General features: G+C 35.9%; 1 long non-coding RNA gene across 1 annotated transcript; it reads left to right on the top strand.

Annotated features, from left to right (window-relative positions):
* The first annotated feature begins 19,575 nt into the window (after window positions 1-19,575).
* LOC127671892 (uncharacterized) lies at window positions 19,576-47,842 on the top strand. Its single transcript, XR_007974804.1, has 3 exons — window positions 19,576-19,884; window positions 33,053-33,141; window positions 47,763-47,842. It is a non-coding gene; the product is annotated as an uncharacterized LOC127671892 (long non-coding RNA).
* The last annotated feature ends 24,247 nt before the right edge of the window (window positions 47,843-72,089 follow it).

Genomic DNA, 72,089 nt, shown 5'->3' with positions numbered 1-72,089 from the left:
GGAGTGGTATAGCAGGATCTTCTGGAAGTGAGGTGCCCAGTTTTCGGAGGAACCCCCAGACTGATTTCCAGAGTGGTTGTACCAATTTGCAACCCCACCAGCAGTGGAGGAGTGTATCTCTTTCTCCTCATCCTTGCCAACACTTGCTGTCTCCTGAATTTTTAATCTTAGCCATTCTGACTGGTATAAGGTGAAATCTCAGGGTTGTTTTGATTTGCATTTCCCTATTGACTAATGAAGTTGAGCATTTTTTAAGATGCTTCTCCACTATCCGAAGTTCTTGAGGTGAGAATTCTTTGTTTAACTCTGTACCCCATTTTTTAATAGGGTTGTTTGGTTTTCTGGAGTCTAACTTCTTGAGTTCTTTATATATATTGGATATTAGCCCTCTATCTGATGTAGGATTGGTGAAGACCTTTTCCCAATTTGTTGGTTGCCGATTTGTCCTCTTGATGGTGTCCTTTATCTTACAGAAACTCTGTAATTTTATGAGGTCCCATTTGTCAATTCTTGCTCTTAGAGCATACGCTATTGGTGTTCTGTTCAGAAACTTTCTCCCTGTACCGATGTCCTCAAGGGACTTCCCCAGTTTCTTTTCTATTAGCTTCAGAGTGTCTGGCTTTATGTGGAGGTCCTTGATCCATTTGGATTTGAGCTTAGTACAAGGAGACAAGAATGAATCAATTCGCATTCTTCTGCATGCTGACCTCCAGTTGAACCAGCACCATTTGTTGAAAAGGCTATCTTTTTTCCATTGGATGTTTTCAGCCTCTTTGTCGAGGATCAAGTGGTCATAGGCGGTGGGTTCTTTTCTGGATCTTCAATCCTGTTCCATTGATCCTCCTGCCTGTCACTGTACCAATACCATGGGGGAAAATGGGGAAAAGGCTCTAGCAACTAACCCTTTACTTAATCTCCTGCTGTTTTAGGGTGAAGTGCTAAGTGCCTGAAACTGCAGTCTCTGGCTTCAAAGGAACACAGAAGGCAGGTCAGCTACATTAGCATAGTAACTTAGACTTAGATAAGTAACCCTTTTATTATAAAGCAACCCTAAATTTTACATAAAACAAAGTCTTACCCCAGAATTTTGTAAGACAAAGTCTTACCCCTGCAGATGCTCTTCCCCCTTCTGCTGCCTCAAGAAGAATCAAGAAGAAAGAAACACCTCTGCTGGGGCTGGCTCGGGCACTCATTGATCTAGATAATAAATGAAAGAGTATTATTAAGCAATGTACTATCAAGCAATATTTATATGCTGCATACAGTATTCATGGTAGATATTTCTTATTAGGACTGCTATCAACCTGTTTTCTGGATTAAAGATTACCATCTCTCACTCTCACTTTCTCTCTCTCTCTCTTTCACACACACACACACACACACGCGCGCGCGCGCACACACACACACACAGACACTCACACATACCCCTCTTGGTTCAGAGTCATGCCAGCTTTTGTAATTTAATATTAATGCTGTATTTTAGTTGAAGTTGTAAAGTTGATTTCATGGGAAGTCCAAGACAAATAAAGCTAGGTGATAGACTATTCTCCTCAAGGTAGAATAAACAAACAGGTTGAGCATACTGCAGATTATAGGTCTTAAATCTTAATAACCTCAAGGTATATTTTTAACTTGCCACTGAAGTCCAAAAGTGAGCAAAAGTTCCAGTCTCTTAGAATGTAGGAGGTATTTCAATATTAATGTATCATCACATGGAAGAAAATGTGTGGGGGATCAGGTACAATTCAAAGTCCCCACATTCCAGCTCTAACTCTGCAGTCTTGTATAATGACACAGTGAGTACTATAGTAAGGCTCACACTGTAGGTCTGAAAGGGTGGATCTGCAATGGCAGGTACTTGTCTTTCTCCCATATAGGGTATGCTCCCCTCCCCTCTCTCTCTCTTAAAGATTTTATTTATCTTAAGTATGAGTATACTGTAGCTGTCTTCAGACACACCAGGAGTGGGAATTGGATCCCATTATAGATGGTTGTAAGCCACCATGTGGTTGCTGGGAATTGAACTCAGGACCTCTAGGAGAGCAGTCAGAGCTCTTAACTGCTGAGCTGTCTCTCCAGCCCAGGTATGCTCTCTCTTATCAGTGATAAAGACACAAAATTGATATTCAGAGAGTTGGCCAATACAAGATCATGCCAGGCCCTCAAAGAGAAGCTGGACGTAGGAGAAGAAGTATACATACTCAGGGATTCTGCATGCTGTGGCATCTGCTGTAAAGGTTAGGGAAGTTCTAGTATCATAAGGATCATAATGAAGGAAACTCCATTATGAATTATTATATATCTTCTGGGTGCTCTGATAAAGTACCATGACCAAGGCCATTTTAGAAGACAATCTATAATGGCTCACAGTTCCAATGGGATACTGTGGCAGCCTGTGGCACTGACACATGGCTAAGAATAGGCTTGATGTACTGAGGGAATCATATCTTCAATGGCAAGCACAAAATAGAGAGGCACTGGAAGTCAAGCATGCCAATGAAGTTTGCAAGCGTGCATTCAGTGGGAACCCTCCTTCAGCAAGGCTGAGCAACATCACAAAACATTGCTATTAGCTGATGATTAAGGGTTTGGAGATAAAAGATTTGAAGGTGTGAAGAACTGATCACAAGGCTTCAATTTAGAGAAGTTATGATTGAGATTAAATGCTGTACATATCAGGTCTTACTTGTTTGTAATCTCATCCCACCTTCTTAACATCATCATTGAAAAGTACAAGCATTAGGCAGGCAGTGCCTTTAATTAATGTGCCTTTAATCCCAGCACATTAGACAGGCAGAGGCAGGTATATTTCTGATTTCGAGATCAGCCTGGTCTACAGAGTAAGTTCCAGGACAGTTAGGGTTATACAGAGAAAGCCTGTCTCGAAAAATCAAAAATTGAAAAATAAATTTTAAAAAATATATAGGCACAATAATATCAAAATTATTAATGAGATACTCTTTAAAGTACAAATTTGTCCAGCAGAACACTTGTCAAACTCAGAATCCTGTATTTGAGTTCAGTACTGTCTTTCTCATGAAGGCATCATTCAAAAGCTATAAATTTTGAATTAAGAGAACAATTACAAAAATTTGACATTATAAGCAAACATTTGTCTCATTTGAAATCTATATACAAGGACTATTTTGCTCAAATATATTTTAGAGAATTTTTATTCTTAAAAAGAGATTCATCTTCATTTCCAAAACTCTAAAACTCTGTTCTTAGGTTTCTAGTCCCAGTGCAGTAAATCCAAACTTCTGTTCTTACTGTGCCAGACAGTAGAGTTCAGGCAATGTTCTGTGTGGGACTCATGTAGGGATCCGTGAAGGGTTGGGGGCTAAGGTGAATTTTTCAGTTAAATATTTCTCTGTAATTGTTTTCTGTACATACAACAATTTCTTAAAATACATATAAGGATTTCCTTTGTCATATCCTCAGAGGTAATGAGGCACTATTTGTTCATTGAACAACAAACTTTAAGGCTTTATATTCTTAGAGCTAAAATTGTGGCAAAAAATGACACATTTTATTTGCTTCTACATGTGAATAGTGTTTTGTTTTTTTTGGGGGGGGGATTTGGTTTTATCGAGACAGGGTTTCTCCGTATAATCCTGGCTGCCCTGGAGTTCACTCTGTAGACCAGGCTGGCCTCGAACTCAGAAATCTGCCTGCCTCTGCCTCCCAAAGTGCTGGGATTATAGGCATGAGTCACCACTACCCGGCCTGAATAGTGTTTTGAATAAAGAACTATATCCTAAGTCCTGCATGATGGCACATGCCTGCAATTTCAGCACTTTACAGGCTGAGAGTATTTCTTTACCAAGAGTTAAAAGCCAGACTGGGTCACTTTACCATTAATGGATAGTCATGACTACAATGGCAGATACTGCTTCCCAAATTTTATGTACTTTATGTAAAACCTCAATTATAGCAATTCTGACTACTTAGAGTAGCTTATAAATATAAACACCAAAAGCACAAATGCTGTATGTATGTATATATGTATGTATGAGTGTATGTATGTATATATGTTAGTTCTTTTGCTTATTGTATTGACAAAATACCTGCCAAAATCTGAAGAAAGACGACTTTATGTTAGCTCATGGTTTGGGGTTATCCAGCTCATAGTATGTAATAATATCAGGAGCAAGAAGTGCTCTAGTAGCGTAATGTCAGGGCCACATAGCTGCTCTGGGGAGGAGAAAGCTTGCAGGTGCTGCTGGCTTATGACAGCCACTTGCTTTGTTAGTCATGTAGAGCTCCTTGGGAGATGTAAGACTGCTAAAAGTTTTACTTAATGTCTCTCATTATGTACATTGAACCCCGGATGTGTAGGACAGGTTTTGTTACAAAGATTCTACATTAGACAGCCTTGTCTAGTTCCAGGCCTAGGCAGCTACTTGGATGTTTTTGCCATATGTGTTGAGGGACACTATTAGTCTGTTGTTGCTGGTTAGAATTCCTTTCTCCTGATGTTGTACTTCAGTTTATCACGTGATGATGATGACTGCCGCCAACTCCAAGACGAAAGAATCAGATCCATCATTTTAGGTATCCCCATTTTCCTATAACCTGTGAGACTCAGGATATATAGTTCTATAATAGAGTGTTGGCCTGACAAGTTTCAACTCTAGGTTTGCAAAAATTTGGAGTGCTAGTTCATATCATTGGGAATTAGAATCAGGAGGATCAGAAGTTCAAGGACATACTCAGCTGTATAATAAATCCAAGCCCAAGCTTAGTTATTGGAGACTCCATCCCAAGAAAACATGTGCAAGACTGAAATAGAGCATCATTATACAGATCCAAGAATAAGAATGCACTGTTTTTGTGTATAGAATGTTAACCACAGAACAGAAGGGATGCCTGCCTCATTCTAGTACTGCTACATATGGAGTGAGTAGTGGCCACTCTCCAGGGAGCTTGCCTTTGTGAACTTAAAGTACACAGTTTTCTTTTGTTTAGTTTGTAAATGAAAGATTAGATAGATCAGATATGTGTCACACAACAAGTTAGGAGGCACTACACACTGGACCCCCCACCTCATGAATTCACTTTTCTCTTTCCCACCTGCCAGTAAGTTGAAGCCCATATTTGTGTATTTTGGAAAATATCTTCAGAGATATCAATAGGGAGACCGAGGCATTCTCTTGTGGTGTATATTCTAGACTGCATGTTGTGCTCCAGATTTCAAAAAGCTGATTGATGTGCGGGTGATGACATCACAGACATCTTTTATCCTGTGGTCTGGTTTGCATTTGCTTCCATTTGAGGTAAGTAAGAGGTTAAATATTCAATTTTCAGACTTTCCATTTTTTCAATCAACAAAGACCAAGTTTTATAATGTCTGTTCTGTGTAAATTCTTCCCTGATGCGATCTAATAGTTAGAGTGTGTATAATTTTATATTTTTTATTATTCTGTAATCATCAGATAAGACATACTAATTTATTAGGTGTGACTCTTCAGAACTTCTCAAATAACTACTTGTCAAGCCTATGTACATGTGGATGCCAAATTATGCCCCTGCCAAGATCCACAGGGTAAAGCTGTAGAGTTTTTGGATTTTTTTCCAGGGGAGCCTGGCAGTGTGAACCCACGAGAGCATGTGATATGAAACAAGTCCCTACATCTGTGTTGTCTCTGTGGGAACTGCTGTTTGGCATGATAAGCTTCTTTTAAATCTGTCACTGCTCTGATTGAAGGGTTTGTTGATAGTGTGACCAAACTGTGTATATATGTTACAGTTTTATAAAGAGGCTGTTTGTATCTGATAATAAAGCTGGCTGAGTGCAGTGGTTTAGAGCTGGATGGAAACTGAGTTGTTCAGAGAAATAACTACATACAGTGTGCACAAAACATCTCCCCCATTTTTTCTAATTTTTAACCCCATTCTCTTGTTTTCTAAATAGAAAGAAATCCTGTCGTCTGCTTAAACCCCAGCTAACCAAATGTGTTATCTTAGAAGCTTGTTCTGGAATGATACACCCTGTGATGGTTAAACCTGTTTGTCACTTTAATTAGTATGAAACACACTTGAACTATTCCCCTGAATCTGTGAGGGGATTTCCAGAAGCAACTGGAACATGGCTCAGGAAGGAGTGGCATGTCCCCCACAGGCAGCATCCTTGGATGGAGCAGGTACAGAAAGAATGGAGAAGCTCACACAGGAGTCTGTGTTCTGTTCACCTCTCTGGGGTCTGGGTCTGCGGCTCCATCACCCATGGACACCCCACTTGAGTATGTCACATGGTCTCAGACTTCTGATCCCATCCTCAGGTTTCAGGCTTCAATATTATCAATATTATTCAATATTATCATCAAGACTCCATTTTGGGAGGAATTTGGGAAGGGGAAAACCTGATCAAAATATGTTGTATGAAAATTAAAAAAATAAATAAATAAACAAGAATCCACTATTAATTTAGGAATTCTTGGATTGATCACATACACAGAGTGATAAAAGTCTCAGAAGTGGGAAAATTGGTTTCTCAGGAAGAGGAGTGAACTGAGTCTCAGCAAGAGACTCAGTGGTGGCTCCAGATTTCAGGAAACTGAGACAAAGGAGCACAGGGACAGGCTCAGCTCACCTGGATCCCCTGCTGTGACATGAGACAGGATGGCTGCTCTGAGGCAGAGATAGTAAAGCTAAAGCTGCCTGCTTCTTACAAACAGGCAATCAAAGGATAGGGTTCTAAAGTTTAATTGTTCTTAAAGCTAGAAGGGAATATAGACTTTGCTGGAGCCAGGAGAGGAATTCTTCAATTCTTCCTATAGTTTGGAAGGATTAGAAAGAGCTGCTCATGGGTGCTGGTATTCCTTGCTATGCAAAGATAGGCTGTTTGGAGGAAGGCAGAGGCAGACAGTAAAAGGCTGCTGGCCTCCAAAAAAGCACACAGAGGATAGAGATGAGGAAATTGGATTTAATTGTTTTTAGGGACAGAAGGGAGTATAATGGTAATTGTTTAAGTATACAGAGATATTAAGCTCCCACAGAAGAGTGATTGAGTGAAAAAAATGCTTTAGAGGTGATATAAAAAGGTCTTGCCTGGATATTTCTTTTTTATTTTCTTTTTAAATTCTTTTTTTAATTCGATATATTCTTAACTTACATATCAGATGATTTCCCCTTTCTTGGATCTCCCCTCCCCAAAAGTCCCATAAGTCCTCTTCCCTCCCCCTTTTCCCCAATCAACCCCTTCCCACTTTCCTATCCTGGTATTCCCCTACACTGCTGTCCTGAGCCTTTCCAGGACCAGGGGCCTCTCCCCCCTTCTTCTTGGGCATCATTTGATATGTGAATTATGTCTTGGGTAATCTGAGCTTCTGGGCTAATATCCACTTATCAGTGAATGCATACCATGTGTGTTCTTTTGTGATTGGGTCACTTCACTCAGGATGACATTCTCCAGTTCCACCCACTCGCCTAAGAATTTCATGAATTCATTGTTTTTAATAGCTGAGTAGTATTTCATAGTGTAAATATACCACATTTTCTGTATCCATTCCTCCATTGAGGGACATCTGGGTTCTTTTCAGCTTCTGGCTATTATAAATAGAGCTGCTATGAGCATAGTGGAGCATGTATCCTTATTATATGCTGGGGAATCCTCTGAGTATATGTCTTAATCAGGGTTTCTATCCCTGCACAAACATCATGACCAAGAAGCAAGTTGGGGAGGAAAGGGTTTATTGAGCTTACATTTCCACGTTGCAGTTCATCACTAAAGGAAGTCAGGACTGGAACTCAAGCAGGTCAAGAAGCAGGAGCTGATGCAGAGACCATGGAGTGATGTTTCTTACTGGCTGCTTCCCCTGGCTTGCTCAGCCTGCTCTCTTATTGAACCCAAGAGCACTAGCCCAAACGTGGTGCCACCCATAAGGGGCCCTCCCCACTTGATCACTAATTGAGAAAATGCCCCACAGCTGGATCTCATGGAGGCAATTTCCCAACTGAAGCTCCTTTCTCTGTGATAACTAAGCCTGTGTTAAGTTGGCACACAAGACTAGCCAGTACAGTATATGCCCAGGAGTGGTATAGTGGGGTCCTCTGGTAGTATCATTCCCAGTTTTCTGAGGAACCGCCAGACTGATTTCCAGAGTGGTTGTACCAGCTTACAATCCCACCAGCAGTGGAGGAGTGTTCCCCTTTCTTCACATCCACAAACTACTAGAAAAGAAACTGGGGAAGAGCCTTGAGCACATGGGCACAGGGGAAAATTTCCTGAACAGAACACCAATAGCTTATGCTCTAACATCAAGAATTGACAAATGGGACCTCATAAAATTACAAAGTTTCTGTCAAAAGGACAAAACAGGAACCCACCTGATCTTTACCAACCCTATATCTGACAGAGGGCTAATATCCAAGATATACAAAGAACTCAAGAAGTTAGACTCCAGAGAGCCAAACAACCCTATTAAAAATGGGCTACAGAGCTAAACAAAGAATTTTCACCTGAGGAATATCGAATGGCAGATAAACTCCTAAAAAAATGTTCAACATTTTTAGTCATAAGGGAAATGCAAATCAAAACAACCCTGAGATTTCACTTCACACCAGTCAGAATGGCTAAGATCAAAAATTCAAATTCTTTAAAAGTGGACTTCATGGGAATTCTGGGATTGATTCCTGGCATGACAGATTAGAAGCCTAAGAAATGACTTATTCAGTAAACAGAAGGGAATTTATAGATATTAGAATATTGAGGCACTCAATCTTAAAAAATTATAATGAAGGCAGGGAATAGAGTGCCTAGCCTATCTCAGACAGTAGAAACTTAGGTCTTGAGAATTATATCAGAAGAGAGACTGGAAATAGGCTTATACAGTAAGCAGATAGAATTATTAAATAAATAATTTAGACCTTGATCTCATGAAGGTTGGGGCAGGGGACAGTACAAGCACTGTCTCAAAATGTAATATTTGTTTAGAATGCTTTATTTGCTTTGAATTGTTTTAATTATCAAAATGAGTGTGATTTTAAGTTTGGTGGTTATATTAGATTTCCTCTGGGAGAGAGGTCAAGCTAAACATTTAATGATTTCCGGTTGCTGGACCAAAGACTTGCTATTTTGGGAGAAAGGCTGTACATTTGTGTTGACAGGAAAGGAGAACAGGCTCTGGACCCCTTCCAGAGTGATATGCATCCAATATGACAGGGGCAGACCCCTGAAGAAGTAGAGATATTGAAGAGAATCAAAAAGGACAGGTAAAGAGTCACAGTGCCATCCTTCACGTGGCAGGGATAAAACCTGATTATAATTGGTTATTAATAAAATTAACTCATATTACAAAAGACAGCTGTCTTTCACATGCTCAAACAAGGAACAGAATGTCATCCTTCACTAATCTGTCCACTCTGCACAGTCTATATGGATGTCTTAATGGTACTAAATTTTTGGTTGTGAGATTTATATATTACAGAATGTACAGCTTTGGTGAGATTCATCCTCAGACACGCTGAACTGACCTGCTTAGACCCCGTGTGTCATGGATTCCAGGTTGTCTTGCCTCATTCAACCTTTCAGATGGATCTAGTCAGAACTTCAGTCAAGCCCTGAGCTTTCTAAGTGTACAGAGACTGGATAACGGTTGCTAAAGCATTGCTTTCTGAAGTCTAACAACATTTTCTACTTCTCCCCAGCCCTTCAATTTTTCATTGGCCCTGTTCAGCTGGAAGAAGCTACAGAGAGTTTTCAGACCAATTCCCTGGATTTGAACATCTGGTAATGGTTATTTTACAAATTATAGAGTTGTCATTTTAAGGGATAATTCGTCAATGGTCATAATTTTGGAAATAGATGGGACGGTTTGTGTAGTGATAATCTTATTTGGTAGAATCTTCATATTGATGCAAGGTTGAAGTTATAAGTTATTACATTTGTATAGAATTTATTTTGATAGAGATTTGTAGAGAGACTTATTGGGGTGCCATGCCCCCTGGCGGGAACTTGATATCGACCAAGGTGAAATTCCTCTCCTAGCCTTTGAGCGGGAGCTGTTGTGTTAGTTATAATCCCCTCCACTTAGCGTGGACCGCTCAAACCAAGGTGAAGCCCACTGTTCTTCCAGGACCTGCAGTTTCCTGAGATACACTAGCCTCCTGCTGAGCAACCAAACAGGTTCTGTGGCAAGTTCCCAGCCTTTGGGGGAAGGGTTCTCCCCTGCCTATATATTTGGAGTCCTCCATTAAACCTTGAGACCTTGAACAGCAACTGTTGTTTTGTTCTCGTTCTCTTTTTGCAGCTTTCCCATACATCCCCAGCTTTCCTTCCAAGTAACCTGTTCCGTGTAACTGCGGGCAGTTACAGAGATTTAAGGTTTTCATTAGTATGGATTTCTTTTATTGATACAAAATTTGAGATTGATATTGTTACTCTTAGATAGACATTGTGCCATGCAATTACTCTAAGAATAGAAAGCTTAGATAGACCCAGTCCTTCTAAAAACTGCAATTATAGACTGTTCTTAGAGGATTAATCGCTACAAGTTAAGGGCCAGATAACAACTTCATGTTTTTGTTAGATTCTGATTTAATTATAAAAGCATGTTTTTCATATATTTCAATTAGAAATAGCTAAATAGTCAATGTTTAACAGTATATATATATCCTTCAAAAACACCAGAAACCTACAGAATGTGACATTTAATGTTATTTAATCATTTAACAATGAGAGATATCTGCTCCTGAGAGCATACCTTTCTTGGTTCAAAGAAGATATCAAGCATCTTCACCTCCAGGCAAGGTTGCTTATCATGGCAGGGTGACCACTGGGCAGAATTTGCCTATATCATCTGCAGGCAGGATGCTGTCCAGGAAAAGGATACATTATACAGAATAGTATAAACTGTTAGCTCTGCCAATATAGGGTAAACAGTCCTTAATAATTCTACTCTATAAAGGTCTGACAGATGATCCTGGGCCAGAAGGCTGAAGACTGATGCATCAATGTTTTTGAGGAATTGGGGTTGCTGTCCAGGTAAGTCAGCTGTCTCTACAGTTGTTTAACTTTGAGAAGCTACGTTTGGTGCTTCTTATATAAACAGGAAACCTTTGAGTCATTTTCAGATTTCTGACTGGGTTGAAAACTAGTTTTAGTCTTGTAATCAATCTCAAGTTTTTTAACATTGAGAGAGAGGTTATAGAGTGGAGGGCATGGTTTTCAGATGGCATAACAGGCTAAAATCTAAACATAATCAAGGGATAGGATCATAATTCTTGCCGGGTGTGGTGGCACATGCCTATAATCCTAGCACTTGGAAGGCAGAGGCAGGTGGATTTCTGAGTTCGAGGCCAGCCTGGTCTACAGAGTGAGTTCCAGGACAGCCAGGATTACACAGAAACCCTCTCTTGAAAAAAAAAGAGATGCATAGTTCTTTCAGTTAGAAATGATGGTAAAATTACTTTTTCTAATTGACAAATATGATGGATTGAATGTTATTTGTATACCATACTGTGTAACTTACATGATTGTTATGGTTTTGTTCAATTTATGTCTGGGAGAAGAGATTTTGTTTTTTCTTTGGATAGAAAAGGTGAAGTGTAGGGGTAGTTTTTGATGCTAAGTTCCTGTTTCCCAGTTGGTTCTTGATTTGTTAGTAATGGAAGCCATAGTGAGACCTCCAGGTCTCTGGAGATAGGCAGGTAAACAAAAGGATGGAGAAGGAGATTTACAATGCTTTGGAGGGTAAAGAATCCAGCAGGCATGTGAGCACTGGGAGGAGCCAGGGCCTCTGGCCACTACTACAGGAGGATGGTAAGGGATGTTGGCAGGGGCTAAATGAGACTAGCCACTGAAGTTTAGGGCAGATGGGAGGAACAGAGCTAAGGGTAATAATAAGGGTACATTTTCCAGGCAAGAGATAGTAGAGCCAGCAATAGTGTTCAAAGGCAAGTTGAAAAGGAACAACTATCTATGTGTCTTTTATCTGCAAATTTAAGGGAAGCCTGGTGGGAGTGGGTGGTGCGGCCACTTCCTGGAACAAATGGAGGAAGTGCAGAACTACACACAACACTGTATCTTTTCCTAGAGCAATTTCTTTCTTTCTTTCTTTCTTTCTTTCTTTCTTTCTTTCTTTCTCTCTCTCTCTCTCTCTCTCTCTCTCTCTCTCTCTCTCTCTCTCTCTCTCTCTCTCTCTCTCTCTCTCTTCTCTCTCTCTCTTCTTTTGGTTTTTGGATTTGTTTTTTCTTTTGTTTTGTTTTTTTTGTTTTGTTTTGTTTTTTTGAGACAGGGTTTCTCTGTATATCCCTGGCTGTCCTGGAACTTACTCCACCGCCCAGCACTAGGGCAATTTCAAATACATCCTTCCTTTGATGTCCAGTGACTTCAGAGTACATTGTTACCTGCTTGAGGTCAGGTGTTGGGATCCTGTAATACTCAACCTATCGCTAGCATAGAGCAGGCATTTGGTGGATGACATCTGGATGGAATAAAGTTCACAACACTGAAATTTGTTATAAGCCTACTCACAAATTTCTCTTTTCACCATCAGTGTGTTGCTTATGTTAACATTGATTTCCCACAAGATAATGTTAGCAAGAATTCTTCATAAATGAAAGAGTTGTACATTAAAAATATGCTAACATAGACCATATAACTTCGAGAAAATTGTGCTAAGAGAAGGATAGTGGTTGCTGTACTGTCCATCCAACAATTTAGTATCATATACTTGCTTTTCTGCTCCTGTAGGAATTAGTAATGGTTCCCAAAATAGCTTATATTAATTCTTTCTTCCCAGTTCTATTGTATGATAACTCTTGAAATGAACTTTCATTTTAAAGATTTATTTATTTAATATACATGAGTACACTGTGACATGCCAGAAGAGAGCATCAGATCCCATTACAGAAGGTTGTGAGCCACCATGTGGTTGCTAGGATTTGAACTCAGGGCCTTCAGAAGAGCAGTCAGTGCTCTCAACCACTGTGCCATCACTCCAGTCCCCTTGAACTTTTTTTCACAGTTGTTATTTTAGTACGTAAGTTTGCTTGCTAAACATCCAGGAGTTGCCTTGAGGCTATGTCCATAAAGTGAGACTTACTTTCCCTTGGAGGAAGGGAAATTTGGCTTCTCAGTCACCTTTATTGTCATGGATTGCCTTCATTTTTCTCTGTCCTTCCATTTCATTACAGCATGAGTCCATTTGACACCTGAACCCAACATCATTTAGAGTCCAGATTCTTCAACTGTGTGCTCAACCACATATGGCAACCAAACATGAGTGTGGTAGAAAAGTTGATGATACCAAAATATACCTGAAAGTACAAGAGGCAATAGCAGAAGATTCCTGCCTAAGGAAGTTTTTTTTTTATTCAATATATTCTTTATTTACATTTCAAGTGATTTACCCTTTCCTGGATTTCCCCTCCCTGAAAGTCCCATAAGCCCTTCCCCCCCCCTGTTCCCCAATCGACCCCTTCACACTTCCCTGTCCTGCTATTCCCTGACACTGCTGCACTGAGCTTTTCCAGGACCAGGGGCCACTCCTTCCTTCTTCTTGGACATCATTTGATATGGGCATTGCGTCTTGGGTACTCCAAGCTTCTGGGCTAATATCCATTTATCAGTGACTGCATACCATGAGTGTTCTTTTGAGACTGGGTTACCTCACTTAGGATGATGTTCTTCAGTTCCATCCATTTGTCTAAGAATTTCATGAATTCATTGTTTCTAATGGTTGAATAGTACGCCATTGTGTATATATACCACATTTTCTGTATCCATTCTTCCGTTGAGGGACATGTGGGTTCTTCCCAGCTTCTGGCTATTATAAATAGGGCTGCTATGAACATAGTAGAGCATGTATCCTTATTACATGCTGGGGAATCCTCTGGGTATATGCCCAGGAGTGGTGTAGCACAGTCCTCTGGAAGTATCATTCCCAGGTTTCTGAGGAACTACCAGACTGACTTCCAGAATGGTGGTACCAGCTTACAAACCCACTAGCAGTAGATGAGTTTTATGCTTTCTCCAGATCCTCACCAGCACCTTCTATCTCCTGAGTTTTTGATCTTAGCCATTCTGACTGGTGTGAGGTGAAATCTCAGGGTTGTTTTGATTTGCATTTCCCTGGTGAGTAAGGATGTTGAACATTTCTTTAGGTGCTTCTCAGCCATTCAATATTCTTTAGGTGAAAATTCTTTGTATAGCTCTGGACCCCATTTTAAGGGGTTTATTTGGCTCTCTGGAGTCTACCTTCTTGAGTTCTCTGTATATCTTGGAGGGCTGGATTTGTGGAAAGATACTGTATAAATTTGTTTTTGTCATGAAAAATCTTGGTTTCTCCATTTATGGTAATTGAGGGATTTGCTGGATATAGCAGTTTGGGTTGGCATTTGTGTTCCCTTAGGGTCTGCATGACATCTGCCCAGAATCTTCTGCCTTTCATAGTCTCTGGTGAGAAATCTGGTGTAATTCTGATAGGTCTACCTTTATATGTTACTTGACCTTTTTCCCTTACTGCTTTTAATATTCTTTCTTTGTTTAGTACATTTGGTGTTTTAATTATTATATGACAGGATGAATTTCCTTTCAGTTGAATCTATTTGGAGTTCTGCAGGCTTCTTGTATGTTCATGGGCATCTCTTTCTTTAGGTTAGGGAAGTTTTCTTCTATAATTTTGTTGAAGATATTTGCTGGCCCTTTCAGTTGGAGATCTTCACTCTCTTCTATGCCTATAATCCTTAGGTTTGGTCTTCTCATTTTGTCCTGGATTTCCTGGATATTTTGGGTCAGGATATTTTTGCATTTTTCATTTTCTTTGACTGTTGTATCATATATCTTCTATATGTTATTATACATATATTTGTATGTTATATACATAGATATATATTTCTATGTATCTTCTGCATCTGAGATTCTCTCTTCCATCTCTTGTATTCTGTTGTTGATGCTTGGATCCATGACTCCTGACTTCTTTCCTAGGTTTTCTATGTCCCAAGTTGTCTCCCTTTGTGATTTCATTATTGTTTCTACCTCTTCTTTAGAACCTGGATGGCTTTGTTTAATTCCTTCACCTGTTTTGTTGTGTTTTCCCTTAGTTCTTCAAGAGCTTCTCGCTGTTTACTTGTGTTCTCTTGTATTTCTTTAAGGCAATTATTTATGTCCTTCATGAAGCTCTTCATGATGCCCTCCATCAGCCTCATGACCTGTGATTTTAAATCCAAATCTTGCTTTCCTGGTGTCATGACCATGGGAAAACCAGGGCTTTGGTACTCAGGAAGGCATAGGTGTGGCGAGATAATGACAAACAGACACACAAGAGAGCGGTTTGAATCTGCTGCAACTTTAATTTTTCAGTCAGGCATATTTTTAGTATATTGAGGAACAGGTCGAGGTTGGCACACCTCCAGAAACACTCATACAGTTACTAAACAAGGTACACTTCCATCTTAATTAGAACAGTAAGTAGACATGGCATGGTGCCCACAGGAACTATTGCTCTGTGAACCATGGTCAAAAGCAGACTTAAGTCATGAACTTTAGACATGTGGTCTTCGAGTCTAATTTTTGGTCACTTAAAGTTGTGTTAATAATCAATAGGAGAACCTGGGCTTTCAGGCCAATTTGTATGCTATAAGCCTTCTTCTGCTACCAAAAGTCAAAATGCTTTAAGAATGAGCACATATTCATTACAAGAGCCCTCTGTACTGCCCTGGAAAGCAAACCCCAAGGTGGTCTGGCTCAAGCTAATCTATCTCTAAAATTTAAAGTATACTATAGGACCTCTGCCCTTCAATGCTATTACCCATCTGTTACCTTCTTTACTATAAGCACCTGTATAAGGCAATGGCTCATCAGTAGTCCTATATTTTCTCCTACTGTGTTCATCCTGCTACAAACTATCCATAACATTCCCTAATATCTCATATTTTTTGGTCACTACTTTTGCTAAAGCTAGTAATAAAGGGGCGCCCTGATGAGAAACAACCCAAGACCTTCTTTCACTAAGGTTCAACATGAGTTCATTGAGTTCAAGACTGGGAGCAGTAGGCGTAACTGCCACATCCTCTTTTCCTTCTACTGGAACATCAAATCCTCCTTTATCAATTAACCAGCTTGTAGGCTGGGATCGTGCTATATAAAGAATTAAGAATAGGAAGAAGAAAGACACAGTGCAGAACCCATAAGACAGGAAGCGCAGTATCTGTGGAGAACATCGAGGCCCTTTTCAAGGCCAGAGGTAGGCACTCTGCCAGAGACCTCCAGGGAGCCTAGCCCCAAGGGGCATTTATCTCTCATCTGCCTTAATGATGTACTGTCCTGTCACACAGAGGACACTGGAGTTGGTGTGGCATATTTGCACATTTTCCAGAAGACATCTTGAGCTACTCAGAGGAGTTGGTTTCCTATTTGGGAACAGTCTCAAGCCTCCTAGGCCTCAGCTTCTTTGGTTAACCTTGGGAACATCCCCTCTCAGGTAATGAGCACCTGTTTCTTCATTTTTTTGCCCTGCCTCTTCAGCTACAGCTGCCTCTTCAGAGCACCCACGGCCTCCCTTTGTTTCTGGTGTGCCATGTTGATGTCTCCCAGGACTGGATATGTCCGAATGCTTGGCTTGTGGCTGCATATGGATATGGAAATAGCACCTGACTGTGTTGCCCAATCTGGCTTCACATTCCTAGTTGCAGGAGAATCTCCTGCCTCAGGCTCCCAAGTGCTGTGATGATATGTGGGTGCCATCACCTTGGTTAGAAAATACGTTTGATCAAATACAGTAATGGACCTGGCTACTTCCAACAATGGGGACATCAAAATTCGGAGCTTCCAGTCATCTTAGCCTATGTCTAAAAGTGGGGGTCTCCACTGTCACTCTGTGGATGTGGCTTTGTTAAGAAAAAACAAGCCCAGCCGGGCGGTGGTGGCACATGCCTGTAATCCCAGCACTCTGGGAGGCAGAGGCAGGCAGATTTCTGAGTTCGAGGCCAGCCTGGTCTACAGAGTGAGTTCCAGGACAGCCAGGGCTACACAGAGAAACCCTGTCTTGAAAAAACCAAATCCAAAAAAAAAAAAAAAGAAAAAGAAAAAGAAAAAGAAAAAGAAAAAGAAAAAGAAAAAGAAAAAGAAAAAGAAAAAGAAAAAACAAGCTGGGCAGTGGTGGTGCACACCTGTAATCCCAGCACTTGGGAGGCAGAGGCAGGCAGATCTCTGAGTTCGAGGCCAGCCTGATCTACAGAGTGAGTTCCAGGACAGGCAGGACTCCACAGAGAAACCTTGTCTTGAAAAAAACAAAAAAAACCAAAAAACAAAAAACAAAACAAAACAAAAAAAAAAGACAAAACCCCACGAAACCAACCAGGCAGCATGTAATCTTCTCAGAGGTTACAAACAATACTGCCAGGCTTAGGTCATTCAGTGATAAGGTACTTGGCATGGTGAGGGCCCAAGTTTGCAGCCATTACACAGATTGGACAACAAAGTCCAGGAAGATCCCAGGTTCTCTCTCCAACTCCCAAGAAAGAAATTGGAAAACATGTGTAAATACACAGGGCAACCTGTCTCTTTGAGTTTCAGGCAAGAGGGTGTCACTACCATAAACAAGTATGTGGTAGAGAGATGGCAGAGACAGAGAGGTGGAGAGGTTTATATATTGTGGAGAGGGGCTACACTGGAGATGCGATGGCAGTGAGGCTCAGGCTGATGTGGATGGCCTGTGCTGCCACCTAAAGTCTTGTTGATGTAGGAGGGCCCAGCTACCCCTGGAGGCCACACTGATCTGGGAGGCAAGCCCTGCTCTAAGGGTGATGTCTTGGTCCTGATGCTGCTGACAGCCAGGTCTGCTTCTTCCATAGCTGGGGGCTGTGACAATGTCCATAGTCTGTGCTGTGGTCTCAGACCAAGTGGATTCTGTGGGGGTGCTGCTCCTTGAGTCCATGATGGTATCTTGATCAGGTCTGAGTAGGGCCTGTGGCCCCTTATAACACCAAAGGACATGTGGATGTCCATGGCTGCAGCCTGAAACCATGCTGACAGCAATGGCTCTGCTGACTCTGGGGGCCATATTGATGGGAGTGGTTTGCACGACCCCCTGAGGCCAAGGTGATACCCATGGACCAGGTTGTCTCCAAGGGTCTACTGTGGTTCTGTGGTCCTACAGCTGCTGGGGTGTTGTGCTGATGCAAGTCACTTAAGAATACAAGGTTTAAGCCCAGTCCTTTTAATTGCTGCTATTACAAACTGTTTAGGATAGACAGTCAAACTCATGGTCATATTAGATTCTCATTTAGTTAATTATAATAACATTTTTCAAGGTTATTCAAATAGTAAATAATTTAAAAAATTAATGATTAGCAATTCAGTCATGCTATATGTAGATAGCTTCAAAAGCATCAGCGAACCACAGAACATGGCATCAAAAGTTATTTCATTATTATTATTTTTGTTTGTTTGTTTTTTGGATTTGGTTTTTTTTTCAAGACAGGGTTTCTCTGCATAGCCCTGGCTGTCCTGGAGCTCACTCTGTAGACCAGGCTTGCCTTGAGCTCAGAAATCCGCCTGCCTCTGCCTCCCAGAGTGCTGGGATTACAGGCGGGTGCCACCCCCCCCCGGCTATTTCATTATTAAAGATCATGTGACTATAATTTTCATAATTGTTGTAATTGGATTCAATGCATATTTGAGAGAAAAGGAGGTTTGGTCTTTCTGTCTATTATAATGCTAAGTCCGGGTTTCCAAGCCCTGGAATCTGCATGTAGACCTGCGACCCTACCCCCAAGTTATTTCTGATTGATAAATAAAGACAGAAACAGCCAATAGTTAGGCAGAAGATACATAGATGGGTGTTAGGTTTCTCCGGCTTGGGGTCCAAGGAGGACCATGAGAAGAAGAAGGAGGTGCATGAGGGAGAAGGAGAAGCTGCCACAGGTTAGGTGAGAAAAATCACATGGCTCCGCGGGCTGGCAAATTAGAGCTACGAGCAGCCCAGAAGAAACAGAGAAAATAGTAAGTAATAATTTGGGGTTATTAATAGGAAAGTAGATTCTAATACTAAAGAGGATTCTAATCCTAGCTTTTGTGCCATTTAAGGCTCATTGCAAAAATAAAGGCTGTGTATATCTTTTATCGGGGAGCTAAAGGTTGGAAGGTGGGTTAGAAACCTGGGTCGGGATTAAAAACTTCTACAACAATCTGCCTTCAGAGTGCTGACATTAAAGGTGTGCTCCACCATGATAGCTCATTAAAGAGGAATGGCAGCCAACAACCACAGAAGGAATATGTATTTAGAAAAGCATCCTTGCAACTCAATAAAGTAGTTGACTGAGACCAAGTTTATCAATAGAGGCTGAAACATTAGATATCAAGTTGTTGGTGAGAACTTAAGGTTGATAAAAGCATTGTCAAGTTAATGGCCAATATAGAGGAAAATGTATTTTTATATTTTAGTAAGGAAAAAAATTTGGCTGTTACCACTCAACCAGTCAATTCTATTTTGTATTCTATTGGTAGTGAGGAACCTGTCCCTTTCACTATGATAGAATATTAAGTGTCAGCTCTCACCCAGCAGGCAGGTCAGAGGCAGGATGGGGCGGGGCGCGCTAGAGGGATGTGGGGGAGGCGAGGAGCGGGGCGGAGCCATCGTGAAGCCGGAGGCTGAGCTGAGCAAAGGAGCTAGGGGTGCGGCGCGGTGCCTGCCAACGCCCAGGTGCGGTGGGTATGGGGAATGGCGCTGACCCTGGAGACCTCGATCCCCTGCGCCGCTCTTGCAGCTCAGGCTGCAGAATTGTGTAACCCGTGACCTCCGGTTCCCCCTCCGCCGCGACTGCACGGCCACCCCGGCCCTGCTACCCGTGCTGGGTAGTTCGCTGACTTGTGCGCCCGCCCACGGATCTGCTTCTGAGTCCCGCCGCCAGCGCCAGCGAAGCCTCCTTCCTCCAGCGCAGGTCAGTCCTGGCCATTCATTTCCTGTTTGTTCTGTGCTTGGTCGCTCCTCAGGCTTTTGCAGGTCCTGGCAGGGCTCCCTCCCTCTCCTCCCCCAGTCTCCCCGCACCCCAGATGCAGTTCTCCAGCTTGCTGTTCCTCACATAACAGTAAGAATGATGTTTTTAAAAAGAACTTGGATTGAACTATTTGTGCTCAAATCCTCCAAAAGCCCTGGGTTACACACAAAATTGAATCTAAGCTGCTTCTCCCTGCCACCAGGGCAGCTTCCAACCTAACGTCAGCCTTACCCCATGACTCTCACTATTGGGCTTTAGGATGCTACCCTGGCAGATGTAGGGGTCACCATTTCTGGTTGGTGGCAGTTGTTCTTGACTTCTATTGCTATTCTTTACTTGAGAGAACTTCTCCTGGTTCCTAAAAGAGAAGCAAGTCTCCCTCTCTTTGTCATTTGACTCTTTTGTTTAGCATTAAACATTATTTTCTCTTTCTCATCCTTATTTATTATTAGATACACTTTACACTTGTTAATTATTCCCATTAGAATTGTTGGCTCTCTCTTACTAATTACAGGGTAAAGATCTCATTAGATTTATTCATAATTTTATCCCTAGTACTTAGAACTGTGTCTGGCACCTGATAGGCTCTTTGTAAAAATTGCTAACTAAATGAATGCTGTAGATGATTCGAACACTTTGACATCTTCAGTTCAGATCCTGCCTGCTCCTGTTGACTGACTGCATGGCCATGGACCGGTTAGTGACTTCTGGAGCTTCATTATATTCAGCTGTGTGTGATGACTATAGTATTACCTACTCTGTAGCCCTACAGTGAGTAACTGAGTTAACCCATGTTAAAGAACAGAGGCCCGAGTTTCCCATGCTTTGTGTAGAGATCAGAGGTCTGAGGTCAATGTCTTCCAGTTGTCTCTACCTTAATTTCTCACTGAACCTGGAGCTTGTATTTCAGCTTGACTGGCAAACTCCCAGGACCTGTCTCTTGTGAGACAAAGAGTTGGAGTTAGAAAGAAATGTGCAGCCCTGCACCAGATTTTATGTGCATAAGGATTTGAACTTAGGTCCTCATGCTTGCAGAGCAGGTACTTCAGGAAACCCTGGGTTTTCCCAAGTAGCCTATATATCAGGCTGGTTTCCAAGTCAAGTGATCTGGCTACTTACTTCTGTCTCCACAGTGCTGGAATAAACGGTGTGTTACCATTGCCTGTCTTCTGACAACATTTTTTATTGTTGTCATAAGACAAAATAGAATTCGTTTTTATATTTTGTTTTTTTGAGTGAAATTTTGTTGCCTATCAGAATTTATCTGACTTTTTAAGTAGTTTCTCTGTATGTCTAGAATTAAATAAAGTTCTGAGAATGAGAAAGCCACCAGAGTAGCTTTCCTAGGTTTTGCTTTGACGTTGGAAATAGGATTGTGGTGATGAAATAACTTACTGGGGCTTCTTGTTTCCAGACAGGAAATCTCGAAGATCTAAGGGAAGTCTGTTTTTTGAAGTGTTCAGGAACAAGAGGTGTTTTATTATCTTTAGTGTGATGTTTTCTACCATTTTTGTACGAGGAGTTTTTCCTGTGTTGTATTTTGGTTCTTAAGTTGGAAAATAAAGCAACCTAGTAATATTCTACATTCCTACCTTTGCTCTCTTTTTTTACTGTGTTGTTTTTCTCTTTATTGTTTATGAAAATGAAACCATATCTTTGTAATAATAAAAACTTTGAGATGATGCATCAAATTATTCTAATAAACTTATGATTGTGCCTATGTCAATTATATTTCCATAGTACTAGATATTTTTACTTAGCATTTGTCCTGGGCAAAATGGCTTTTTGTAATTCCTTTTATATCTCAGTCTCAACTTTTTTTTTTAAAGATTTATTTATTTTATGTATATGAATACACTGTAACTGTCTTCAGACATACCAGAAGAGAGCATCAGATCTCATTACAGATGGTTGTGAGCCACCATGTGGTTGCTAGGAATTGAACTCAGGACCTCTGGAAGAGCAGTCAGTGCTCTTAACCGCTGAGCCATCTCTCCAGCCCTCTCAACTTTAATTCAGGATTCTAAGCCTTGTGCCTGTCAGTTAAAAATAAACATGAAACACTACTTGTCGTTTTAACATTTGTTCCAAAATTTAATAATTGGTAAATTGCTATGTATGGACTATTTCCACGACTCTTTGCTAAGTGGTTTCCCTTTTGATATTGAGAAGCAGCATATAAATTTGGCACACTCAGCAAGAAACAGATGTGTAGAGATAATAATGGTACTTGGTTGGGTTACATGGTAGGAAAGGAACTGGGATTTTCACTTACTTCCCTTTCATTCATAACCCAGGTCCTAACTCTTTTGTGGGCTACATTTTAATGGAACAGAGTTTTTCATTTTTGCCATACATTTGTAAGTGTTTTTTCCTCCAAATCACTGGCAGTTTTTCATTATTTCTGCCTAAGACAATGTCTGTTTCCTGGAAGCTATACTCATGGGTATTTACAGGATGCTGGAATTTGGACTCCAGGCCTCATGATTGCGCAGTAAGTTCTTTTAACCTGGGGACCATCCGTCTAGTCCCCAGAACAGTAGTTTATAAAGAGTTTAATATAGATTTAAACATGGAGATTAGGGAGGAGAAACACATGCAAGCATGATAGGCATGAGATAAGGAGAGGTAGATGTGGGGAAGCGAGCTATGTAAACCAAAGACAGAAGTGAGTCTGGGCCAACAAGAGATGATGTGAAAAAACCTTTAATTAGTTAATTAATTAATGATTACATTAATTTATTCTGTGTTCGTGTGTGTTAGTGTGCATTTATGGAGGCCAGAGGATAGTGACTGGGCAGGTTATCGTCCTACCACATGGATTCTGGTGATCGAACGTGGATCTTCATGCTTACTAACAAGTGCTTTAACTCCCTTTAAAATTACATTTATTATTTGTGTATGTTGGGGTGGGCAGGAGTTGTATATGTGGATGTTGTAGAAATTATTTAATCCCAACTCAGGTTTTTGCCCTGCCTTTGACCACTTAGTTCTCAGATAAAATATACACACAACCTTTCTATGTACAATTAACCTTAATCAGCACAAGAGCTGGGTAGATTGTGCACCTCTCGCTGTTGTCTATTTCCCAATACTAACCCCATGACAGAATGTGCCATGTTTCATTTGGACTGCTCTTATTTACAGGTAGCCAACCCACATGGTCTTTATTTTATGACTCACCTAACCCATGGTGTCTTCCCCCTTGTGGTTCTTCTCTGATGCTGGAAGTCCTGGGATGCTAAACCCTGCCTGCATGTGTTTCTTCTGCCCAGCTATTGACTGTTGTCATCTCTATTCACCAATCAGAAATAATTTGGAGGGAAGGTCACATAGCCTCACTTGGATCTACCTGTGCACTTTCTTGTCTCTGGGACAATACATACAACAGACCAAACCTCATCAATAGAGGTCCCAGGTATTGAACTGGTTATATCAGACTTGGCTGCAAGAACCTTTACCTTATTGAGCTCTCTTACTGCAGTGGATGAAAATCCTTTTACACGTTAATTTGGTCCTGTGGCCCTGCACATGTGAGCTTGCATGTGGAGACCAGAGGACAGCCTTGGATGCCATTGTTCAGGTGCCATTCACTGTTTTTTGTAAAACAGGATTTTTGATTGGCTTTGAATTGGACAGGTAGGCTCAGATGGCTGGCTAGGGAGGACATGGAGTCTCTTTCTCCCTGGCACAAGTGTGTGCCACCAAACCAGGTTTTATTATTGTTGTTATTATTATTATTGTAATTGGCTTCTTATGTTTGGACTGAGTATCTGACTCAAGGCTTTCCATGAGAGCAGGAGGACAAAAAATGTCTGTGATTGATGTGTGTATTGTATATGATTGTACTTGAGCCTAGTATAAAAGGGAACCAGAATGTTGCTTTCTGACTTAGTCTTGCTTAATCACACTCAAGATTTAACAGAAATTTCTTGAAGGGTTAGTTATACAACAAGGGTTGGATAATTCTCTAAACTCCATCATTCTTACATCTGAGATTACTAAGAATATACTTTGTTTCATTTTTCCCTTTTAGGCACAGTCTGAATTATGTAGCCAAAATGGGGAATAAATTACTAGTACTAAAATTATTAAGTGTTCTTAAGTTTATTAGGGCACAGGCTAGGCTGCTGGAAAAGACTGTGAATGCAGTGCCAACAATATTGAGACTTTGCCTGTTGTAGTCCAAACGTAGGCAGCTAATCCACAGAGGGCAACATTTCTCTGGCTATTCAGGACCACAGGCCAATCTCTAGGGATCACAGTAGAAAGTATTTTACTTTACTGTGGAGAAATGGCATGATAATGCTCCTACCTTGCTAGCTGCAAGGCACCCTAGGATGGTTCTGTCACTCTCAGCATACTGAGATACCGAGGAGGTGCACTTCCTCAAGCAGAGGATCCTGGTGTTCTGCCAAGCAAGCTGCAGACCTGAGGAAGTGGCTTCATGCTCATTTTTTTTTCATGAGAAAGTAACGTTGTTTATAGCTTAATTAGACAACACATCTAACACATCTCAGAGTTGGACTGCTGACAAATTTCTCAAGCTGCAAGGAGGTTTGGGTCACTTTGAACCGAGATATGCTATTGCTAAGGAAAGAGCAGCTGGTGAGAACTAGAAACTGGGAAAATCTTATTCTGCTTTGTCTTTTAAAAAAAGTTGAAACTTTGACTAAACTGTGTATTGGCTGACTGGGCTCTGTATCCCCTGTGTCCAGGTTAATGTGAAACTCTCTTGGGACCTCAATGCACTAGACTGAATTAATTAAACTGCTTTGGCTTCTGACATGTAGTGAAGTCACTGCACCTGCCCAAGAGTTCTCTTGATTGGTAAATGAAAGACACACCAGACACACACACACACACACACACACACACACACACACTAGCTAATTTTGATATGTCTTAACTAAGCTCAATAGCTGGACATTTATAAGCCTGCTGATGGGTAGCACACATTTCCTTCCAGTATCCCTGGTTTAATGCATTTTAAATCTATGTTGTATCTTTGCTGCCTGTCATCTTCTGTGCCCTCTTCCCATAGGGTTGCATTCACTTTCCACCTACAGTGTAGGATGCTTTCCCTCTTTCAGTTCTTAAATCTGATCCTTCTCTTCCTCCCCCCTCTCTCCTTCCCTTGCACTTGAAATTTAAGTCTGCCCCTGTCTTTCTGCCCAGCCCTTGGCTGTATGGCAACTTTTTATTACTCATTCTAACCGGGGGAGGGCAGAAGGTGGGGGAAGGGACCCTCAGATCTGGCAGTGCAGCTTTTTGGGGAGCTGAAATAAGCATTAGAACCAATACCCAACATCAGATGTTAACATTTTACAAATGTGTTCCTTATTTTTTTGGGTGGGGGGGGATTTGGTTTTTCAAGACAGGGTTTCTCTGTGTAGTCCAGGCTGTCCTGGAACTCACTTTGTAGACCAGGCTGGCCTCAAACTCAGAAATCCGCCTGCCTCTGCCTCCCAGAGTGCTGGGATTACAGGTGTGTACCACCACTGCCCTGCTCCCTGATGACTTTGAACTTAGAGATTTCCCTGTCAAAATCTTCTGGGATTCATAGCCACTGTGTCTCAAGATCTCTAAGCCAAGATCCAGGCCAGAGTTCATTCCAGATATAGTCAAGTTGACCACCAGGGATAGCTACTACATGGGATATAGTTGGTCTTACAGTTGCTTCTTGCCAGTTACTTCAGTCCACTTCACAGATAAACTAAAGTGAGGTGGGGTTTAATTTCTGGAAAACTTGATTTGTTTACTTCTAGTTTGTTCTTATTTCTGAGATACTAACCCTTTATATAGAGATCAGAATATTTGGAAGATTTGTAGACTGCAGTCCTCATTCTTTTAGTATGGTGTTTGTTAAAAACATGGCTACTCTTCAGCCACTCCTCTGGAGTTGACAGATTGGTCTCAGAGTGGAAAGAATCCCATTTGGGGAGAAGTAGAAGATCTTTGTAAATTTTGTTCTCTGCTGATACTTGACTAATTTCCATTACTTGGGAGGTGTCTTTGATTGGGAGAATTTTGTATAGAAAACAGTTTTAGTTTCTTGTGGGCTTTGCTTGGTGTTGTTTTTCCTTCAATATAGACACCAAGCTCACAGCCTCTTGAAAGACAGGCAAGTACTGCACTCCTGGTCCATATCTATAGTCTAAGCATCTATCTGAGTATCAGACCTGTCTACCCTCCTCATTACACCATCAATAAGAATTTTCTCACTAGCTTTTCACAGCAGAAACCTTGGTGAGCATAGGTGCTCTTAAATGAGCAATCAAATGAATTACTATTTTTAATTTCTTATTTATTTATTTATTTATTTATTTATTCAGAACGGATACTGTTTCTGTAGTCTAGCCTGGTCCTGAGCTCATTATGCAAATGAAGCTATCCTTGAACTCCTGATTCTCCTCATTCTACCTCCCAGACACTGAAATTATAGGTGTAATACCCCATCCCCGGCTTTAAATTTGAAGATATATTTCATTATCTGTAGAGAAATGGCATGAGGAGATTGCTCCCAGCTTGCTGGTTTCCAGGCAACCTAGGGTCTTTGTCATTCTCAGCCTACCAAGACAGAGGAGACACTTCCTCACGCAGAGAACCGGATGTTCTCCCAAGCAAGCTGCAAACCTGAGGAAGCGACCTTCCTGTTCCCTTTCCCATGAGAAAGGAACTTTGCTTATAGTTTAATAGACATCATGATGGGCAGCAATGCAGCAAGCAGCAGGCATGGCAGCTGGAGTAGAATGCAGAGAGCTCACATCTGCAGGCACAAAGTGTGAAGCAGAGAAAGCAGACTGAATATGGCAACAGTCTTTAACCTCTCAAAGCTGACCTCTGGGGACTCACTTCCTCCAGCAAGGCTCCATCTGTTTATCCCTTCCAAAGAGTACCACCAGCTAAGTGTCCAAATATTTGAGTCTGTGGGAACATTCTTATTCAGTTACATTAATGACTGTGACATACACATTAGCAGAATTCTCAAGTCATTTGCTTTTAAAAGTAGGTGTATAGATTCAGTGTTTCTTGGAACCAGTAATTTTCTAATAGGAATTTCTCTGACTCTTAAGTGATAAAGTCTTCAGGACTGGCAAATAAGGTACTTAGGGAGAATTTAAGAGAAACATATGGCAGTTCTGGGCTTGTAATGAATACATCATTGAACACCCTCATACCTGCCTGGAACAAATTTGAAAGCAAAACTCTTCTGTTTGCAGAATTAGTAATTCATTCTCAGGGCCTTTTCCATACGCTCCTAAAACATTTAAATTTTCTTTTTTACTCCTATGACTTAGCTGACAACTTCTGTGTGTCTTTAGCCATATTTCATGTATATAATATGTCATTAATACAAATTTCAGAAAGAGAAACCAAATCAACGGTCATTTCAAAAACTAAAGAGTCATGTGTGTGGATAAAATATGTTTTAAGTGTTAAAGATTCTTATAAATCTTATAAAAGCTAATTTGGCTTTGATAGGGTATTTAATGCTTTATATAATAATCTTTGATATAAACATGCATAATTACCAAAAGCAGTGTAAATATTGTATTAATTTATGAAATGTAATGCAGTGATAGTCTAAGTTGTGGCTAGAAAAAATTGACTTTGTGCCTCTTTTGATCTAATAATGAGCTTACTAGTTAGTCCCTAAGCCTGAAGCTAGAGACGTGACAGCATTTGGTAATCCTGGTGTTGTATGGTACAGTTTAGTTCTGCCAGTGTTTTCTGTCCTCTGGCCCCCTCTTCCCTTATCTGCCCTCATGGCTCTGCTCTTGTCTGCCTCTACCCAGTCTGCAGGTCCTCACCCCTCTGCAGTCTCCCAGTAAACCTCCTTACACCTGACCTCTTGCATGTAGTTATTTCTTAAGAGCACATCTTGGCATGGGTGTGCAGTAATACCCCCTTGCTGTATTATATTTCAGCCTCATGTATTACATTTGTTATCATGATAATCAGTCCCTTGTGGTGTGTTCTTTTAATGAACTTCTTACGGGGTGCAGTTTGTATGGCAGATGTGTTATACTGTGTGTGTTTTCTTGAGTGGCTAGTATGACCTAGTTTAAGAGCCATTTTCTGTCAGTTGATGAAGGATGTTAGCATTCTGTCTAAACTCCACCCCATAGTTACCTGGCAATAGCCAGGTAGGCCTGACCCACTATAAAAGAGGCTGGTTGCCCCCTCTTTGCTCTCTTGCCTTCTTGGTCTCTTGCTCCTCCCTTGCTCTTTTCCTGCTTCCCTTTTTCCCTTCTCTCATTGCCTTCCCCCCCCCCCCCCACGTGCCATGGCTGGCCTCTACATCTCTACTCTACTTCTCTACTGTCTTTTTCTCTGCCTCTACCACTCTCTTAACTCCCCTCCCCATGCCCTTAATAAACTCTATACTATACCATCATGTGGCTGGTCCTCAGGGGGAAGGGATGCCTTGGCATGGGCCCGCTGAGGCACCCCATTCTCCCATACCTCACCACATCACCATAGAATATATCCCCTCCTCTCTGTATCTTTCTACAAATGCTCCAAAGGGGATATTTTAGTAGATTGTTTAGCTAATTAGTGGTAACAAGTAAGTGACTGTTAATTTGATTTATTGATGATTTATGCAAAGTGAATGTTAAGTGTTGTTATTCAGGAGGGCAAGGATTCATTCTCTATAGACCTCACTCACCCAGTTGAAAGGTTGAAATGTGTTTAAATATGAGGCTTAACCTGTAGGGGGGAAGTTCTCTGGACAGATTGTACTGATAAAGCATCCTGAAAATAATGCATTTGACAAAATTTACTTGGCATTAATCTTTTGTCTTCCATTAATTGGACATTTGAATTTTCAAATTTCCCATTTCCCTTGATAAATATCAATGAAGAGTACATTATGATATCAAATTGACTTAATTTTTTCTACCCACCACGAGGCAGTGCTGTTGGAGGAAGCAATCTGAGAATGATGACTGGGAAAATGGGTGTGTTTTAATGAATAAAGACAGTTACATGTCTAGATAATTATTTTCTTTTTAGTTTATGATATGGTTTCAGGTATGATGTGACTTTATACACCAACTCTGTGTTTTCAGTGTTCATAAACTGTAACCCTTAAAGTTCATTTTACTGTCAAGAATTTTGTCCTGAGGAAGTAGATATTTTGCATAGAACAATTTAACGTATTTTAGTTTATCTCAGCATTGCTGATAATACTGAGAATTAGGAACATTGCACAAGTATCTAGTACATGGTATCATCTGTATATAGTAAAACATTTTCTTTCTATGTCTCTAAATTTTGAAAAAACACAGTGAATGTGTACTATTTTAATAATCTGTTAAAAACAAGTTGTTTGCAGTTTGGACAGCACATACCATTGTTGTCACCTATAGTTTTACATCAAAGACAAAATAATCAAAACAGTGAAGCCTAATTATTTTAGGGTTAAAAACTGAGATTGCACTTGTAAATCTGTCGGGGGTTTTAAGTAAATTGTGTGGCAGGAGCTGTAACTGTTGTTTACTGTCTTGCCTTTTCTTGGTTGTGGTTGAGTCCAGAAGCTGGAGCAGCAGTTCTGCCACGCAGGAAGAGGGACACCGGCTGCAATAGTTAGTGCAGCACAGACTGTGCGTACATTTTACTTTTTTGGTGCCCAATTTTATCATGAATTTTTTAAGATTAAGTAAAAATTGTTTTAATCTTTGATTATTTATAGCCTGTATTATTTACTTTTCTGCTGCTGGAATAAAATACTATGACCAAGGGAATTTATGGAAGAGATTATTTTGGCTTGTGCCTCCAGAAGGATGAGACCATCATGGAAGGGAGCTGGGAGATCACTTGTTAAGCCCCAAACATGAACAGAGAGAGTGAACTGGAATTGAGGCTAGTCTACATGCAAGTCTCAGAGCCTGCCCCTGGTAAGGTACAGCTGTAAAGTCACCACCAGGGTTCTGATATTTGAGCCTATGGGAATCATTCTCATTCAAACCACTACATTCCACACCCAGGCTCCAAAGGCTAAGAGGCCATTATTATAATGCAAAGTGTATTTAATCCTATTTCAGAGGCTCCCATAATCTTCCACAGTCTCAATAAGACCCTGTGAATTCTAAATGTGTATTAATTTCAGCATGCAGTGGCACAGATATGCATTACTATTCCTAAAAGGAGGACTGGGGGCACATTCAGAAAATGCTGGACCCAGCAAGACTGGTAAGGCTGCATGTAAACACCTAATCCCCAGCTCAGCAGCTCCCAGCTGTGGGTCATGACCCATATATAGGGGGGGGTTGCCTTAGAAAAAGAGGACTTTTTATGCCCACCCCCACTTTTGGGACTGAGCTAAGTTTCTCATTGATAAAATAATTAAGAGTTTATAGTTTCAATGCTAAAATAGAAAGTAAAAAAATGGTTTTGAGGAACAAAACCAATTCCAACAGGGGGTACCTCTCTGTACTCACTGTAGATTCTTATTTATTCTTGTTTTATGGGTGTCACACTTGAGTAGTTAGGTTGCCTCCTTTCTTAGTTTTCCAAAGGAGTTTAATACATAGATCCTCCAGTTTACCTTGTTTCTTTAGTTAGGAGTTTGAACCAATGCTGTAAGTGCAACGAAATCCATTTCTTCTAGTCTGTGTTATCTATCTTATTACTGTCCATCATGATAGTATTCCATCTTTCTGTGGGAAGGGAAGTATTTTGAATAGTCTATCAGAGGAAATGGCTAGGAGGAAAAGCAGATCTCAGCAGCTCTCATTTCTGGGATTATGGCTGACTTCTTTCTTTTTAGCACACCTTTCAGGTTGTGTATAATTATACAGAGTGGAAATAAGAAAAATAGTATGTGTGATGAAGTTAATTTTTATACACCAAAGAAGATGTTGCTTGTTCTGTTTGTAGATCCTGGTGGCTTGGTTTCATTCAGTGACAAAGAGAGGTGTGGTGTTATTTGTGTTCTCATGTCGCTAAACCTCAGGAACATGCCAGGACATTTAGATTGAATTGTTATGTGAACATCACTGAATAGTCTTCACAGTCCTAGATGGTGTGGCCTATTCCTTAAGGTTATGTGATACATTATCTTGCTCCTAAGTCACAAGACTATACAGTTTATTTCTGTTCTGCATATTGTAGTCAAATATTTTTATATTTAAAAACATCTGAACACAGAAAAGATACAAAAAGAACACAGTAGAAATGCTGAAAATCAAGCATACATAGGGTGCACTTCTATGAGTGGAGTTTACAAACCTAAAGCCGTGGGTGAGTTGGTGAGTGAATGGTGTGTGACTTTGAGGACCTGGGCCATTATAACAAACTACTGTAGACTTTGTAAGCCCTCTGCACTTAGTTTGGTTTTTTAATTAGTTGTATTCTTTATTTACATTTCTAATGTCCCCATTCCTGGTTCTGCTTTCCCTCAAAACTCCCTAACCCTTCCCCCCTCCCCCTGCTCACCAACCCACACACTCCCTCTTCCCTGTCCTGGAAGTATAGATCCCCTATACTAGGGCATCTCACCTTCTCAGGACCAAGGGCTCTTCTCCCTTTGGTGTCCAACAAGCCATCCTCAGCTACATATGCATCTGGAGCCCTGGGCCCCTCCATGTGTACTCTTTGGTTGGTGGTTTAGTCCTGGGAGCTCTGGGAGTACTGGGTAGTTCTTTAGTAATTAATCAAATTACTGAATCTTTGCATTTTATAAAACTTACTTTTAAATGTTTGAATCTTATACTTAGATTAATATATGGATACATTGTACAAGATTATTTGACTGTTGTCAAGACATTTTTCATTTAAAACCTTTTTCTGATTAAAAACTAATATAAGAGCTGAAGTCTAAACAATGTCAGGATCATATCTTGTCATCCTGGAAAGTCGTCCGTGGGTGTGACAAGATGGAGATGCCCATTTGCTTAGCACCGTCTCTCAAGCCCTTCTGAGGACTGCCTCCTCCTCAGGCACAAATGTGTCTGTAGTAGTTTTTCTGGTTTCTCTCTTCTTCTTCTTTTTAATCATAGATTTATTTGTAAGCAGATAATTTACCATCAATATTTTTGCTCCAACAATAAGGCCTTTGTTTTCTTGTCCTTCAGTTTCTTTTTTTTTTCAACTATGTGTACATTAGATCATTTTATAAAAATTGCTTCATGTCAGTCTGTGGGACCACCGTGTTCTCATGGTCCATTGTCAAATGAAGCATTGTCTGAACAAGCTAGCTGTCACACACAGCCATTTGATGTTTAGATTGGTAGTGTATATAGCCACAGATCCTATATCCATAGGGTTTCTGATCACCAAAGACAGAATGTTTTAAACTGATGTATTTTAACTTACCATTACTGTGATTATTACGACATAGGTCTTTTATATATTATATGCATACATATGTATCTATAAATTTATTATATTTACTTGTATTTATATTGCTAATCAATGTACTTATGTAAAGGAAACAGACTTACATGGTAGGCAGCATTGAGGGGGAATTTTAGAATGCCTTTGTCACGTCTGTAGTTTAGTGGAGTATGTAAAATAAACAATGCCTACTGTGTGATGAACGCCAAAGAGATAATCAATTTTGGATATTACTCCTGGTTAGAACTCATGTAAGCTGTCCTGTATTATAGTTACTTGGAAAGATGTGTAGAAGCCTAATGTTTTGAGTGGGTAAATTTGTTTTGTAACCTGTGAAATGTGTTCCTGGGGATAGTGCATCTAATCTCTGAACTTTCCACTCATTGTCTATGCAGTGAGGATTCCAATAATGCTTTTCTTTTGGATGATATGAAGATATAGGAATACCTTTTGTAAATTTATATGCAGTTTGCTAATTTACTAAGGTATTCTTGCCAAATTAGAAGGAGGGTGATTTGGATCAAGTCCCCAAGCTCACTGTCTAGAGTCAGATTACATTTGTCCATTCTACTTGGAAGAGGTGTGGGGGGGGGGCATCAAAGATGTATGGTTTTAATCTTATTTTTGTTAGAGGCTATGACTACTCTAACCCCCATAGCTTCAATTAAAAAACTTGAAAATAGTTCATTTTCTATTCTAATTACTTGGCAGAAATTTAGAATAGCAAGAAACTAGTAACAACCAAACCTTTCCTTTGCACTTACAGATCAACAAAAGAGATTCTTGGGTCCTAGAGACCAAAGAAAGAATCAGCAGGAATGCCCATGGTGAATGATGGATTGCAGAGCCTGGCTGGTAATTACTTTCACTGAGCTAAAACATTAACTTGATACATGGGAGCAAGGCCAGATGAAAATCGGGAGGTAGACCTTTTCCTCCCCCTGGAATGCCCATACTTGCCTTGTGGAGGTAGTTGTTTCTTTGGTGGGAGAGTCCAGCTCAGCTTCCTTTCCTGAGGCTCAGCATGGATTTTCATCTACCACCCCGGTAGACAAGGAGTGGTACCTTTGTTTGGTCCATTGTAATGATAGGTGTTTAAGTCAGCCTGCTTTCTGAGATGGCAAGAACTCACAGTTTCTCAAGACTTTTCAGTAGGATACCCGATATTAACAGAGATTTTCTCCTCTTGGGGTTCAGCTTTTTTGTAATTTTTTTTTCATAATGTAGGCTCTGGAACCCACATGGTTGATAAGCATTTTAGCATTAACTTAGCTTTTGGATTTTTGTAACATGGCTACTGAACAGATTCCTTACACTGAGCTAGAGAATACTGTTCTCTTCAGAAGAGCCAGGGGATATTTTTAATGACATATATAGTTATTAATACTTCACTACTTTGCTATCTAGGAAAGATTGTGATGTGCTTATGACACCACGTATGTTTTCATTCATGCATGGTTTCAGATGGCCATAGAATGTAAAGTATGTGAGAACTCATTCAGTGCCACTGTGCTCTCTGTGACTACCGTCTCAGCATACAGTACACTTGAACTTGAATTTTCTGAGTTCAAGTTGATTATTACCTCATGGGAATAATAGTTATTGTTTTGAGAGACTTAGAGTAGATTAGATCTTAAAATCTATACTAAAGATAGAAATGGCACTAGATCATGAACTCTCCCGTATTGTTTCTTTTATTTTAATCATGCTCCATTTCTCCAACCACCATGTTTTGTGCTGGTCAGGAAGTTCTCTGTTGTGTGCCATATTGTTGAAAATCTAACTTTCTGATATCAGAGTCCATGGTTTCTTGCCATCTGCCAAACAGGCTGACCTGAACATCTATTGCCATGCTAGCCACAATGGGGTACTTAAAAATCTAGCCGGCAATTGTGGGCATGCGCTACAGACAGTGAAAAGGATGCTTATCAGTCTTGTTGTTTTTGATACCCATGGAGAGCCAGAAAGGCAGATAATGGATATTGAATTTACAGATGCTCTAATTCTAATGTTAGATTGTGTTTTGTGTATTTATGAGTTAGTTACATTTCTGACATATAAACATTTCTCACATGTGATTTTACAGATATATTCTCTTGCAACAGACATTCTGTGGAAGCATGATTTTGTTGTTAAAACATCTACTATACTTTGCTCTCTTAGACATCTGAATTGAAGGTGTACTATTTTGAGTATCTATAAATACTCAGTCTAGCTAGCATAAGCGTTTAAGTTGAAAGGCTTCAATTATAAAAAGATTCCTTTAAAGAGCTGATTTTTGTGGAATTTTTAAGTAACATGAGAATATTATTGATAAAAAGGAACTTTTATTAAACACTGTTAGTTTCTGTGGGATGTACTTGTTGACTCATTGACAGCATGGAATACTGGTTTGGTAGTTTATCTATTTTCTTTACTTACGTGCTTTGAGAGTGGGTGTATTGTTTTTTCAAACCTTCATTGTCACAAACTTGGAGCACAGGGCTGGAGATGGTTCAGTGGTTAAAGACACTGTTCCTCTGGAAGAGGAGTAATCTGGGGTTTGATTTCCAGCACCCAGGGTGGCTCACAACTGTCTGTAACAGGCACTCGTGGTGCACATATATCTATGCAAGCAAAGCACCCATACACATAAAATAAAATAAATGCAATTTTTGAGTGAGGGTGCTATCTTTTTTGAAAGATTCCTAATCTTGAAGTGACCTGCTGTATTTTTTTTTTAACCACAACATTTTCCTCAACCCCATTTCCTATATTACAGAAGGACCAAGTCATGGCATAAGGAAAATTGGAAAGTTTTTGTTTTTATACTAGCATTTTTTGTAGTTAGACTTGTAAATCATGTCTTTACTGGCTTCTATAAATCTCAGGCCCTTGGGAATGAAACCCATGACATGTCTTACTTCAAAAGGTGAGAAAACCAAGGAACCCAAATGTTCTCTGCAGCAGAGCTGTGTTCATGCCCCTCCTTAGCATCATCACCTGGGGAAGTGAGGAACAGCATTCCCATCCACCTCTTACTGGGAGTGGCTTGCATGGCTTGGAGGAAGCTTTGGGACTGTGCAGAGGTTTATAACTGTACTGCTGTCTGGCCTTCCTTGACCATTGTTTCCCCTTCCAGGATTCCTGTAACTGTCAGCCGATGGTTCATACTCCCAAATGTTTCTAATACTGCAGTGATGTCAGAAGTATTTTTTTTAAAGGCTAGGATTAGCAGTTACAGTTTTTCTTCAAACATCTTTGGAGTGGAGAAACTTCTGTCAAATGTGGAGCCCTCTTTTCCTCTTTTCTATCTTCCTGCAGTTTTCCCACTTCTTTTGCTAACTTATTCTACCTACATTGCTTTGGAATCTCCACCCTACAAAAGTTAGTCAACATTGATTATATCAATTATACTCTGTCTCCACTTTGGTACCACTCTTTCTGGGGATCTTTATTGAGCATTGCATCTTTCTTAAGTTAGTTAAAGGCCTCAGAGAGGTTGAAAATTGGTCTAGACAGTGGATGAATCCTGTGAAGGGTGATTCAAGTCTTGGGGTTTTCCTGAGATAGGTCCTGATTTAGACCTGGTAATATTTGAATGCCTGAGGTAAAGGCATTAAGTGTCAGAACAGATGCTCCAATGGAAAGAACAAGCTACAGGGCACAGGAAGAGAAGATGATTGTGTTCTGTAGGGGGTATGTGCTATATAGTTCAGCTTAAAATTAAGAAAGACTTCATACATTTACATTCATACTTGTTTCCATGCTTAGGGTAGATGCTGTCTGTATGACATAGGAGAGTGTCTGACGCTTTTTACTCTCTGGCTTTTAAGGTAATAGGATTTCATCATTGTCTTAGTCACTTTTATATTGGTGTGTTAAAATACCATGACCCAGGCAACTTGTAACAATTTTTTGAGGTTCATAGTTTTAGAGGGTTAGAGTCCATGACCAGTGTGGTAGTGCGTATGGCATCAGGAGGCAAGCATGGTGCTGGGGCAGTAGCTGAGAGCTTACTCTCATCCACAAGTGTGAGGCAGAGTGAGAACTAATTAGTAATGGTATGGACTTGTGACACCTCAAAACTCACTGCTAGTGACACATCCTCTACAGCAAGGCCACACTTCCATCCATCCTGAACAGTTCATTGACTGGATCACGAGCATTCAAATACATGAGCCTATGAGCCTATGTGGAGGAATCTCATTCAGACTACCACAGTCATCATAAATGTGAGAATACAAAAATATAACGGCCATATGTGTGTCCCTGTGCACCACATGTGTGTCCAGGTGCATGCATGTGTGTATACCTATGTGTTTTCTGTCATATGACTTGATCCTGATACTACTTTTTACTTATTCTTGTCTCATACAATGAATTCTGACTACAGCTTCCTCTTCCTCTACAGCTCCCAGTTTCTCCCCAACATCCTTTCTCCCCAACCCACCTTTCAGAAAAGAGCAAGCCTCCAAGGGATATCAACTGAACATTCCATAAAAAGATAAAATAAGACTATGTACAAATCCTTATTCATATCAAGGCTGGAAATGGCAACCCAGTCAAAGGAAAGATTCCTAGGAACAGGCAAAGGATTCAGAGACATCCTTACTACTGCTGTTAGGAGGCCCATTAAAACCCCAAGCTAAACATCCATAAGATGTATTCATAGGATCGATTGAAGATCCATGAAGGCTTCATAATTGCCACTTCAGTCTCTGTGAGCCCCTCCCCTGCTTAGTTGAATTTGTGGGCCATGTTCTCCTGGCGTCCTCTAACAATGCTCCTGCAATTAATTCTTCCTATTCTTTGGTGCGCTTTCTTGAACTCTGTGTAATCTTTGGCAATAGGTTTCTATGTCTACTCTCATTAGCTGCCTGAGGAAGCCTCTCTGGTGCTAGGTACAAATCTATGAGTGTAACAGTGTTCGTTAGCAACTATTTCATTGACAGGTTTTTTTTGTTCCAGTTGTGTTTGGTTCTACCTTAGGTCTCTGGGTCATTTAGCATCTGCCTATCCAGGCAGTACTGGCATGGGCCCCTCTCCTGGTGTAGGCCCTAAGTTAGAGTAGTCATTGGTTGGCCACTTTCACAAGCTCGAGTCATCATTTCCCCAGCACATCTTACAGGCAGGATAGTTTGTACATTGAAGGTTATGTGGTTCAGTTAGTGTCCTAGTGCTACTACGAGAAGCCTTGCCTGGTTACAGTACAGAAGATGACCAGTTCAGGCTATGTGTTCTTCACTAGTAGGAATTCTTGCTAGGATCACCCTTAAAAATTCCTAGAAGTTTCTACTATACTGGGTTTCTCCATCACCCTCTAAATGCTCTCCAACTCTAGTTGTCTCTCCCTCTCTCCCTCCATCTCCAACCCAACTCCACATCACATAGAATTCTAATATCTAAAATACATAAAGAACTCAAGAAACTATGCATCAACAAGCCAAATAACCCAATTAAAGATAAGATACAAATCTAAACAGAGAGTTCCAAATAGTGGAATCTCAAATGGCTGAGAAACACTTAAAGAAACATTTAATATCCTTATCCATCAGGGAAATGCAAATTGAATCTACTTTCTGATTTCATCTTATATCTGTCAGAATGGCTAAGACCAATAACACAAGTAACAACCCGTGCTGGTGAGGATGTGGAACAAGGGGAACACTCTTCCATTCTTGGTCAGAGTGCAAACTTGTACAGCTACTTTGGAAGTCAATATGGATGTTTCTCAGAAAATTTGGAATTGATTTACTTTAAGACACAGCTATACCACTCCTGGGCATATACCCAAAGACACTCCATCTTACCACAAAGACACTTGCTCAACTATGTTTATAGCTGCTTTATTCATAATAGTCAGACTCTGGAAACAACCTAGATTTTCCTCATCCAAAGAATGGATAAAGGAAATATACACTTAAACAATGGAGTATTACTCAGATGTTAAAAAATGACAACGTGAAATTTTCAGACAAATAGATTAGACTACAAACCAACCAACCAACCAACCAACCAACCAACCAACCAACCAACCAATCAACAATACCATGATCCTTAGCAAGGCAACACAGACCCAGAAAGGCAAGCATGATATATACTCACTTGTAAGTGGATGTTAGTTGTTAAGGATAATCATACTGCAAGTCACAAACCCAGAGAGGGTAAGTAACAAGGAGAGATGACTGTGGTGGGGGTGGGTACATGGATCTTCTGGAAAGGGAAAACAGAGTTTGTAGGTGGACCAGGGGCAGGTAGGAATAGGAACAGGATTGACACTATTTTTCAAGGAAAGGAAAAGTTGCCTAATCAAGAAAGGACAGTTCATTTATCAAATACATATACACACACACACATACATACATACATACATACATACATACATACATACATACATATATACATACATCATGCAAAATTCATTGACTGATCTAAATCCCTATATTCTTCCCCCAACCCTAATTCCCCATAGCAAAGACTTACTACAGAGAAGAGTGGGCCATACTGGAAAGTGTAAAATTAATGATAACATAGACTATTGTTCTGATTGCTTTTGTTGGCTGAAAAATTCAGCTTTTTAAAAGCTGTGTTGAGTCTTACAGTAGGAAAATAGTTCCCTGTCCTCTGATCTTTCTGTTATGTAATTGTAAAGTGTTTTCTTAGCCACCGCTGAATAATGATGCAACTGTTCTTTTACTTCCACAGAACAACCCCTTCACAGTTTTCAAATAGATACTTAAAAATAATCGAGGCAGATACTTGTACCTAATGTGAAAACACTGATGCCTATGCCTGCCCCCTCTTTCCTGGGGGCATGGTGTAGACTAGGAGCATGAAAGCCCTAGCTCTCAACAAAGAGAGAGATGCCTCGTGATTTTAGTCATGGAGATGAACAGCCTTGAGAGTAGGCACTGGACCAAGTTTTCTCCAGTGCTTCCTGAGAGGAACTATGCTAGGAGAGGGTAGTGATTACTTCCTATCTGAAATTTAGAAAATTAACTGCTTGCAATAAGGCTGTGGAGCTCAAAAAGGCAATGAGACAGCCCTACCTTCTGAGGGAGACTCTTACCACAGTAAGAGGCCGAAGCTGTGATGGATACCCAACACTGGGCATCACCTCTGACCTACTGTTTTATTATCTTACGTTCCCTTCCTGGAATTCGCATCCTCGATGCAGAAGCTACAGAGCTACCATCAGCTTATGCTGGGTCTGCCTGCCATTGTAAATTCTGACTCAAAACGGAACATATATATTCCTCCTTCTTCTCTTCTGTCTTTAGGTTGCTGGCCAGAGCTAAATATGTTTTCTCTAGTCCTTTAGGTCTCCTTTTCTTTAAAGCTTTTGTGTCTGCCCTGTAGCTGTTATCTGCCAGGTGGCTGACCTCCATGTTGGCTTAACTCAAACCCTTCCCTGTTCAATTCTGTGACAGCTGCTGAGGTTTACAGCTTACCTGCTTTCAAGTTTCTCTTTTCAATTTTAGTAAAATTGTCTTTGAACATCTAACAACAAGAAGTCACACCATGCATTCCATTTCTGTAGAATTTATTTATTTATTTATTTATTTATTTATTTATTTATTTATTGTTGCACTACTTGGTTGGCAAGCTCTCCTTTCTGGTGAGATGGCGAAGTAGACAGAGTTTTCCCCACATGGAAGCCCACTGATAGTGAAGTTGCCTTATTAACTGCCTTGATTTTACTTCTTGTGTCACCTTCATGGAAGATGTGTTAGAGTAAACCGTTATTATGTGTCCTGCTGCTTACAAACTGAGTCTCTTTTTCTCAGTCATCTTACTTGTGCTTTGGGTTGTTATGATGACAGAGGAAGAAGCATGTTTTGAGAAACATGAAAAGCCATTGTCACTCTGAGAGCAGTTAGTTAGTTTTCATTGTGTTCCTTTAGCCTGCCGTGTTTGTTTTAGTGTCTGAGTTTGATGACAGTTCTGTTATTATATTAAAGATGTTTCCTGCCATACATTTTCCATTTCAGTTACGAAAACTCACTTTATTTCCTAAGATGAATTATAATTAGGATTGTTTGGTACTGAGACTCTTTTCCTCACTTAATACCCCTAATGAGATAAAAATGTTCTAAATGTCCTTATGAGCGGATTATATTTAGAGAGGAATCCACTTATTTTAGTTAACTAATCCCTTTGCTCCTGTATCATACATCCTTATTAGGCCCTCACGTTCCTGCTCCTTATGGAATTCTTGTGAGATCAGACCTCTGCAAGCAGTATGATTAACTTTCAGGGTCAGAGGTATTGAAAATGTCAGTGGAATTTGTTGATGCTCCATACCTTGTTGTAACAGTACTCTTCTTAGACACATTTATGATAAATACAAGACTTTTTCTAGTCTTACAAATTAGTGATCTTCTTGTATTTATGTCAGTTTTCCATAGAAGAATGGACTTATTTTGAATTTTTTTCACTCTGTTCTCCTGCCACCCTTAGCATCTTGGAATGGTTTTTCTAACTCAGTGGGTCATTGTTTGTTGTACTTGATGTCCCAGGAGAGCAAACTGTGTGTGGTGTTGAACATCACTAAGTGATATCTGTGCAACATCTAGGGATCAGTACTGGGTACCCTTCCTGATGACTGTGTTTATTTTGTACAGAAAGCAGAGAGAAATAGCATTTTGAACAGCTTGATTTGTGAAGTTGTTTTTGAGTTCAAATCCTGGCTTTATTGCTTACTGTTGGCCTATCTGTAGAAGAATTATTGGACTTCCTTATTCTCTGGCATTCTGCTATACATACAGGTGATTATAATGCCACTTGCCTTGTGGGTGGCTATGAGGATTCTGTGAGCACATTAGAGAATAGTACCAGTTGCAGTCACTGTGTATATTTGTATGATAGTGTCTGGTTGAATTTCTACAAGTATTGTCTAATATTATTCTCTCTTGGTCCATTCAACCAATGAAAAAATATTACTGACTTTGTAAAAGGAATGTCATAAAAACATAATAGTACCCATAATTTTGTTACTGGTATCAGAGTTGGAATTGTAGGACAAATTTCTTCTCATTTATTAATCTAGATGGAATTGCGTCTTCAGGGACCTCCCCACTTCTTTGATTATTATAAGATGTAGGAAGGTACTCAAGTTATATTTCTTAAATCTCTGGTGATTCAGTTCATTCATTTTAAAATTACTTTAAGTGTAATTGTTTCTTCTTTTACATGACACTGGCTTTTACTTGCCATGGTTAATTAACACCAGTTCCCTATCAGTATAGTCTAATTATATCAGAAGTCATGTTAATGAGTTATGATTCACTGTATTATTGGTGTTAGTTCTTTCTGTTGGTTTATGAGCAGACAGACATGTAGTTATGTTGTCCCCTTCTCTTTGATAAACTCATGTGACAGGTCAAAAGAAGTGATAATAGAAAAGAAATCTGTCAAGAAAGCTCAAAGTGAAGCAAAGAAAAAGTATTCACACTGAAAATAAGATTTGAACTAATTATAAACAGGATTCCTGGAACAGGGTAACTGACCAAGGGCACATCAAGCCTCACACTGGTGTCAGAACTGTGTGGAGTTGGGAAAGCAAAGAATTCATCAAGGCACAGAAGAGCTACCTAGTGAGCACTATGCACTATTCAATATAGTGTTCTTGTTTGTAAATTAAACAACACACCTTGAAAGTACCCCTATGTGATGGAGAAAATAACGTCTATTCTCCTGCCCGTTATTGGTATCACCAATATTTTCCTCACCTCTGTAATTTAGTCTTTTTCCGGAATGTGATACAAATGTAAATCATACAGTGTGTATTTGTAAGTGTGGTGGTTTCATCTGAGATTCATGTCTGTTGTTGCATGTAAGAACCTTTGGGGTTTAAGCCAAACTGTAAGACTTGCCTGTAGATAGAGTAGGGAGGGCTCTTATTGTAACCTGGCTAGGCTCTGGTCGGGGAGTACACATTCAATATTCAGCGTGAGTCCTGGCTTCAAGAATCCTGTGGGAGCTGAAACATGTCTCAGCTGAGGCCCTTAGGAGCTACCACAGGTGGTGGTGGGGACTGACCTAGTGTGGTGAGGAGAGAGGATTATCCAGAGGTGAAGCCCAGCAGGCTATGGAGCATGTGAGGAAGTTACTTTCTCCCATTGTTCTCTGCTCTTTGCCTAAATTACTTTTCTGGCATTACTTTTCTGATTTTGCTTCATTAAATGGCTCCTTTTCTTTCCATTCCACCTCGTCACCACAGGAATGTGTTTCCAGTACTGGTACCGCACTTTGGATCACTCCTGTTGTTAAATCAGGCGTCATGTTTATAGGGACCAATCTTTGCTGCCTTCGGGCGATAGCAATGCCATTGTGCTCCTGAATTCACACTGTTGTACATGTGGGGAAGGGGCTTGTGCTGCCTGGTGAAGAGCTGTTGGCAGTTAATGGTTGCTAGAAGAGGAAGAATCATTCTTCTCATAATTATAGCCATTGCCAAATTGCCCATGCTTCAATAAAAAGCCACTAACTCATGCCCCTGCAAGCAACCTTAATTAAATTGAGTTGGTCACAGAAAGAGACAAAGAAAAAAAGAGAGGAAAGGAAAGAAAAGGAAGAAGGATATGAAAATGGGAGAAGTGAGAATGAGGGGGCTCAGTGTTGAGAGATGATAATGGGGTTAAAATGACTAAAACTCAATATAACGCATGTATAAAGTTGTTAAAGAATAATGAAAAGGGACCTATCTCAGTTTATCTGAAGTTTTCCATTGCTTCCCACAGGGAACAACAGCATAAATGTCACTGAGATGTTGGTGAATTGGGGGCCCCTTAGAGCTGCAAGTCAAGGGTTCCGTAGTCCCAAACCAGTTATAGGCTCTTTTGTAAAGATCTTGGTAAATCTTCTACCAATTGGGATTCTATGGATTTTTTTTAACCTTTATTTTTAGTACTGGGGAATCAAACCCAGAGTTCATCATATAGTCATGTATTTTCCAAGTGTCCATCAACTGATACACACTCCCTGTTCCTGGGACCATATTTTTAAAGGTACAGTACACAAACTAGATTGAACTCTTTGGCAAAGGCATAATGGTAAAGTAATGAAGCATTGGTAATTCTTGGGCCATGATCAACTAACTCATCCTTTGTGGAATCCTCATCAGCAGACTCCTGAAGCTGCATCAAGCTAAGTAGGAGATTCTAGCTTGATTAATAGTTGTCTGTCTGTGGCATAGGGGGTGAAGTACTCTAAGAAGTGGTATTCAGAATAGCTGTACTTCCCACAAAAACATTTACCAAAAGGTAGTTTGTTCATATAAATACTCATGCTGGAAAGATACTATCATTAATTACAAAATAGTAACTAGAGTTACAGCTGAAGTACATTATATCCTTAGGGATAGGTCCATTAGAGAAAAGACGGGTTCTTGTCTGTTATAGGCAGGAAACTGAGGCAAGGGCAATTTAGCCTGAGGTCTGATCGCTGGTGGTAGGGGAACAGAGACTCACACTCAGGCAGTCTGCTTGAGACTCTGTATTCTGCTGTGTATATGTGTGGCCTTCGGAGTTCTAGCATATTAGTGAGTGCCTGAAGGACGCTCAGGAAACTCATTGTGTGTTCTTCATTTTAAGAGCAAGGTCTTCAGGAGACTTTAAGATGACCATGGTGTCTTGGAGTAAACTCGATTCTCCTGCCAGAGGCCCTGGTCGCTGAAGGAGGTGTTAGGTTGGCTTGTTGCTGGTCTCATGTCAGGGGACAGAGAGATGGCGCTCATCTAGGAAGACTCACGAAATTGGCGTTCCTTTCCATTCTATGCCTTGGCCCTGGCCCTCTCTTGCCTGGGAATATGTTAATTTGTTCTCTTCCTGTGCTCTCTGCCATTTATTTTTCCCAGGGAGCCTGGAATCTCCATTATCTTTTCTAGACTGCCCTCTCTATTTGCTTGACCCATCCACCAGGTCTCTGTATGTAAAGTACTGTTCTAGCTGCTGCCAGATACCCATGCTCCTGGCTTGCTTTCTATTGTGTTAAACATCGCTTGTGAGCACTTGTGGGGGAAGGCCTTCCTTGGCTTACACATTCCAGATCACTGTCCATCACTGACGGATGTCAGAGCAGGAGCTCCAGCAGGAACAGAGATGGGAACCTCAGCAGAACGACACTTCCTGCTTGCTCCCAAGCCCATGTTCAGTTACCTTTCTCATACCTCCCAGGACCACCTGCCTACAGATGGCACTGCCCGCTGTGGTCTGGGCCTTCCAGGTAGCTCAACCCCCAAGAAGCTGTCACATAGACATGCCTACAAACCAAACCGATAGGAGTCATTCAGTTCATTCTTCCCCAGTGACTAGTGTGTGTCAAGCTGACAAAAGCTAACCCGCATGCCCTGGATGAAGGAGAATACCAGTGCATTATATTCACTAGTCGCTGACTTTTTCCTCCATATTTTCTATAATTAAGAATGTCTTTCTCAATTTCAACTCAAAATACCTGAAAAGAATCCTTGTTTAATTAAGAGAGAGTAAATTTCCCCAGGTAAGTTCCCATATGTTTTCTGTAAAAACCAGCACACACTTTCTTTGTATTTCACCCCCTGTCGATGAGAGTATTAGAACAGTAATCAGCCAGGATAAGCCACTCAGCTCCTGTTGCCTTGCATTTTGTTGGGCAATTTTAGCTCTTTTTTTTTTTTTTTTTTTGGTGCTATTCAGAAGAGTCTGCTTCTTGTCACAACTCTGGCATCCCAGGTTCTGTGATCCTTTTCTTTGCAGGTCCTGGAGCAGTTAAACTGTAGGTCTGCTCACCTAAGTAGGTACAATGGTACAAGATGCTCGGGAGGGGGTGTGTGGTTCCGTTCTGATTCCGGTTCTGGTTCCAGGAAGGCCTGGTAGTGTGTGCACATGGCCACTGCTTTTGTAAGGTTGGCATGTGTGTGTTTATATCCCCCCTGGCCTCTGTTCTTCCCTTCCCTTCTAGAGCCTTTCCCTCCTTTTGTTGGCCCTTTACTCCCTACTTGGGGCTTTGTGCGTGCTAAGTGTGCACACAACTGTCTATGTGTAGCAATAGCCCTGCATGCTTTCTCTTACAGCTTTTTATGGTTTATCCAAGGAGTGGCTAAAGGACCTGGTAAACATATGCTCCTCCTTCCCTCTGCCTCTTCCTTCTCTTCCCTCCTGCTCCCCTCTCTTCCTTCTTTCCTCCTCCTTCCCTCTTCCTTTGCATCCATTTAGTTCCATCTCTGGCTCAAGAATGTGTTCTTGAATAGCTCCTTCAAGAAGTAAACAGTGTGAACCTTAGTGCATCTTAGTTCATGACCCATTTATGTGTTTGTGGCCCAAATCCTTCCATGTGTGATATTACCTTCTTAGAATAATTGAGGCCTTCGTGAAATACAGAATAGCTGTGTGCCCTGTCAGATAGGATGTGAAGGCCCTGTGGAATCCTTTGCTAGTGGGATACTTTAAGGCACGTTTGCACTACACTGAAGGCTTAAGTATGGGCACAAGTTTAACCTTATCTATTAGGTAAATGGGTTAGACACAGTTTGTTTAAGGTCCTAGGCCTTTCTGTGAACTGAAAACGAGCTCTTTCCCCCCCCAAAAGTCCGCACTGTAGAAGTGCGGATTCTGTGCTAACGTTCAGCTCTCACCGTTCAGACATTAAATACATTGTTTTCATTTCACCATCCTTTGCAGCTGCTTCCCCTTTGAATGTCTTTTGAACCCTGAGTTGTAGTGTCTGTAGCTGGAGGGCTGGGGTTGGTTGGTGGTGCATTTATATCCCTGCTCAGAGCCCTTTCTTGGTGTGTTACCTTGCTGCTCAGGTCGCCTTCAGTTTCTCTACAGGACAGTCTTCTTGGGGTTGGAGACTTCAAAGATAATCTTCTGACAGTGTCGTTGCTCTTCCTTGGGCAAACTCCTCAGCTGTGTAGCCAGAGCCTCTTTTGAGTGTAGGGCAGCTTACCTGTCTGCATTCACTTTTCTCTGATAGTCTTTACCTGTTTGGTACCAGGCTTAGTGTTCCCTAGTTTCTTAATCTTGTCCTTTCCTTATCACAATTGTTCCTTTAGTAGAGTTGCTAGTATATTTATGTACTGCTCTGAACTAGGTTTTAAAGTCCTGGAAGAACTTTAGCCAGGTATGGTAGAGGTACTGTATAGACCTTTTATGGTGACATATACCTGCAGATTCCATGCTGAGAGGTAGAACAGGTTACCCTCATTCACAGGATAACCTAATTTAAGGTTACCTTCAGCTATACAGTGAGTTCAAGACCACCCTGGCTATTTGAGGCCCTGCATCAAAACAAACACTTGCAATAAAGATTTTATACATTTAAAAGGATTTTAATATTTCTGTCTGGAAAGATTACCAATATTCTTTTGGCTAATTGTGTTGTCAACTAATATTAGTTAAGACTGATCTAATTTAAATATGAATTTGATGTTTGAATTTAATATTTTAGGGCAGCATGGAAAGAAGGTGAATGGTATAGTGGCTTCAATAGAGGCTGAATTTATGAATGAATTTTAAATTCAGGTTTGTTGTATAGACACTGTGATCAAGTGAGTAATGTGAATGATATTGTTTAAAGCTTTTCCCAAACAGATCTTAAATCTTAATCAATATCTAACTGTCTGAAATGTAAAATTGTTTCAGTAGACCAACTGAGCTATTGGTAAATGTGTAGAAATCTTGTAGAATGCAAAAGTGCAGGCTTAGATATGATACAAGCGTAAGCCATTATGATTTACATAATTTATCTCCTCAGTATAAATATTGTACTTGTAAAGTTAAAACTGCTGTCCTGGAAATCAGATTTTGGTTGTCTTGAGTATTTGTGGGCCTGGTGGAGGTTTTAGGGTTATGTTTGTGTATAGATTAAATTTGAATGGTAAGTTACGATTTATTGTGAACAGTATGTAGAAAATATTATTTGCTTTTTCAGAGCTTATGAGTAAAAGCAACATCTGAATTTAATGTTTGAGAACCAACCAAATTCAAGAAATATGATACAATTCTATTTTAATTGTTTCCCTTAATTGTTCCTAACTTCTGATCATTTATGGTTTATGTGTTTATGATATTAACATATTTAGTACCCTGTCACTGGTTACATTTAAGTTTCTGTAGTCATACTTTCAGGATTTTTTTTCTCTTAAGACAGGAATAATATGAGACCTCTGTTTGCCCAGAGTCCTTTAGGATTGTATTCTGATTTTGTTCATTACATGAATATGCTCACATGGTTTGCTTCTGAATAAATCCTTTTAAGAATTAGTCAGTCTTTTCCCTGAAATGCACCTTTTACCTATTCATCCATTCATATATGAATCTTGTGTCTCCCTCTCCCTCCCTTTTTTCTTCCCTCTTCCCCTCCCCCTCTCAAATATTGGTCATAGGCTTGCTGTAGCTCTAGGGTAAAGGCTGTCCTTGGATCAGAAATCTGTAAAACAAAACAACAGCAAAAAATGATACTGCTTGGTAAGAACTATGGCTGTGAATAAAACAGAGACATTGTGTGTGCTCTAGGTAACTGTGAATGAAGCTGAGGAGAGAAATAAAGGAGATAGTCACCAGTCTACACACTATGGACCTGTCTACACAGACAGGGTGTAGTCCAAAGACTTCCAGGAGGAAACGGCACCTCTGCCTCCATATTCTTTAGTTAGCTAGATGTAAGTTCCAGAAAAGTGAAAATTGACACACCGTTAAAACTCAAGGCAACCAAAGCTCCATGTCCTCAAACAGAGCTCTCATTTTAGGTCAGGAAAGGCTTTGCTCTGCATCTTACCTGATGAGAAGATGAGAATGTGTTCTTTGAGATCCTTTCCTCCACAACAGAAATAAGTGTTTGTTTTAGAAAATTTGAATTGGATATTTTTAACCATCAGTCTCTAAGATGCCTTGTTGATAGAGCAAATTTAAAAATTAATCTCTATTGAATCTGGACAAATAAACCACAGTTTGAAGCTCCAAAAGAAATGCATACCATTAACTGTCATCTTTCAATATTAGTTTTCTCTGAATGTATGTGGTCATAAATCTTTCTTTATGTTTCTGTCTATTGGTAATTTCATACAAATGGAATTGTCTATGTTATTTTGCATTAATCTTCTTTCATTTGCATACCATTTTTAAGCATCATTCACAACATATCTGTACATAACTGTGGATAATTATGTAACTTCAATATGGGGGTTGCAGTAAATTTGGCCAAAGCAGAGGACCCTGAATATACAGCAACAAAATCCCTCATGATTCAAAAGCAAACACGTGATGAGTTTATTGTGTGTTTGTGGTCTTGCTTGCACTGTGGTGCCCTGTCACTTCATTGCAGTCTGCATTCGGAAGCACAAGATTTGCAACGTCTTCTACAGTCCCTCACACCCTGTGGGCTCACTGGTGGCCTGACATACCTCAGCTCAGGATTGAAACTATCGTATGCAATTATTAAATTCAGTGCTTTTACGAAACCTTGAAGTTTCTACTTTTACAGAAACAGGATGGTTTAATTATGGTAATAAATACTTTTAGTATTTTTCTACCATCGTTTTTTTAGCATTTAAGTACAAATGAGTATTAATGAGCATTTGGGATTTTATTGTGTTAGAATGTTTGATTTCAAAATTGCTGTTTGTTGGTGAGTCTTAGTGCACATTGGGAGGTGGAGGCAGAACCAGGTGTGCAGTGTGCTTGTGAAGAGCTGGGGGGGGGGGTAAGACCCTGTCTTACCCACCCTTCCTCAACAGGAAATAGGCATCATGAGTAGCTTTTCTGAATTTCATGAAAAATTACTATGGCTTGGGGTAGAACAGAATTTCCAACCATTTCTAAGATGGCCCAAAACATCCTTACATCATGTTTTATCATGTATTATGTGAAGTGGCATCCTCAGCATTGGTCATTATAAATCAAAGACCACCTCTCCCTGAAGAAGTTTAATCTCTGCATCCTGCAGTGGCCAAGATTTAATTCCCTATGTAAAAATAAGCATCAACAAAAAACCATGTCCATCTTTGTATGCAAATTTCCATCAATAAATGAACACACTTGTATATGTGCATATATATATATGCACCAAAGAATCTTTTAAATAATTTTATTATTGCTTTCAATATGCATCTTATGCATCTGTACACTTAGAATTATATAAAAATGTTTTGATAGAAAATGAATTGTGAGTAGAAAAAATTAGAAGCCTTGGCTGATGCCAATACTTTATTCTACCACCACATTCTATCAATATATCATGTCTCCCTTATCTATTTATCAGTTGATGAACTAGATATATTTTAACATTTAAGATAATTGGGGGAGTCGTGCAGAATAAAATGAGGAAGGATTGAAGTTCTCAGAACCTCAATTAAGAACCTTAGGAGCTTGAGAGTTTGTTAGGGTTGAGAGTGCTTGTGAGTAAATACTGAGAGAATGCAGTGAGTGGCAGAGGTCTCATGTTGAAAACAGGATCACATGACCAGTCGACCTGTCAGACTCACCAGAGTGCTTAGTCTCCTTTGCTTCTCCATATACTGAGTAAATACTGAATCAAAATTACTCGTTGGTTGTAGTTTGTTTGTAGTCTTAGAGTCAGTGTCTGTTCTATAGCCAACCTATTGCCTTAAATTCATGATTTCTGGGATTACTCTATCAGCAGACAGCAGCCGCAATATATTTTGTTTAGTCATTGGATTTTTATTATTATAATAATACTGTCCCTAAAAGCAGGCAAAAGAATACACACACACACAAACACACACATACACACACGTACACACATACACACATAAACACACACAAACTCATACACACACACAAACACACACACGTACATACACACACATATACACACATATCCCTATCCTCAGGGATCAGAAATCCTTAATATAATCTCATGGCTGTCTCACATTAAGACCTGCTTCCTTGTCCTCTCTTCTATTGTATGTGAAAGTTTCTGACATAATACAGGCCTAGTAAATTGTGACTTTTGCATTTTTATTTTAGGTTATTGATTTGACTACAGTAACTCAGATCAGTTTGATAATAACATTTTAAAACTGAAAATGATCTATATATTATGATAATATATCATTGCATCCTGTAGATGTATTTTTACATTTATCTGTCTCTGTGTGTGTGGGTGTGTGGTGGTGGTGATCTAAGGACAGTCTGTTGGAGCTACTGCTTTCCTTTTACTGTGTGGATTTCAGGCTGGTTAGCAAGCACTTCTACCTGCCAAGCTGTCTATCTTAGGGCTTAGCTCCCAATGTCTGCATCGTTGTCTCAGAATATTGTTTTCATGACGCTTGAAATTCTGTGTAATATCCTTGCCTGGCTTCAGTACACCCTGAGGTCACGGCTTGCAGAGACCATAATTCCTCCTTCTAAGTCTTTATGATGTTACTCTTTAAAGGTAGAACAAATGTCCAATTCTTTCACTTTATTTTGCTCTTCCTCAGGTCCATGTTTCCAGTTTTCTCACTCTCTTACCTCTGTTTACCTGGGCAAAGCTGTCCTTGTCACCTTTACCTGTCACACATGGCTGCTCCTGCTTAGCGGTTACCTTTAAGCAGTCCTTCCTTCAGAGTGGCTGTGGCTTCTTCCCAGACCCCTACGATTAATTTCATTACAGTGTTCCCATTATTTTTCTATCACATTATCTCAGATTTGAAATTAAGTGTTTAATTGTATTAATTATGTGTAGAGTGCTTTGTTTCATTCAAATAAAAAAAATAATTGAGTGGTTTACATTATGTAGTACAATTGAAAGACAGTTTTAAGGTTTATCATCTATTGCTCTAAGTTTGGATATTAAATAATATTAAAGATATTTTCAGCAATTGAGTAGTGTTTTTTTCTTTTTGTATCTTTTACATTTGCCTGTGGCAAATTAATAAATGTTTAAAGAGTATTAAATATCTTAAACAGTACACACTTAAGCATATCACATTGAATAGTTTAAGGGCATGGTTTTTATAGTTAAGCATGTGTCAGAATCACATGCTCATGGAGTTTCATATGGGTTCTGGACCTTGAACCCACAGTTGTGTTCATACTCGGTCATGCTGATTGAACTTGACCTCATTCCTAGCACATCATGCTTGATTCCAAAGTGCTGGGCCCTGTTCACATTCTCCGATTTGTAGATCTGTGCCACAGCCTGAGAATTTACATCCCAATGAGATGCTGTTGCTGGTTCCAGTACCATACATGGGGCTATGGCATAGCAAACAAGTACTCTACCACTGTGCCACACAGCCTCTTGAGACCATGTTTTGAGAGTAATTGCTATAAAGGAATGTAGAAATAATGTTTAGATTATCTGTAATTTTTTATCCTTATTTCTTTTCTCTTTATAAGAGTACATAAGACAAATGCCTGGCCCTGTTTTAGAAGATATGGCATTTAAAAAAAAGCAGAAGCAGGGGCTGTAATGATGTCTCAGTGGACAGAACAATGACTGCTCTTCCAGAGTAGCTGGGATCAATTCGCAGCACCTGCATGGCAGCTCCCAACCATCTGCAACTTCTAAATTTAGGGGATCCAATGCCCTCTACTGGCTTCTGAGGACACTTCACACACATGGTGCAGATATATATGCAGACAGAATACCCAAACATATAAAATAATAACAAAAATTAAAATAAAAATCATATTGATAAAATATAGGAAGGGCTAGTGGTGTGGAGAAGACTCAGGAACAAAGTCTTACTTAAAAATCTAGGGTTTTTTCACCCAAGACACATACCTTTTCATTCCTTACACTCTTAAGAGTTTGTTTTTGTTTTTTGGAAATCAAGTGATTGCCACGTGATTCTAGTTCTGCAGGCATGCTCTTAGTATATTTAAGCAGTTTATAGAATTAGAACTGTCACCACTTAAATGCCTTCTATATAGGCATTTAATAATAGTCAAAGTAGCTTTTTTTTTCATTTTGGTCATTTATTTTTATGTGTGTAGATGTTTTGCCTGCATGTTTGTTCATGTACCTTGTGTATGCCTGGTGCCTGTAGAGTCTAGACAGAGATGTAGGAACTGGAGATACAATCGGTTGGAGGCTGCCACGTTCATCCTGGGAATTGATCCCAGGTTCTCTGGAAGAGTAGCCAGTGCTCATAACTGCTGAGCAGATACCCCAGATTCCTCAGAGCATTTTTAATAGGATTTTGTAAAAGTTTTTTTTTTTTTTTTATCAACTTTGTGATACATGTCTTATATGAAAATCTTCAACTTTATCAGAAAATGTTACCAATTCATTTATCAATTATATCTTAAATGTATTTGTATGCCTATTATTTAATCTGAGTTTTTATTTTAAAAAACTTCAATATTGTAAATTATTCTATGTAATCCTCAATTTTCATAAACAGGATAGAATGAAATCTACATTATATTCTAAAATATCTAAACTCATTTGTCAATTATGTTCTAAATGCATTTGTATACCTAGAATTGTTTCTGAGTGTTTTTCTGAATAAATGTTCAATTTTATCCAAAACACCATGTAATCCTCAATTTTATCATACATATGTTTTATGAAAATCTTCAGTTTTTTCAGATAACTCCACTTCATTTTTCCTTTATATTCTAAATGCATTTGTATGCATAGCTTTCTATCAGAGTGTTTTTCAAATAAAAATGTATTTTATAAAATATAAAATAGTCTTTTGTATATCTGAGTGTTTTTATAAAAAAAATCTTTGATTTTATCAATAACATTATGTAATACTCAATTTCATCATGCATATGTTTTATGAAATTCTTCAGTTTTATCAGACAATGCCTCCACTTCCTTTTTCATTTATATTCTCAATGCATTTGTATGCCTATAATTTTATCTGAGTTTTTATTAAAAATATTCAATATTATCAATTATCCCATGTAATCCACAATGTTATGATACATATGTATATGACAATCCTCAGTTTTATCAGAAAAGGTTTCCACTTCATTTTTCAAATATATCCTACATGTTTTTATACCCCTATTATATTTTCTGAAATTTTTTCTGAGAAATCTTCAATATTATCTGTTATCCTGCATAATCCACAATTTCATCATATATGTTTTATGAAAATATTCAGTTTCTTTCAGAAAATATCTCCACTTCCATTTTCATTTATATTCTAATGAATTTGTATTACTAGCATTTTATTTTAATATTTTTCCAAAAATATTTTATATTATCAATAATTCTAAGTAATCCTCAATTTTTTGATATATAAATTATATGAAAAATTTCAGATTTAACAGAAAATATTTCCACTTCATTTGTCAATTATATCATTAATCTATTTATATGCCTATAATTTTATCTGAATTTTTTCCAATACATCTTCAATATTTTGAATTGTCCTGTGTAATCCACAATTTTACCACAAAAAAGTTAAATGTCAATCTTCAGTATTATCTAACAATCTTGCCACTTCTTTTTCAATTACATTCTACATGCTTTCGTATGCCTATAATTGTATCTGAGTTACTTCCAAAATTTTTATATGATCTATTATTTTATGTAATCATCAATTTTATGAAACATGTTTTATGAAAATCTTCAGTTTTATCATCAAGTATTTCCACTTCATTTTTAATTCTCTCCTAAACGTATTTATATGCCTATTATTTATCTGAGTTTTTTCCAAAAAATCTACAATATTATCAGTTATCCTATGTAATCCTCAATTTTCTTACACACAGATTAGATGAAAATCTTCAGTATATTAAGAAAATATCTACACTTATTTTTCAATTGTATTCTAAATGCATTTGTATCCCTAGAATTGTATCTTAGTGTTTTTCTGAATAAATCTTCAATTTTATTAAAAACACAAAGTAGTCCTCAATTTTATAATACATATATTGTGTGAAAATCTTCAGTTTTATCAGAAAAGGTTTCCACTTCATTTTAATTATCTCCTAAATGTATTTATATGCCTATCATTTTCTCTGAGTTTTTGTCCAAAAATCTTCAATATTATCAATTATCCTATGTAGTCTTCAATTTTTTTCACACTCAGGTTAGATGTAAAACTTCAGTATTATCACCAAATATCTACACTTACTTTTTCAATTATATTCTAAATGCATTTCTATGCATAGCTATATCCGAGTGTTTTTCCAAAAAGGAGTTATATTATCAGTTATCTTATGTAATCCTCAATTTTATGATACATTTGTCATATAAAAATCTTCAGTTTTATAAGAAAATGTTTCCAATTCATTTTTCATTATCTCCTTAATATATTTATATGCCTATTATTTTATTTGGTTTTTTCCAAAAGATCTTACTTATTAACAATTATCCTATGTAATCCTCAATTTTCTCACACACAGGTTTGATGAAAATCTTCAGTATATACAAAAAATATCTACACTTATTTTTCAATTGTATTCTAAATGCATTTTTATGCCTAGAATTGTATCTGAGTGTTTTGCTGAATAAATCTTCAATTATATCAAAAACACTAAGTAAATCTAAATTTTATCGTACATGTTATATGAAACTCTTCCATTACTTCAGAAAATATCTCTACTTCATTTTTCATTTATATTCTAAATGCATTTGTATGCTAGATTTTTATCAGAGTGTTTTTCAAAAAATTATATTACAAATTCTTATGTAATCCTCAACTTTGTAATACATATATTATAAAAAATTTACAGTTTTATCAGAAAATATTTCCACTTCATTTTTAAATTATATTCTAAAAGTATTTATATGGTTATTTTTATCTGAGTTTTTTCCAAAAAATCTTCAATATTTTCAATTACCTTATGTAATCCTCTATTTTCTCACACATAGGTTAGATGAAAATCTTCAGTATATTCAAAAATTACCTATAACTTTTTCAATTATATTCTAAATGCATTTGTATGCCTAGAATTTTGTGTTTTTTCTGAATAAAACATAAATTTTATCAAAAACACTATGTAATCCTCAATTTTATCATACATATATTGTATGAAAATCTTCAGTTTTTTTCATAAAATATCTCCACTTCATTTTTCATTTATATTCTAAATGCTTTTCTATGCCTATATTTGTATTAAAGAGATTTTCAAAAAAAATTATTTTATAAATTATCCTATGTAATCCTCAATTTTTTGATACATATCTTATATGAAAATCTTCATTTTGATCAGAAAATTTTACCACTTCATTTATTAATTATATCCTCAAATTATTTGTATGCCTATTTGTACAAGGCCATAATAGGGAGTCATTCCACATGGTACACCAGGAATTTTTATTTTTCGGTGGAGTGATAAGAGTGTACTTGACATTGGCCAGGGACAATCCCTGGCTTTGGACAGGAATCTGCCTTTAGTACATAATAGGGAAGTAGGATAAGTCAGGAACTTTTATCCTAGGGTGGAAAGGCTCAGTGAAGGTTAAACTCATTGTTTCTTCAGGTCCAGGAATTCCTGAATTAAGCAGGTGACCCACCCAACTGCTGGAGCAGTGAAGACAAGGAGAACCTCCAGGTGAAACTAGACAACTACCACCATAACTCAGCCCTGAGTCTGGGGGGAAGGGTTTGCCCAAATTGTTAAAAGGTCTGACCAACATTAAAGCTTTAGCCTCAATCAGTGAAACATTGTCCTGGCCCTTCTTTCTTTTCTACCCTTCCACATCTATTCCTCAGCTTCTGTTCCAGCAATCCAGTTCACAATAGCTACAGGCAGCTATGCAATACAACATCTATTTTTTTTTATCTGAGTTTAAAAAAAAACATCACAATTATCACATTTCTACGTAATCCTAAATTTTTACACACAGGATAGATGAAAATCTTCATTATATTCAAAAATATCTATACTTATTTTTCAATCATATTCTCAATTCATTTGTATGCCTAAAATTGTATCTGAGTGTTTTTCTGAATAAATCTTCAAATTTATCAAAACCACTATGTAATCCTCAGTTTTATCATGCATATGTTTTAAGATAATCTTCAGTCTTCTTCAGATAATACCTCCAATTCATTTTTCATTTATATTCTAAATGTATTTGTATGCCTAGATATGTATCAGAGCATTTTTCAAAAAAATTTTTATAAATTATTTTATTAATTATAAATTATCTTTTTATATCTGAGTGTTTTTATAAACAAATCTTTGATTTTATCAATAACATTATATAATCCTCAATTTCATCATTCATATGTTTTATGAAAAATCAGTTCTATCAGACAATGTCTCCACTTCCGTTTTCCTTTATATTCTAAATGCATTTGTATGCCTATCATATTATGTGAGTTTTTTATTAAAATTTTTCAATAATATCAATTATCCTATCTAATCCTCAATATTATGATACATATGTATATGAAAATCCTCAGTTTTATCAGAAAATGTTTCCTCTTCATTTTTCATTTATATCCTAAATTTATTTATATGCCTATTATATTTTCTGAATTTTTCCAAAAAATGTTTAATATTATCAGTTATCATGTATAACCCTCAATTTTATCATACAGCTGTTTTATGAAAATCTTCAATATTTTTTAAAAATTGAAGATTTATTTATAAAATATCAGAAATAAAAATAGCATAATTTATAATATATAAAATAATCCTATTTTATATCTGAGTGTTTTTATAAATAAATTTTGATTTTATCAATAGCACTACGTAATCCTCAATTTCATCTTACATATGTTTTGTGAAAATCCTCAGCTTTAGCAGAAAATATATTCACTTCCTTTTTCCTTTATATTTGAAATGTATTTTTATGCCTATAAATTTGTCTGAGTTTTTATTTAAAATATTCAATATTATCAATTATCCTTGATACATATGTATACGAAAATCCTCATTTTTATCAGAAAATATTTACACTTCATTTTTCAATTATATCCTAAATGTATTTATATGCCTATTATATTTTCTGAATTTTTTTTAAGAAATGTTCAATATTATCAGTTATCTTGTATAATCCTCAATTTTATCATACAGCTGTTTTATGTAAATTTATTCACTGCCTTTTTCCTTTATATTCTAAATACATTTTTATGCCTATAAATTTATGAGTTTTTTATTAAAAATATTCAATATTATCAATTATCCTATGTAATTCTCAATGTTATGATACTTATGTATACGAAAATCCTGTTTTATCAGAAAATATTTCCACCTCATTTTTCAATTAAATCCTAAATGTAATCATATGCCTATTATATTATCTGAAATTTTTTCTAAAAACTCTTCATTATTATCAATGATTTTATGTATTTTTCAATTTTTTAACCCTTACGTTAGATGAAAATATTCAGTATTATCACAAAATGTGTACACTTACTTTTTCAATTATATTCTAATTGCATTTCGATGCCTAGCATTATATCTGTATGTTTTTCCAAAAAAATTTATATTATCACTTTTCCTTTGTAATCCTTAATTTTATGATAAATTTGGCATATAAAAATCTTCAGTTTTATCACAAAATGTTACCATTTTATTTATCAATTATATCATCAAAGTATTTGTATGCTTATTATTTTATCTGAGTTTTTAGAAAAAAACTTCAATATTTTCAATTATTCTATGTAATCCTCAATTTCCACACACATGAAATATGAAAATATTCATTATATTAAAAAATATCTAAAATTTTTGTTCAATTGGGTTCTAAATGCATTTGTATGCCAGGAATTGTTTCTGAGTGTTTCTATTAATAAATCTACAATTTTATCAATAACACTATGAGAATCATCACTTTTGTCAGAAAATGATTCCACTTAATTTTTAAATTATATTCTAACTTGATTTATATGCCTATCATTTTATCAGATTTTTTCCAGAAAATCTTCAATATTATCAAATATCCTATGTAATCCTCAATTTTCTCACACACAGGTTAGATGAAAATCTTGAGTATATTCATAAAATACCTATACTTCTTTTTCAATTATATTCTAAATCCATTTGTATGCCCAGAATTGAATTTGAATGTTTTTCTAAATAAATCTTCGATTTTATCAAAAACACTATGTAATCCTCAAATTTATCATACATATATTGTTTGAAAATCTTCAGTTTCTTCAGAAAGAATATTTAGTTTCTTCAGTTTCTTCAGAAAGAATATTTATATTCTAAGTACATTTGTATGCCTAGAATTGTATCAGAGTGTTTTTCCAAAAAAAATTATTTTATAATTTATCCTGTTATTCTCAATTTTGTGATACATATGTTATATGAAAATCTTCAATTTTATCAGAAAATGTTACCACTTCATTTACCAATTATATCCTAAAGTATTATTTGCTTATTATTTTATGTGAGTTTTTTCAAATAAACTTCAATATTTTCAATTATTCTATGTAATCCTCAATTTTCACACACAGGAGTAATGAAAATCTTCATTATAATAAAACATATCTAAACTTATTTTTTCAATTTTATTCTAAATGCATTTGTATGCCTAGAATTGTTTCTGAGTGTTTTTTCTGAATAATTCTTTAATAATTCTATCAATATTTCTTCAATAATTTTATCAAAAACACTATGCAAGCCTGAATTTTATCATACGTATGTTATATGAACATCTTCAGTTTTTTCAGATAAAACTTCCACTTCATTTTTCATTTATATTCTAAATGAATTTTTATGCCTAGATTTATATCAGAGCATTTTTCAAAAATTTTTTTATTAATTATTTTTTAAATTCTAAATTATCCTATTTTATATCTGATTGTTTTTATAAATAAATCTTGGATTTTTATCACTAACAATATGTAATCCTCAATTTCATATACATACGTTTTATGAAAATCTTTAGTTTTCAGACAATGTCTCTACATCCTTTTACCTATATATTCTAAATGCATTTGTATGCCTTTCATTTTATCTGAGTTTTTATTAAAAATATTCAATATTATCAATTATCCTATATTATCTTCAATGTTATGATCCATATGTATATGAAAATCCTCAGTTTTATCAGAAAATGTTTCCAATTCATTTTTCAATTGTATACTAAATATATTTATATGCCTATTATATATTCTAATTTTTTCCAAAAAATCTCCAATATTATCAGTTATCCTGTATAAGCCTCAATTTTATCACACATACATTTTATAAAAATCTTTATTTTTTTCAGAAATTTTTCCACTTCCATTTTCATTTATATTCTAAATTAATTTGTTTTCCTAGCATTTTATCTGAATGTTTTTTCAAAAAATTTTCTTATTATCAATAATTCTACATAATCCTCATTTTTTGATACATAAATTATGTGAAAAATCTTCAGTTTTAGTAGAAAATGTTTCCACTACATTTATCAGTTATATTGTAAATCTATTTATATGCCTATATTTTATCTGAAAATTTTCTAAACATCTTCAATATTATGAACTGTACTATATAATCCACAATTTTGTCACATACAAGTTAAATGTAAATGTTCAGTATTATCTAAATGTGTTTCCACATCCTTTTATAATTATATTCTACTTACTTTCGTATGCCTATCATTGTATTTGAGTTTCTTCTAAAATTTTTTATATTATCTATTATCTTATATAATCATCAATTTTATAAAGCATGTTATATGAAAATTTTCAGTTTTATCAGAAATTGTTTCCACTTAATTTTTAATTATCTTTTAAATATATTTATTTGCCTATTATTTTATCTGAGCTCTTTTCCAAAAAATCTACAATATTATTAATTATCCTATGTAGTCTTCAATTTTCTCACAGTCAGGTTAGATGAAAATCTTCAGTATTATTACAAAATTCCTACACTTACTTTTTCAATTATATTCTAAATGTATTTGTAAGCCTAGCATTGTATCTGAGTGTTTTTCCAAATAAATCTTCAATTTTATCAATCACACTATGTAATCCTCAGTTTTATTATACATATGTTTCATGAATATCTTCAGTTTTATCAGAAAGTGTCTCCTCATCCTTTTTCTTTATATCCTAAGTGCATTTGCATGCCTATCATTTTCTCTGAATTTTGTGGAAAAATATTTACATTATCAATTATCCTGTGTATTCCTCAATTTTATGATACATATGTTATATGTAAATCTTCAGTTTTATCATTAAATGTTTCCTGTTCATTTGTAACTTATATACTATATTTATTTATAAGCCTGTTTTTTTATCTGAGATTTTTTTCCAAAACATCTTTTATAATATCAATAATCCTATGTAATCCTCAATTTCACAGATTAGATGAAATTCTTCAGTATCTTCAGAAAATGTCAACACTTGCTATTTCAATTATATTTTAAATGCATATGTATGCCTGTCATTGAATCGGAAATTTTTCCAAAAAAATTTTACTTTATCAATTATCCTACATAATCCTCAATTTTGCAAGACATATATTATTTTAAAATCTTCAGTTTTATTAGAAAGGTTTCCACTTCATTTTCCAATTGTATCAAAATGTATATATAAGTCTATTATTTTTATCTGAGTTTTTGCCAAAAGCCCTCAATATTATCAATTATCCTCTGTATTCTTCAATTTTATCACACACATGTTAGATGACAATCTTCAGTTTTATCAGAAAATATCTACAATTCTCTTTTCAATTAAACCCTAAATGTATTTGCATGCCTAGCATTATCTTTATCAATAACTACATGTAATTCTCAATTTTACATTATATATGTTGTATGAAAACATTCATTTTATCAGAAAATGTCTCCACTTCCTTTTTCATTTATATTCTAAATGCATTAGTATGCTTATCATTGTATCTGTGTTTTTCCAAAAAATAATTATATTATCAATTATCCTATGTAATCCACAATTTTATGATACATATGTTATATGAAAATCTTCAGTTTTATCAGATAGACTATAAATGAAAAATGAAGTGGAAATATATTCTGAAAAAACTGAAAACTTGCATACAACATATGTATGATAAAATTGAGCATTACATAGTGTTTTTGATAAAATTGAAGAAAGGATTCAGAAATACACTCAGATACAATTCTAGGCATACAAATGCATTTAGTATAAAATTGAAAAAGAAGTGTAGGTATTTTATGAATATAATGAAACTTTTCATATAACATGTTTGTGAAAATTGAGGATTATACAGGATAATTGATAATATTGAATATTTTGGAAACAACTCAGATAAAATAATAGGCATACAAATACTATTAGGATATAATTGAAAAATTAAGTGGTAACATTTTCTGATAAGACTGAACATTTTTATATGACAAATGCATCATAAAACTGAGGATTACATAGCATAAGTGATAATATAAATATTTTTTGGAAAAACACGCAGATACAATGCTAGCCATAGAAATGCATTTAGAATATAATTGAAAAAGTATGTTTAGACATTTTGAGATAATAGTGAAGATTTTCATCTAAACTGAGTGTGAAAAAATTGAAGACTACAAAGGATAATTGAAAATATTGAAGATTTTTGGAAAAAAACTCAGAAAAAATAATAGGCATATAAATACATTTAGGAGATAATGAAAAATGAAGTGGAAATATTTTCGGATAAAACTGAAGGTTTTCATATAACATGTTTCATAAAATTGATGATTACATATGATAATACATAATATAAAAATTTTTGGAGAAATCCAGATACAATGATAGGCATAGGAATGCATGTAGAATATAATTGAAAATGGAAGTGGCAATATTTTTATATAATACCAAAGATTTACATCTAACTTGTGTGTGATATGATAGGACAGTTCATAATATTGAAGATTTTTTGGAAAAATTTCAGATAAAGTAATAGTCATATAAATAAATTTGCGATATAATTGATAAATGAAGTGGAAACATTTTCTGATAAAACTGATGACTTTCATATAACTTATGTATCATAAAATTAAGGATTATGTAGGATTATTGATAATATTAAAAAAGGTTGAAAAAACACTCCTATATAGTGTTAGGCATACAAATGCAATAAGAATATAGATGAAAATGAAATTGGAAACATTTTCTGAAAAAACTGAAGATTTTCCTAAAACATGTGTATTTTACAATTGAGGATTATAGAGGATAACTGATAATATTGAAGATTTTTTTTTTTGGAAAAAATTCAGATAATATAATAGGCTTATAATTACATTTAGGATATAATTGAAAAATGAAGTGGAAACATTTTCTGATAAAAGTGAGGATTTTCATATACCTATTTATCATTGTACACAGCCATATTGGGGCAGTCATGCACATGGTTTGACTTTGATTTTGGTCAAGGACAATCCCTGGCTTCAGGCCGGAATCTGCCATTAGGACATAATGGGGAAGTAGGTTAAAGCAGGAATTTTTATCCTTAGATGGAGTGCTAAGAGTTTACTTGACTATGGTCAAGGTTAACTTCTCCCAGATAGCCAGGATCCTGCTCCACCTAGGGTGGAGTGCTCGAAGTAAAGGTTAAGTTCATTGTTCCTCCAGGTCTAGGAATTCCTGAATTAAGCAGGTGACCCAAGCAGCTGCCTGAGCAGTCAAGATGAGGACCTCCAAGAGAAGCTAGACACCTTCCACAGCAACTCAGCCTGGAGTCTGGGGGGAGGGGTTTGCCCAAACTGTTAAAAGGTCTGGCGCCATTAAAGTTTCCGGCCTCGATCAATGAAATATTGTCTTGGCCATTTTTCTTTTCGCACCTTCCCTATCCATCCTTCAGCTTCTGTTCCAGAAACCCACTTTGTAAAAGCTGGAGGCAGCTATGGAATCCAACAATCATAACATTGAGGATTACATAGGATAATTGATAATGTATGATATTTTTATAAAAAAACAAGATAAAATGATATGCATAAATATGCATTGAGAATATAAAGGAAAAGGTAGTGGAGATATTTTCTGATGTAAGTGAAGATTTTCATAAAACATGTGTATGAGAAAATTGAGGATTACATACTGTTATTGATAAAATTGAAGATTTATTCAGAAAAGCACTCAGATTCAATGCTAGGCATACAAATGAATTTAGAATATAATTGAAAAAGAAGTGTAGCTATTTCTTGAATGTACTGAAGATTTTCATCTAAAATGTGTGTGAGAAAATTGAGGATTACATAGGATAATTGAAAATATTGAAGATTTTTTGGAAAAAACTCAGATAAAATAATAGGCATATAAATACACTTAGAAGATAATTTAAAATGATGTGGAAACATTTTCTGATAAAACTGAAGATTTTTATATGACAAATGTATCATAAAGTTGAGATTTACATAGGATAATAGGTAATATAAATACTTTTAGGAAAAACACTCAGATACAATGTTAGACATAGAAAAGCATTTAGAATATAATTGAAAGAGTAAGTGTAGCAATTTTTGATAATAATGAAGATTTTCATTTAACCCGACTGTGAAAAATTTGAAGACTACATAGGATAACTGATAATATTGAAGATTTTTTGGAAAACTCAGATAAAATAGTAGGCATATAAATACACTTAGAAGATCATTTAAAATGATGTGGAAACATTTTCTGATAAAACTGAAGATTTTTATATGACAAATGTATCATAAAATTGAGATTTACATAGGAAAATAGATAATATAAATACTTTTAGGAAAAACACTCAGATACAATGTTAGACATAGAAAAGCATTTAGAATATAATTGAAAGAGTAAGTGTAGCAATTTTTGATAATAATGAAGATTTTCATTTAACCCGACTGTGAAAAATTTGAAGACTACATAGGATAACTGATAATATTGAAGATTTTTTGGAAAACTCAGATAAAATAATAGGCATATAAATACACTTAGAAGATAATTTTAAATGATGTGGAAACATTTTCTGATAAAACTGAAGATCTTTATACGACAAATGTATCATAAAATTGAGATTTACATAGAATAACAGGTAATATAAATAGTTTTAGGAAAAACACTCAGATACAATGTTAGGCATAAAAAAGCATTTAGAATATAATTGAAAAAGTAAGTGTAGCAATTTTTGATAATAATGAAGATTTTCATTTAACCCGACTGTGAAAAATTTGAAGACTACATAGGATAACTGATAATGTTGAAGATGTTTTGGAAAAAACCTCAGATAAAATAGTAGGCATATAAATACATTTAGGAGATAATTAAAATGAAGTGGAAACATTTTCTGATAAAACCGAAGGTTTTCATACAACACATGTATGAGACAATTGAGGATTACATAGTGTGCTTAATGAAATTGAAGATTTATTCAAAAAAACATAGAGATACAATTCTAGGCATACAAATGCATTTAGAATATAATTGAAAAAGAAGTGTAGATATTTTTTGAATATACTGAAGATTTCATCTAACCTGTGGGTGTGAGGATTACATGGGATAATTGATAATATTGAAGATTTTTTGGAAAAAGACTCAGATAAAATAACAGGCATATAAATACATTTAGGAGATAATTAAAAATGAAGTGGAAACATTTTCTGATAAAACTGAAAATTTTCATATAACATGTTTCATGAAATTGATGATTACATAAGATAACAGATGATATAAAAATTTTTAAAAGAAACTCAGATACAATGATAGGCATATGGAGGCATGTAGAATATAATTGAAAAAAAGAACTGGTGACAATTTTAGATAATAGTGAAGGTTTTCATCTAAGTTCTGTGTGAGAAAATGTGGATTATATTGGACAATTCATAATATTGAAGATTTTTTGGAAAAATTCAGATAAAATTATAGGCATATAAATAGATCTATGAAATAATTACTAAATGATGTAGAAACATTTACTGTTAAATCTGAAGATTTTCATATAATTTGTGTATTAAAAACTGAGGATTACATAGAATTATTGATAATATAAAAATTTTTTGGAAAAACATTTAGATAAAATGCTAGGAATACAAATTCAGTTAGAATATAAATAAAATGGAAGTGGAGACATTTTCTTAAAAAAAACTGAAGAATTTCATAAAACGTATGTATGATAAAATTGAGGATTGTACAGGATAATTGACAATATTGAAGATTTTTTTGGAAAAAATTCACATAATATAATTGGCATATAACTACATTTAGGATATAATTGAAAAATGAAGTGGAAACATTTTCTGATAAAATTGTAAATTTTCATATAACATATGTATCACAAAGTTGAGGATTACATAGGATAATTTATAATTTTTTTAGAAAAACACTTTGATTCAAATCTAGGCATACAAATGCATTTAGATTATAAATGAAAAATTAAGTGGAGATATTTTCTGAAAAATTGAAGATTTTAATACAACATAAGTATGATAAAATTGAAGATTGCATAGTGTTTTTAATAAAATTGAAGAAATAATTAAGATAAACACTCAGATAAAATTCTAGGCATACAGATAAATTTAAAGTGAAATTGAAAAAGAAGTGTAGATATGTTTTCAGTATAATGAAGCTTTTCATCTAACATGTTTGTGAAAATTGAGGATTACATAGAATAATTGATAATATTGAAGTGTTTTTGTAAAAAAATCAGATTTGTGCCTTGAGTATTCAGGGCTTCTGGGCTAATTAATAGCCACATATCAGAGATTGCATTCCATGTGTATTCTTTTGGGATTGGATTACCTCACTTAGAATGATATTTTCCAGATCAAACCATTTGCCTAAAATTGAGGATTACATAGGATAGTTGATAATATTGAAGATTTTTTGAAGAAAAACTCAGATAAAAAAGTCATATAAATACATTTAGGACATAATTAGAAATGAAGTGGAAACATTTTCTGATTAAACTAAAGATTTTCATATCACATGTAACATAAAATTGATGATTTCATAAGATAATAGATAATATAAAAATTTTTGGAGAAACTCAAATACAATGATAGGCATACGAATGCATGTAGAATATAATTGAAAAAGGAAGTGGTGAGATTTTTATGTAGTACTGAAGATTTACTTGTAACTTGTGTGTGATAAAATTGTGGATTATATAGGAAATTTCAAAATATTGAAGATATTTTGGAAAACATTCAGATAAAATAATAGGTATATGAATATATTTACGATATTATTGACAAGTGAACTGGAAACATTATCTGATAACGCTGAAGATTTTCACATAACTTATGTATCATAAAATTGAGGATTATGTAGGAATATTTATAATATAAAATTATTTGGAAAAATACTCAGATATAATGCTAGGCATACAAATGCATTAAGGATATAAATGAAAATGGAAGTGGAGACATTTTCTGAAAAAACTGAAGATTTTCATAAAACATATGAATGATAAAATTGAGGATTATGCAGGATAACTGATAATATTGAAGATTTTTTGGAAACAATTCAGATAATATAATAGGCATATAATTCCATTTAGGATATAATTGAAAAATGAAGTGGAAACATTTTCTGATAAAACTGAGGATTTTCATATACATATGTATCATAACATTGAAGATTACATAGGATAATTGACAATATTGAATATCTTTAATAAAATACACAGATAAAATGATAAGTATACAAATCCATTAGAATATAAAGGAAAAAGGAAGTGGAGATATTTTCTGGTAAAACTGAATAGTTTCATAAAACGTATGTATGATGAAATTCATGATTAAGTAGTGTTATTGATAAAATGGAAGATTTATTTATAGATTCAGATATAAAATAGGAAATTATATAATTTATAAAATAATAATTAAAGTTTTCTTGAAAAATGCACTGATACAAATCTAGGCATACAAATACATTTAGAAAATAAAAGAAAAATCATGTGGAGGTATTATCTGAAATAACTGAAGATTTCCATACAACATATGTATGATAAAATTGAAGATTTTATAGTGTTTTTGACAAAATTGAAAATTAATTCAGAAGAACACTCAGATACAATTCTAGGCATACAAATAGTTGAAATATTTTCTGATAAAACTGACGATTTTCATATAACATGCTCCATAAAATTGATGATTACATAAGATAATAGATAATATAAAATTTTTTGGAAGAAACTCAGATACAAAGATAGGCATACGAAGGCACGTAGAATATAATTTAAAAAGGATTTGGCGACATTTTTAGATAATACTGAAAATTTACATCTAACTTTTGTATGATAAAATTGTGGATTATATTGGACAGTTCAGAATATTGAAGATTTTTTGGAAAAAATTCAGATAAAATTATAGGCATATAAATAGACTTAACAATATAATTGATAAAAGAAGTGGAAACATTTTCTGTTAAAATTGAAGATTTTCATATATATAAGTATCAAAACATTGAGGATTACACAGGATAATTGATAATATTGAATATTTTTAATAAAACACTCAAAATGATAAGCATAAAAATATATTTAGAATATATAGGAAAAAGGGAGTGGAAACATCATCTGATAAAAGTGAAAATTTTCATCAAACATATGCATGATGAAATGGAGAATAACACAGTGTTATTGATAAAATCAAAGATTTATTTATAAAGACACTCAGATATAAAATAGGATAATTAATAATGTATAAAATAATTTATAAAATTATTATTTTTTTAAAAATGCTCTGATACAAATCTAGGCATACAAATGCATTTAGAATAATTTGTAAAATAAATTTTTTTGAAAAATGATCTGATACAAATCTAGGCATACAAATGCATTTAGAATATAAATGAAAAAAGAAGTGGAGATATTATCTTAAAAAACTGAAGACTTTCATATGACATATGTATGATAAAATTGAGAATTACATACTATTTTTGATAAAATTGAAGTTTTATTCAGAAAAGCCCTCAGAAACAATTCTAGGCTTACAAATGCATTTAGAATAAAATTGAAAAATAAGTGTAGATATTTTTGAATATAATGAAGATTTTCATCTTTCCTATGTGTGAAAATTGAGGATTACATAGAATAAATGATAATATTGAAGTTCTTTTTGAAAAAAACTCAGATAAAATAATAAACATACAAATACTTTCGTGATATAATTGTTAAAGGAAGAGGCAAAATTTTTAGATAAAACTGAAGATTTTCATATTTCATATGTATAATAAAATTGACGATTACATAGTGTTTTTGATAAAATTGAAGATTTATTCAGTAAACACTCAGAAACAATTCTAGGCATACAAATGCATTTAGAATATAAATGAAAAATAAGTTTAGATAATTTTGAATATAGTGAAGATTTTGATCTATTCTGCGTGTGAAAATTGAGGATTACATAGAATAATTGATAATAGTGAAGTTTTTCTTGTGAAAAGTGTTAGATAAAATAATAGGCATACAAATATTGTTAGGATATAATTGAGAAATGAAGTGGTAACACTTTCTGATAAAAGGGAAGATAACATATGTATCACAAAATTGAGGATTATATAGGATAATATATAAAATATTTTTTTGGAAAAACACTCTGATACAAATCTAGGCCTGAGATTTTGAAAAAAACTCAGGTAAAATAATAGGCATACATATACTTTTATGATATAATTGTTAAATGAACTGGTAACATTTTTAGATAAAACTGAAGATTTTCATATTTCATATGTATGATAAAATTGACGATTACTTAGTGTTTTTGATAAAATTGAAGATTTATTCATCAAACACTCAGAAACAATTCTAGGCATACAAATTCATTTAGAATATAAATGAAAAATGAAGCAGAGATATTTTCTGAAAAAAACTGAAGATTTTCATACAGCATATGTATGATAAAATTGAGGATTGCATAGTGTTTTTGATAAAATTGAAGATATATTCAGAAAAACACTCAGATAAAATCCTAGGCATAGAAATGCATTTATAATATTATTGAAAAAGAAGTGTAGATATATTTTGAATATACTGAAGATTTTCATCTAACCTGTGTGTGAGAACATTGAGGAATAGATAGGAAAATTGATAATATTGAAGACACTTTGGAAAAAATCAGATAAAATAATAGGCATATAAATATATTTAGGAGATGATTAAAAATGAAATGGAGACATTTTCTGATAAAACTGAAGATTTTCATATAACATGTTTCATAAAATTGATGATTACATCAGATAATAGATAATATAAGATTTTTTGAAAGAAACTCAGATACAATGATAGGCATATGAAAGCATGTAGAATATAATTGAAAAAGGACGTGGTTAAATTTTAAGATAATACTGAGGTTTTACATCTAACTTGTGTGTGATTAAATTGTGAATTATATAGGACAGTTCAGAATATTGCAGAATTTTTGGAAAAAATTCAGATAAAATTATAGGCATATAAATAGATTTATGATATAGTTGATAAATGAAGTGGAAACATTTTCTGTTAAAATTGAAGATTTTCATATACATAAGTATGAAAACATTGAGGATTACATAGGATAATTGATAATATTGAATATTGTAATTAAAAACTCAAAATGTAAGGCATAAAAATATATTTAGAATATATAGGAAAAAGGAAGTGGAGACATTGATAAAACTGAAAATTTTCATAAAACATATGCATGATGAAATGGAGAATTACAAAGTGTTATTGATAAAATTGAAGATTTATATAAAAAACACTCAGAAATAAAATAGGATAATTAATAATTTATAAAATAATTTATAAAATTATTTTTTTTGTAAAACGCTCTGATAAAAATCTAGGCCTACAAATGCATTTAGAATATAAATGAAAAAAGAATTGGAGGTATTATCTGAAAGAAGTGAAGTCTTTCATACAACATATGTATGATAAAATTGAGAATTACATAGTGTTTTTGATAAAATTGAAGTTTTATTCAGAAAACCACTCAGAAACAATTCTAGGCTTACAAATGCATTTAGAATATTATTGAAAAATAAGTTTAGATATTTTTGAATATAATGGAGATTTTCATCTTTCCTGTGTGTGAAAATTGAGGATTACATAGAATAATAGATAATATTGCAGTTCTTTTTGAAAAAAATCTCAGATAAAATGATGGTCATACCAATACTTTTATTATATAATTGTTAAATGAAGTGGTAATATTTTATGATAAAACTGATTATTTTCATATTTCATATGTATGATAAAATTAACAATTACATAGTGTGTTTGATTGAAGATTTATTCAGAAAAGCACTCAGAAAAAATTCTAGGCATACTAATGCACTTAGAATATAAATGAAAAATAAGCTTAGATATTTTTGAGTATAGTAAAGATTTTCATCAATTCTGTAGGTGAAAATTGATGATTACATAGAATAGTTGATAATAGTGAAGTTTTTCTTGTGAAAAATATCAGATAAATATAAGGCATACAAATACTGTTAGGATATAATTGAGAAATGAAGTGGTAACACTTTCTGATAAAACTGAAGATTTTCATACAACATATGTATCATAAAATTGAAGATTACATAGTGTTTTTGATAAAATTGAAGATGTATTCATGAAAAATCTCAGATACAATTCTAGGGATACAAATGCATTTAGAATATTATTGAAAAAGAAGTGTAGATATATTTTGAATATATTGAAGATTTTCATCTAACCTGTGTGTGATAAAATTGAGGATTTCATAGGATAATTAAATTTTTTTGGAAGAAACTCAGATACAATGATAGGCATACGATAGCATGTAGAAAAAATTGAAAAAGGAAGCAGCAAAATTGTTAGATTATACTGAATATTTACATCTAACTTGTGTGCATTAAAAATGTGGATTATAAAGAAAAGTTCATAATATTGAAGGTTTTTTGGAAAAAAATTCACATAAAATTATATGCATATAAATAGATTTATGATATAATTGGTAAATGAAGTGGAATCATTTTCTGTTAAAACTGAAGATTTTCATAAGATTTATGTATAAAAACTGAGGCTTATGTAGAACTATTGGTAATATAAAAAATTTGTGGAAAAGCATTCAGATAAAATGCAAGAAATACAAATTAATTTAGAATATAAATGAAAACAGGATTTTTTTTTTAAAACTGAAGATTTTCAAAAACATGTATGATAAAATTGAGGATTATACAGGATAACTGATAATAGTGAAGATTTTTTGGAAAAATGCAGAAAATATAGTATGTATATAAATACATTTAGGAAAATATTGAAAAAGGAAGTAGAAATATTTTCTGATAAAACTGAGGTTTTTCATATACATATGTGTAATTGATAATTTTGAATATTTTTAATAAAACTCAGATAAAATGATAGGCTTTCAAATGTATTTAGAATATAAAGGAAAAAGGAATGGAGACATTGTCTGATAAAACTTATTTTTCATAAAACAAATGTACAAAGAAATTGAGGATTACATAGTGTTATTGATAAAATCAAATATTGATTTATAAAACACTCAGATATAAAATAGGATAGATTATTATTTATAAAATAATATTTTTTGAAAAACTCTCTGATACAAATCTAGGCAGAGAAATGCATTTAGAATATAAATGAAGAATGAACTGGAGGTATTATCATAAAAAGCTGATAATATAATTTTTTTTGGAAAAACATTCAGATAAATTGCTAGGAATACAAATTAATTTAGAATATAAAGGAAAATGGAAGTGGAGAAATTTTCTGAAAAAGCTGAAGATTCTCATACAACATATGTATAAAATATTTTCTCATAAAACTGAGGATTTCCATATACAAATGTATCATAACATTGAGGATTATATAAGATAATTGATAATATTGAATATTTTTAATAAAAAATTCAGATAAAATGATAGGCATACAAATACATTTAGAATGTAAAGGAAAAATGAAGTGGAGACATTGTCTGATAAAACTGAATATTTTCATAAAGGATGTATGATGAAATTGAGGATTAAATAGTGTTATTGATAAAATTGAAGTTTTATTTATAAAAACATTCAGATATAAAATAGGATACTTTATCATTTATAAAATAATTCATAAAATAAATTTTTTGAAAAATGCTCTGATACAAAT

Source organism: Apodemus sylvaticus, chromosome 21, assembly GCF_947179515.1.
Source record: "Apodemus sylvaticus chromosome 21, mApoSyl1.1, whole genome shotgun sequence".
Classification (NCBI taxonomy): Eukaryota; Metazoa; Chordata; class Mammalia; order Rodentia; family Muridae; genus Apodemus; species Apodemus sylvaticus.
The sequence above is the reverse complement of the archived record's forward strand: the minus strand, read 5'-3'. Positions and strand labels throughout refer to the sequence as shown.